Below are 72,089 nucleotides of genomic sequence, written 5' to 3'. Positions count from 1 at the left end.
GCTAACATTTGTGTTATGATGCTTTGGTCACTGGACATTGCATCTCGCTGATATTGTAAAGACAAACAATTTTACTTATTTTTATTTATTTTTTTTAAAACAGATTGTAAAAAATCTTAGATGTTGATAAAAAAAAATCTTAAATTTTGTCGGCGTGGTAAAAGTTCTTCCTTAATTAAAAGCAGGACGGACTGGTTGGGGTACAATTACTTTACAGCTGTTACTGCACTCAGAGAATCGATGATAATGATTAGAGAGTACTTGTTGTCATGTGTCTTGATAAACGTTAATGACTGGAAGATAGCAGAGTTTAGCGGAGAAAATGAAGGATTGGGGAGGGAGCTGCTAGAAACTTTTATAATTATTTCTTGTGATAGTCTCTCCTACTCCCTTTGTAGATCTGGATGCGTCGGTGAAAATAAGGATGTAATCGTTAAACGTATTTATTATCCTAATACTTTCTGTATCTAAGATTTGTAACATTGCTTTTACTCGATGATAAAAAGGAACATCCAATATTTTTTCACAATTTAACATCGATGGAAATCTATCTATCAATGTTTTTATAAACAGGTACATATGCGTTAGCTGATATTCTTGAGGCATACATAAGGCTAAGGTATTGTATTCTGAATTTAAATGATGGTTTGCCTGATTCAACACACATACTGTAAACTAAGCTAATGCAGTGCTTCCCGTGCAATTCTTATTGTTGAATTATGTACTTTATCGACACTTTTAACAGTAAACCTTTGGCTGAGTTGTAGGCAACAGCAGCATACTCTAATTTGGAAGTCGGCACCCCATTATTTATGAGACATACTTTTTATCAAGTTAAGGCCGTTTTGAGCTTACAGTGGAAGTGAGTGGATGTGGTCTTGCCAAGATAGTCAAGTATCCAGTTTTACCCCCAAAAATACTTTATTAATAAATTCTTTGGGTACAATAGATAGATATCGCAACGTCAAACGTTAATACCGTATTGAGACGTAAATAACGGATAACGGTCTGTTGAAACACAGGTATCAAGAGAGTTATCGCAAATTGTTCTGGGGGGTACGATAAGACTTAACGTTATTATGACAACCGACGTTTGGCATTAACTGTAACCTAGAAATTAATGTTAGTCATAGCCATACTCGAATATAACTACTTGTACTTAACTGTTTTTTTATTGAATAATGGATTTGGAAATTGATGCAGCAATAATAGCTGGTGCTGATGATAACGAAATTGAAGACTTAATTCTTGTTAATTTGCTACAAGGAGAAGATATTGAGCAGGTAGACGTGCACTTTAATTTTAATGATTTAACCAATAGTCAATGTCAATGTATTAAACTTGTCTAAACAAAATAAGAACACACGTGTTTCTCAAAACAAACTAAACAACATAGATAAGGTTAGATAGCCAAACAAGATCATCCACTTGATCCACAGTCACAGTTTTTAGTTTCTAAATTTGTATTCTATCAAATATTTTTATGTTTTATGCGAAATGTCAAATTATCGTTTAGCGTAATTACCACCCCTTATTTCGACCCAAATAGCGGAAGCCTTTATCCGTTATTAACGTAACATTCACTATGCGCTTGCGTACATGTCAAAATAGCGTATTCCGCTATTAGCCTGCGATAAAAATGCACTTGCGATATCTCTCTAATTTTGGTAATATAATGTGGTTATATAGAGTTTTACTGAAGATGACTGTTTTTAGATTATTCCATTCCTTATATTTATTCTTTCGTTTGTAACGAAATTTATTTTGGCTACCATAGGGTAAGATTATAAGGGGTAGAAAATTGGGGACAGAAATTATGGGGGTCGAGATAGGACAAGCAAAATAAATCGAAACATATGCGAACGGCATTCAGGGTTTGTTATTAGAGCTGGGGTTGTGGATAAGTAAATGGCAAGGGGGTTTGGATTGGGGCAACTACAAAAAAATGAACCAAAAGGGTTACTTACATGAGTCTCCTGGGACAAATGAACAAATAGAACAACAAGAAAGACTTCTAGCTATTTTAGAAAAAGAGGACGCCGCTTCGAAGGATCCTAAACTTGCTGGATGAAGGAAAAAAGGCTTTTCCTTTCTAAAAATGTTAACACAAAAAAAGGTTAGGAGATTTTTCTAAAATAAAAGACAAAATGGTTAGGAGAAATGAAATAAACATTTATTTTTATCTCAAACAAATATTTGCACAAACAGATCAACAAATTACATGGATTTATACCAAAATAAAATATAAAAAAGACTTACATAATGTCCTATCTGTTTACAATTGGGAAACGCTACAAAAAACTTTCAAAACTATTATTAAGTTATTTATAACTGTGGCAGAAATAGATTATTAAAATTAAAGATCTATCTTTTAATTAAAATGAAAGTTCATAAAGTTAATCTCTTCAAGCAAAAAACAAAATAAACGCCATAGGAAACTTAAGGACATTACAAATTTGATGAAAAATTTGGACCCAAGCTAAAATCGACTACCTCTGGTAGAGATCCTAGCGAGAATGACGAAATTATCTTTAAAATTCATTCACATAATTTGGAATAACAAAACAATTGACGGGAATTAAAACGCAAAATATCCTATTTCTATGACGCACAAAAATTGTAAAGCCACTTCGAGTAAAACATTAAAAGAAAATGCCGAGAAAGTACACATCTGTAAAATAATAAACAACTCTAAAATCATCATCATCATCATTGGCTTTTACAACTCTTCGTGAGTTTTTACCGCGTTTACTATTGCCTTCCATTGATTCCGATCCTGTGCTATTATTTACCATGGCCTTCCTTCCATCTTCTCCAGGTCTTCCCTGACTGCGTCTTTCCACCTTTTTCTAGGCCTTCCTGTCGATCTTCTACCATCTGGTCTTTCCCAAAACACATTGCTAATCAGTCTGTCGTCATCACTCCGTACCACGTGGCCTGCCCATCTTAATCTATTGGCTTTTATGTATCTTACGATGTTTCCTTTCCCGAAGAGAGTCTCTATTTCATTGTTGTATCTGCTCCTCCATTCATTTGTCACGCTGTCCCTGCAAGGACCATATATAATTCGCAGGGTTTTGCGTTCCCATACTAATAGCTTATTGATTTCTTTCTTTCTCAATGTCCATGTTTCACTTCCATATGTCACTGCTGGTCGTATTATGGTTTTGTACATTTGGATTTTGGCACGCCTTGAGAGAAGCTTTGACCTCATTAGATGTTGAATGGCAAAGAATGATTTATTCCCCGCCAGTATTCGTATTTCAACCTCCCGTTCTCCTGTGTTTTCACTGGTAATTGTTGCTCCTAGGTATTTGAATTCTTTGACCACCTCAAAATTATGATCGTTTATGGTAATGTTTTGTCTTATTCGCTGTCGTTCCTTTTTTGATACGACCATGTATTTAGTTTTTTCTTTGTTTATTTTCAGGCCTACGCTTAGTGTTGCTTCTTCAAAGTTCTATACTATATCCTTAACTTCCAGTGTTGTCTGTGCTACTGCAGCTACATCATCTGCAAATGCAAGAATAATCTTTGCTCCTCTGGCAGTTATGTCTGGTTTGACTCTGGTATAGATTTTTCGCATTGCATATTCCAATGCTAGGTTAAATAGTAATGGAGACAGCGGGTCTCCCTGTCTGAGTCCGGTGCTTATGCCGAAAGCCTTTGAAGTTTTGCCTCCTATTCTAATTTATGCAAAGGAATTGTTGACACACATTCGCGCAATCATGGTCAGCTTCTTTGGTACGCCTAACTCCATCATTGCACTCCACAGTTTTAAGCGATCTATGGAATCATATGCTTGTTTGAAATCTATGAAGATCTGGTGTACTTCTTTATTATATTCCCAATACTTTTTTAGCATTTGTCTGATAGTAAATATTTGGTCGATTGTTGATCTTCCAAGCCTAAAGCCGCATTGGTAATCGCCAATAATTTTCTCTGTATATGGCAGTAATCGCTTTAGTACAACTGAAGCTAATATCTTATATGTAGTACCGATTAGTGAGATTCCCCTGTAGTTGCCACATGTATCCTTTCTGCCTTTTTTATGTATTGGCACGATAATACAACCACTCCATTCTTTTGGCATTATTTCTTGTTCTTAGGCTTCTTGCATTAATTGGTGTATTTTAGTTCTAAGTTCATGCCCTCCTTTTTTAATCAGTTCTGCATCAATATTGTCTAGTCCCGGGGATTTGTCATTTTTTAGGGTTTCTATCGCCGTGATAATTTCTTCCAGGCTTGGCGGGGGTATTTCTATCTCGGCCGTTTGGTACTCACAATTTGCTTTATTTCCATCCGCGTCTACCTGGACATTTAGAAGACTTTCAAAGTATTCAGCCCATCTTTCGATTATTTTATTTTCAGCTGTAATCATTTGCTCATTTTTATCTCTCACAAAGTTCGGTGTTCTTATATATGCACCTTTCTTATGTTGTCTTACTTCTTTGTAGAATTTTTTATTAAGCTTGCTTACTCTAAAATGGTTTATATTAACTCGAGCCGACCTAAGAAGGGATTGAAATATATTTCGGGTATTTAAACTTGTACGATAGGAACAGAGATACATGGAAAACAATCTTCGTTATTTTAATACATATATGACGGGATTTAAATTTAATACTTATACGAGGGTATTCCAATAGATATTAAGGAATTTATATACCACACAATTTGCAAATGCTACACGTTTGACTTTCTAAATTTGTTAAAATTGACACAATCTAATATGTGCCTGTCGCAAATTTTGCCACCAGTACCAAAGAGAAAAAAAGATGAAAGTTTAACAATATCTTTAATTTTCTCTATATTCATAATTAAATCTAAATGTATCTGGGTGTATAGCAACGTTTTAAACTAAAATTTACTCTCCTTAAATGCAAAAGATATTCGAGTAGTATAATACACATGTTATTTGCCGCTACAATGTGTCTTCAATAAGTCGCTGAACTTATTTTATTTCATCATAAACTCAGAATATTGTGACATATAAGCAAAGCGTAAGCAAAATAGCCTTTAGTATTAATGTATAGCTGTCAGGCACTCGCAAAATTAACATGGAATTGAAATTGAAAATATTTTGAATACACACGCTGCTGTTCATGTTGCGGTTTGTATCTAGTTGTGAACCCATTAACTTGCTCTCTCTCCAATTACCATCGTAGGTCGGCTTTCAAACAAATATTACGTTTCACTGAATCAGTAGCTATTTTCATATTTGTACACGGGCAGGCGTGGTTTTACAACTAATGCCTAACCACATTTTTAATGCCCATTGTTGATTTATTTTGTTTGTAATTAGTCTAGTCTTCCAAATTTATACTAAGGCTTATGGAAAGTTATTACTTATAAATTTATTTGTATCTTAGATATGTTTTTACAATAAAAGAGAACAAAACATAACAAGACCTCACGATCAACATTTGTTTAGCAATCAATCAAATAAAATCAGTATTTCAGCTAATCGCTTTAATAGTCAATGTATTATATATATTATACAAAATGAAAAACAAGCAACTTTTAGAGCTGCCCGATCTTGTCGTATCGGAACTAGTAACTATGTGGAATTTATATAGTTACTAGTTGTTTTCCAACATTGCACAATGTTACGCAACATTGCGCAATGTAGGGGTGAAGAAATAAAACAACAATATTTGGTAAAAAAACTCAGCCACAGAGTCTTTAGAAAATACGCAGAGCCCTTAGAGCAAAGTGCTCTAGGAGCGCCCGTAAAGGGCTAGGGAACTACTGACTCGAGATCCAAAATGTCCCATATTTAAAGGTGTTTTAACTTTTATATGAGATTTTTGGATCTCTCGTCCAATCAAATTTAATAAAAGTTCCAGAAGGAAGGGCGATGCGCATCAGGGTGCGTATATATTGCACCAGGATGACAATCTGGAATTTTAACAAAGGTATACCGGACGGATTTCGCGACGACGACTTACACAAAACGACAAAGATACAAAAAACGATTGTAACGATAGGAGCATAAACAGGAACATTATTAAAATTAGAAAATAAGAAAGAAATTGGAGAAAATATAAAAGATTATAATATGGATGTTACTGCTTTGCAAGCGATTAGATAAATGGGAAAAGGCGAAGTGAGAAAGGGCGCATACTCTTTATATTACAGAGCTTCTCAAGACAGGGAATCTATGGTTCCGTATTTAGACTAAACAGAAGGAAAACCTTAGTAGAATTTGACCCAGTGAACGAACGATTATGTAAAATATGTTTAAACGGCAAATTTAATAACATAAAATATAAATATAAATTTAATAACAAATTATAAAACAGTATGCACCCAGTGAAGAAACTGATGGGGATATTCAAGATTATTTTTATGACCTGCTTTAAAGAGAATACAATAAGACACCCGGGCATGATTCCATAATTTTACTCGGAGTTTTTAATGCAAAAATTGGATAAAATAATAGCATTATAGGAATGTTTTAGGGTAACACAGCCTACATGATGTAAAAAGTCTTATTGGTGAAAGATTATGTCAACTAGCCCAAGCTTAAATTCTAAAAATTAGCTGCCAATATTTTTCTTATAAATAGATCCATAAAAGAACTTGGAAAATCTCAGGCAGTATGGATTGAAATAAGACTAATTATGGACTATTTTCAAAGAATTGGCCCCTTTTCTATCCAAGGCGTTCAGAGAAATACACAATTCTGATCACTTTTAGTCATTGCCACTGTAAAGCAAAAAATCTCCAGAAGGCTGTGGGAGTTGCTTTCTGCACATACGATGACGTCTATGTAACATATGAGGACATCGGAAAGCAGGTATGGATATATATATATATATATATATATATATATATATATATATATATATATATATATATATATATATATATACGGTTGAAGATAACCGGGAACGACCCAATACTAAGGAAGCAATAAAAAACGGGTGCTTCTAAGTGAGTGTCTTTTATTAAGAGTCAAGCTTTCGCCACATAATTCTGGGCTTTATCAGAATTTGCTGTAATAGAAAAACATTATTTAGAATATCATAATTAGCGATGTTATTTTAATCTTACCTTAATGTCGACCCTATCTCTTAGTGTATAATAAAATTGACATGGACATACACATATTTTTAAAAACAAACCAAACGCATCTCCCCACCAGAGAAAATGTGGCAAACAAGGCCTTTATTAAATATTTAAAGTTACTTTATTATAACCATGTGGCCGGCATTTTTGACAAGAAATTGTTAAGTCATGTGTTATTTCAACTGTCACCTACCGAAACAGCACCTGTCCTAATCACTTCTTCTTTTTGTTGGCATAGAACAATAACATTATTCAGTCAGAAATATTAGACTTTTCTAATTTCATACAAAATTAAATTAAAAATTGAATAAATATAGGTCACTCCTCTATATAAACATATTATGTTTAATAAATCTTTGGTTTGTAATTAGTCTGGGTATAGTAGTCAACATGACGGTGAGATGTATGTATTATATACCTTTTGTCGAAGAAATAAGTGTATGAATGATGATAATAGATATAAAATAAATTAAAAGTTCATCTTGTTCTCACAAAAGGGGAATAACACATCCGTGTAGTTGTTAGTATATCACAATTGTATCATTGTTGTCTTTTTAAATTATTGATGTTAGTGGTATAAACATAATATGTTCAAGAAGGCTTAGACATTAAATGTCTATTTGTGTAAATTTTACACTTTTTCTTTCTCAAAATTCAAATTTTCACAAATAGTCTGACTGAAAAATATAGAATTATAAAAGCTATAATATAATGAAAAACATGTACATGAAGTTAAGTTTTAAAATGTTTTAATTAAAATTATTAACAATTGTTTTGTGGGTTACATTGAATTTAATACAGATGAGTTGCAGGCAATAAACTGAGTCACAACAGACAGCAAATAAAAACAGTACGTTAGTTGAAAGTGTGGAGGGAAAGTATTATGAAAATATAATATAAGAAGGTGGTACTTTTTTATTTTTAGTGAATTTTTGTTGTAAAATATAAATATAGATGAAACTTAAGTTATCAACATCTTTTTTGTGGTTAAGTAAATTAGAATATCCGTAAAATAGTTTCGAAACACAATTCCGATAACTGCCTTAATCTGAACCTTCTATAAATGCAAGGTATAACAGACGCTGATAAAGATGTTAATAGAGACATGGGGAATCTAAAATTTGCATTCCACGACATGTCTCCTCAGCTAAGCAGAAATCGTTAGCGAATTGGTTTCTTGTACTCATACAGAGTAGATCCGAATAAAAATAAAATTAAAGACAGTCAAGATTTCCTTTCACGCAAAAATAGTCTATGTATCTGTTGATACGTATTTCGCTTTAATAAAGCTCATCAGAACAGTTATTCATAGGCTTTCTCAACGTGAAAAATAAATCTTTTCCTGTCTTTGTGAAGCAACGATAAAATGGCTTCGAAACGGACGCAATAGCGACATCTAATATTAAATCCGTAAAATAGTTTCGAAACACAATTCCGATAACTGCCTTAATCTGAACCTTCTATAAATGCAAGGTATAACAGACGCTGATAAAGATGTTAATAGAGACATGGGGAATCTAAAATTTGCATTCCACGACATGTCTCCTCAGCTAAGCAGAAATCGTTAGCGAATTGGTTTCTTGTACTCATACAGAGTAGATCCGAATAAAAATAAAATTAAAGACAGTCAAGATTTCCTTTCACGCAAAAATAGTCTATGTATCTGTTGATACGTATTTCGCTTTAATAAAGCTCATCAGAACAGTTATTCATAGGCTTTCTCAACGTGAAAAATAAATCTTTTCCTGTCTTTGTGAAGCAACGATAAAATGGCTTCGAAACGGACGCAATAGCGACATCTAATATTAAATCCGTAAAATAGTTTCGAAACACAATTCCGATAACTGCCTTAATCTGAACCTTCTATAAATGCAAGGTATAACAGACGCTGATAAAGATGTTAATAGAGACATGGGGAATCTAAAATTTGCATTCCACGACATGTCTCCTCAGCTAAGCAGAAATCGTTAGCGAATTGGTTTCTTGTACTCATACAGAGTAGATCCGAATAAAAATAAAATTAAAGACAGTCAAGATTTCCTTTCACGCAAAAATAGTCTATGTATCTGTTGATACGTATTTCGCTTTAATAAAGCTCATCAGAACAGTTATTCATAGGCTTTCTCAACGTGAAAAATAAATCTTTTCCTGTCTTTGTGAAGCAACGATAAAATGGCTTCGAAACGGACGCAATAGCGACATCTAATATTAAATCCGTAAAATAGTTTCGAAACACAATTCCGATAACTGCCTTAATCTGAACCTTCTATAAATGCAAGGTATAACAGACGCTGATAAAGATGTTAATAGAGAATGCATCCTTGCATTTATAGAAGGTTCAGATTAAGGCAGTTATCGGAATTGTGTTTCGAAACTATTTTACGGATTTAATATTAGATGTCGCTATTGCGTCCGTTTCGAAGCCATTTTATCGTTGCTTCACAAAGACAGGAAAAGATTTATTTTTCACGTTGAGAAAGCCTATGAATAACTGTTCTGATGAGCTTTATTAAAGCGAAATACGTATCAACAGATACATAGACTATTTTTGCGTGAAAGGAAATCTTGACTGTCTTTAATTTTATTTTTATTCGGATCTACTCTGTATGAGTACAAGAAACCAATTCGCTAACGATTTCTGCTTAGCTGAGGAGACATGTCGTGGAATGCAAATTTTAGATTCCCCATGTCTCTATTAACATCTTTATCAGCGTCTGTTATACCTTGCATTTATAGAAGGTTCAGATTAAGGCAGTTATCGGAATTGTGTTTCGAAACTATTTTACGGATTTAATATTAGATGTCGCTATTGCGTCCGTTTCGAAGCCATTTTATCGTTGCTTCACAAAGACAGGAAAAGATTTATTTTTCACGTTGAGAAAGCCTATGAATAACTGTTCTGATGAGCTTTATTAAAGCGAAATACGTATCAACAGATACATAGACTATTTTTGCGTGAAAGGAAATCTTGACTGTCTTTAATTTTATTTTTAAATTAGAATAATTATTAATATAACACATCTCTAAGATTTTACGATGAGCTTCTTTTTCAGCTCTATCTAGAATTATAGCCTCATCATATAGAACACGATGGTCATTCTCATTGACATGAATGCTCAAACTGGTTGCTAGTGGTTTATGTTTACAGTCACTTTTGTGAAGAGCTAGGCGCTTACTAAGTCGTTGACTTGTATGTCCTATGTATATTTTGCCACATTCACAAGGTATACCATAGATTACGTTGCAGTTCTTCTCTAGTGGAACTGGATCTTTTAGTATAAAATAGAACAAATTGAGTTTTTTGTTGTTATAATTGGCTATTTTTATATTAAATTGACTAAATAGTCTAGTGAGAGATTGTGTTAAACCTTCTATATACGGAAATGATCCATACTTCAACTGCACGGTGCTGTCAGATGCTGACCGATCATGACCAGATATATTGTCGCTTGTAATATGTTCTGTGTGTAAATACAAAAGTTTATTAAGCAAATTTTTAGGGTAATAATTGCATTGTAATGTATCAAATAACAGTTTTAGATTCTTTTCAGTAAAAGTGGGATGTGAGATTTTTAATATTCTATTTTTCATAAAACATCAAAAAATCTCTAATTCCTCGTGAAAAGTCTTCAAGAACACCTCGAATATATGGCCTTTCCAAAATTCACAAACCCGATATTCCTCTACGTCCCATTGCCAGTGCATACAACTGCCCTACACAACCATTGGCCAAGTATTTAGCCAAAACTCTACAACCTTTCGCCGAAAATGCTTCATTCTTCGTCAAAAACTCTTTTCATTTTATCGAACTTCTTTAACAATACCCTATATCACCGTCAGACATTCTAGTAAGTTTCGATATTGTCTCACTTTTTACAAACATTTCTATAGATAAAACTCTAATCATTCTGAAAAATAAATACAGTATCCAACAAGACCACTTATCTCTCATTAAACATTGTATGTCCAACACCTATTTCATCTTCCAAAATCAATTCTACAGACAAATAAATGGTGCCCCAATGGGCTCCCCTCTATCTCCAGTGATTGCCAATATCTTTATGGAAGACTTCGAGACCCGAGCACTATCCACATCAATGCTCAAGCCCACATGTTGGCTACGATATGTTGACGATACATTCGTCATTTGGCCCCATGGAAGGGATGCTTTGGTGTCTTTTCAAACCCATCTGAATGGTATACATCCTAGTATCCAGTTCACGATGGAGATGGAAACTGATTCATCCCTAACGTTTCTCGATGTTTTCATAAAGAAAAACCAATCCCAAGGTTTTCATTACTCTGTCTATCGAAAACCCACACATACCAATCGTTACTTGCATGCCATCTCTCACCACCCACCTTCACAAATTAATTCAGTCATTAATACCCTTGTCTCCAGATCAATACGCCTTTCCGATGATGCAAGTAGATCCGCTGAGCTATCTTGTTTAAAACAAGCCCTCATCCAAAACGGTTACCGCGAAAATCACATCAATAGGAGCATCCACAGACATCAATCTCCCACTCAATCTCAATCCAAAGACTCAGAAACTTATCATACGAAAGCTTTTCTTCCTTACATCAAAGGTGTCACTGACAAAATCGACGAAATTCTTAAACCAAGAGGAATAAAAACAATATTTACCCCCCAACAAAAACTTTCATCTCTTGTCCGATCAATCAAGGACAATATTCCAAATGAACAGCACGGAGTTTATGAAATTCCTTGTGCAGACTGTCCCCGATCCTATATAGGCCAAACAAATCGTAGAATTCAAAATAGGATTTATGAACATTCTATTTCTGTTCGCAATTCCGATTCAATTTCAGCTCTCGGTCAACACCATCTTTATAAAGGTCACAAAATTGATTTTGAAAACTCCAGAACCATAGCCTCCATCCGCTTTTATAAACCAAGAAGTATCCGAGAAGCCATAGAAATAGAAAAAAGACCAAATTGCCTTAACAAAAGAGATGACGCCATACGGTTACCTTCTACATGGATATATATATATATATATATATATATATATATATATATATATATATATATATATATATATATATATATATATATATATATATATATATATATATATATATATATATATATATATCTATATATATAGATATATATATATATATATATATATATATATATATATATATATATATATATATATATCTATATATATAGATATATATATATATATATATATATATATATATATATATATATATATATATATATATATATATATATATATATATATATATATATATATATCCTCTTTCTAGTGTAAAACGTTGTAGCATTTGTATTTTCTTTCGTATGTATTTAAATCATCTTGAATGTATTAAAACACCAAAGAATATTTTCAATGTATTTCTATTTCCTATCGTCTATGTTAAAACACTGAAACAGTATTTTCAATCCTTTTGCATTGCTGGAGTTAATAATAAACACATTTTAAAGTATGTTGATATAATACACACGATAAACAGAAATATTTCCGTTTATATGCTTTGTTTATACCGTTGGTTTAATGATTTTTAAAGATTATCACTCTGCAATAGATCACTGAAGTGATCGCTTCATTGTTTCGAGTCCAGATTTTTAAAAAATTCGTAATGGCTTTTGGTTTTTGTTTTTGTCATGGAAATAGTGTATCGTAGCAGTTAAATGTGGAGTTCAAGTTAAGGTTGGGAGAAGTTTTTGAAGCAATACGACGCGGCGTGGGTGGCCTGAAAAAATTCGGAAAGCCGGCAAATTTGTTTGTAAAAAAGTGAATTATACTCGAATGTAATGTGTCAATTTTTGTCAGAGCAATCACTGTTTTGTTTCATGCTGTGTCTCATTTGAGGAATTTGTAAGACGGCGTTCCGAACAACTTACTTTATAGATGTCTACATAGTTCCAAGCTAAGGCTTGAGTTTTCTAAAAGCCAAGTTTTGAAGATTGCGTCAGGATAATCTAGTTCCAGCCCAGCTTCCATCCTCATTTTGTTGTTCCCAGTCATTCCAGACTATTTTTACAGCTTGAGAGATGGATTTGTGTTGTTCTGTAGTGAGTTTTGCGTCCAGTTCCAACCCCAGTACTTTTAAAGGAGATATAACATTTAGTGAAAATCAGGTTTTTTTGTTAAATTTTTTAAAGTAAAAATAGACATTTTCCATCAATAATTGCTTTCATGACAAGTTAAAAAATTGTAATAAGTAAAATTGTAAATATTAGGTAGTATGTAGCTAACTTTCATATTAATTAATCTTTTCAGAATGCAGAATACTGACTTTTTGGACTTTGCACCGTTACTGAAAGGTTCTTTAATATTAAGAAATAAAGATGTAGATAGAAAGCAGTTTAAATGGCTGGACAAAAACGTGGCTCCGCTATGACACGGACTTTGGAATGGTTTCCTACAAAGACACCTTGCAGATGGAATCAGAATTTCCAAAGATAAATTTGAGACGAAGGGCATCCTTTATACCTAATAACATACCAGTTATATGACTATTGCCTTTACCTATATCAAAAGAAAAAAAAGATGACTTAATTTCTCTACTAACATTCATACTAAATGTTTTTCATAAACTTTATATAGATTTGCCTACTAAGGAAAATGTAGCTAATATAAATCCAGATATATAAGATGATGAGGATGAATAATATTAAGAAAGTATTGTGATTTACCAAACTAAAATGCATTTTATAGATGATTAGTGCGACTTTCGTATGCAATTTTTGTATTTTTAATTTGTAAATAAATAAATATTATGCGATTTTAGCCATCTTCTTCAAGATTCTTATGTTAATGATTCTTAAGTTTTGGCAACAAATATGAGGCATATGAAATATGCTTAAAAATGCTGAATTAAAACATACACATTACAGACAATTGCTGCAAGTAGACTCTTTATTAAAATACTGAATAATATAATTATACCTAATGATTAGTTCGGTTTTCGCCAAAATAACTAAACAAATGTATAGGGTGGTAAAGCAGATACAGTCAGCCTTCCAGGAAAAGAGATTTTGTAATGCCATTTTCCTTTATATTAGTCAAGCATTTGATAAGGTGTGGTATTCATAATTACTATTTAAACTAAACAAAGCAATATTTTAATCTCTATACACCATACTAAAATCATAACTCGAAGAAAGACTATTTTCTGCAAGATACGAAGAAAGTATGTCTAGCATCCACAACATAAATTAAAGGGCTTGGTGCAAAAACCGGCTAGAGGCCATTTTTTCCAAAAATGAGATTTTCGCTGATTTTGACTCAAAAAAATTTTCCCCATTGTTTGCTACGTGCATGTGCCGTCCACGTATAATGTATAGTTGGTTGCCTATCCTTACGTGGCCCATTCTTGCGCCAAGCGGTTTGTAATTTTATTGAGAAAATTGATCCTATTGATCGCAAAAAGCGGCTAGGTGCTGCATATGATCGGTTTTTGCCCCCAACAGGCAGTGAGAGCGAACCCTCCTTTTTGTGTGGTATTGATACGAATATTAAACTTGTTAAAGATGACTAGTTTTGAGAATGTTTCTGGCAGCGGAAGTGATCCTTTTGGTGATAATAGTAATGATGATCCTGATTATGTATTGGAAAGTAATACTGGCCAGAAAAATAGAGAGAGTAAGTACATGCTCTTTTGAATTTAGTTATTTATCTAATGTTCTTTAATGATTTTTAGAGGAGTAGAACCAGATACTCCTAGTTGTTCTTGAATCACAAGCAACACATGTGAGTTCGAAAACAAGCATATTATTGCAGAAAGCGTTTTCACCAGGGACTCCTCTAGCAGCGAAAATAATAAAGGGTTTTTTTAACCGTTCATAACTTCTAAACGGCTTAACCGAATCTCTTGAAGTAGGACTAACGATAGGTAGATATTTTAGACTTTCGACTAAATGATCTTTAAAATTAAAAAAACTAAAGCAAAATCGGTTTATCCGTTTAGGAGCTACGATGACAGAGACAGATACACACTGCACACTTACACACATTAAAATAAATTATAACCCCACTTCATTTTACATCGAGGGTTAAAAAAACAAAAACAGAAAAAAACGTTTTTACTCCCTGTCTGGTAGAAAAAGAAATAATAATTTTACTATCACAGTTTTAGACGTATTTTTGGGTTTTACCTTGCTCTCTGTATATTTTGTTAATTTTTTTTAGATAATACCAAAACTGATGGATCGATAAGGTCAAAAAAACCAAAGCGTTTACCTTCAGGATGGGAACGAAACAGGCGTAAGCTGGCAAGGAATAGTGGTTAGCAGTATGTCACCACAAAGGGAGTAGTTATTCCTTAGAATAGGCAGGGACCTAGATGCACATGTAAGAATGAGTGTTTCGGTAAGTTTACGGAGGTGAAAGTAGAAGAAATTTTTACAAAATTTTATACAATGAGGGATAAAAATATTTAAGATAGTTATTTAGGTACGTTTTTGGATGTAAAAAAATTATCTAGAAGAAGAAAGGCTACCATTACCAAAACGAAAAAATTTAGTAAAAAGTACCATATGAAAGTAGGAACAAAAAGTTTTTTAGTTTGTCGCACTGCATTTTGTAATATGCACGCTATTACTAAAAGTCGTGTTCAAAGAATTTAAATTTTCGAGCTACTGGAAACCTACCTGGCAAAGATGCAAGGGGAAAGCATCATAATCGGTCTAATAAAATACCAGATGAGATAGTCGCTATTCTCAATGAGCACATTAAAAGCTTTTCTTCACGTAAGTCAGATTATTCTCCAACGAGTCGCAAAAAAGGTACCTTCCAGTCGGATCTTACTGTATAAAGAATGCATGGACTTTATTTGCAGAAGTACGAGTAAGAACAATACACTTTGTTAATGAAGCAGTAGTGGCACAATTCTGAATAAAACTTAAAAGAGTACAAACACCTAAGCCCAAACAAGTAATAGATATCAATCGTTTAAATGATGAAACAATTAAACATCAGGTAGAAACAAGCATTCAGGCAAATCTTAAAAAACTTGAAAAGATAGAGAAAATACCAGAACTAGACATTAATAAACACTGGGCCATTATTAAAAAGAACGTGCTGGAGCCCGCTAAAAATATTCTGAAGAGAGAAAACCAAAGAAACAGAAATAATGGATGAGTGAGGGCAAAAATGAGGAACAGTATAAGCAAATTAACACAGAGATCAAAAGAAAAATCCGCGACGCTAAAAAACAATGGTTGCAAGACAAATGTAAGGAGATTGAAAACTTGGAAGCCAAATATGATTCGTTCTATCTTCACAAGAAAGTTAAAGAAATGATCAACAATAGAAACAGGAAGCAGACAGTACTTATAGACAAAAAAGAGAACATGATAATGGAAACAGAGGAGAAACTAAAACATTGGCAGACATACATAGAAAAACTATTTGACGATCAAAGGCAGCCTCCTTGTGATAATTTTCCAGAGGAGACAGGTCCAGAAATAAGCAAAGAAGAAGTAATGCAAGCGGTGAAGTCATCAAATAATAGCAAAGCTTCAGGACCAGACGAGCTACCAGCGGATATACTAAAGTTGATAGACGAAGATCGAATCCACTTGTTAGTTGACATATTTAACAAGATTTATGAAAACAGTATAATTTCTGACGACTGGCTAAGATCAACGTTTGTCCCTCTTCCCAAGAAGGCATATGCTAATCAGTGCAGTGATCATCGCACGATCAGTCTGATGAGCCACACCAATATTCCTCAAAATAATTCACAATAGAATTTACAGAAAATTGGAAGAAGATATCGGAGAAACTCAGTTTGGATTCCGGGAGGGATATGGAACTCGCGAAGCATTATTTGCCTTTAACATCTTGACATATCAGAAAGCAGTCGCACGCATCGAAAATAAATAGCACAACAAATAAAACTAAAATTAAAAAAGGAGTTAGACAAGGATGTGTGCTGTTACCAATGCTATTTAATCTCTATTCGGAAGAAATTATGAAGAAAGCATTGGAGGAAGAAGAGATTGGGATAAAAGTTAACGGCCAACCAATTATTAATATTAGATACGCAGATAATACGGGTTTAATAGCGGAGACAGTAGAAGACCTGCAAGCCATTTTAAACAAGGTAGTCACAGCTAGTGAAGAGAAAGGGTTAACAATGAACGTCAAGAAGACGAAATTCATGATTATTTCAAAAAAACTAAGATTGAATGCAAACCTGTACATTCACAATAACGAAATCGAACGGGTGCACAAATATAAATATTTGGGAACAAGCGTTAATAACAACAATGACATCACAAAAGAAATAAAAACTAGAATTGGAAAGGCTCGAGCCGCTTTTGTTAATATGAAGGACAATCTGGGAAGTCATGATATTAACTTAAACCTGAAAATGAGATTGGTTAGATGCTACATCTTCTCGATACTGCTGTACGGAGTAGAGACTTGGACTTTAAACAAGAGCAATATTGATAAACTAGAGGCCTTCGAAATGTGGATATACAGAAGAATTTTGAAAATACCTTGGACAGACAAAGTAACAAATAGTGAAGTTCTTCGAAGAATGAACAAAGAACGGGAGCGGTTGATCATGATCAAGAGAAGAAAGTTGGAATATTTTGGTCATGTGATGAGAGGGAAAAAGTACCGATTGCTCCAGTTAATTATCCAAGAAAAGATTCAGGGCAAACGAAGCTTGGGGAGACGACGTATATCTTGGCTGCGCAATTTAAGAGACTGGTTCCAGTGCACATCTAATCAATTATTTAGAGCAACAACTTCAAAGATACGAATACCAATGATGGTTGCCAAACTCCGTAGCGGAGAGGGCACTTGAAGAAGAATGAAGCACGAAAAAATTAATCCTAAAATAACCTATGATTTCTATTATAGATATTTGAAAGAACAGTTTAACCTGTCCTTTGGATATCCAAGAACTATATCCAACATAGCAATAGTAGAGCAATTTCAAACGAGGGTTCTTCGTGTCATCACTGAAGCGCCGTGGTTCATTTCAAATGCAGATATTTACAGGGAATTGAAGATCGAAACAGTGACACCCCAACGAGTTAGCAGTCAAAAGATTAAACATTGGAACTTCTCTTTACTTACCGTTTAGAAAATAGGTGTCTAGACTTAGTTTTAGTTATTAGTAATAAACTTAGTAGGAGATAATAGTCGTTGGACTAAAACTCGTGCTTACATATTATATTCGTTCAACATAAATGCTTGTTACTTGTTTGTATGTAACAGATTGTGATTTAAAACAAACAGAAACGATCACCGTCAGGGGAAATACTTCTACGAAGACGTTCTTAAAAGAAGTTTTTAGCTCACATTGTGTGGTTTTGAAAAACCTACTTGTATTATTCAAAAAATATCAGTTTTTCTAGGCATATTTCAAATGCATCACATTTTTTGTCAAAACAAAAAATCAAAATTTCAGGCTTTAGGTTTTTAGGTCATAAATTTTATTGTTTTTATGAGAATCTTTTGCTTCAAAACGCATTTTTATTTTTATCGAGAGGACACTTTTATGAAAAGATATCGAATTCTAACCGTCGAGTTGATATAAATTTTATTTAAAATTGATATAAATTTTATTTAAAATTGATTTCGCAAGCGCAACTGACATTGAAAATTGCCGGTCGCTTTATTCGTTGTTTCTGAGAGAACCGTTTATTATACATAAAAAATAATTTAAAGATTTTTATTTAAAATCATCTTAGCTATATTTTTTACTTAAAATATTTTTTCTGCGATGTGTAGATGCTTAATAAATCGATTGTTTCCGTTTTCCACTACTTTCCCCTTACTTTCCCGTTTTTAAAGGCTCACTGGCATTTTAGTCTCTGACGACTGGAATATAATAATCGAAAAAACTTTATAACATGCAACAAAAAAGGACAAAATAAATCTTATATGTATATCATTGTATACGACAAAAATATATGTAAACATTTTGTATGCAAGAGGCATAACATTAATACTATTACCTGCCAAAATTGTGTGTTTATTTTTAAGTGGAGGAGGAGAAAGAGGGATATTAGTAAAAACGTTTTTTTTTTTAAAATAAGATTTATTATTTTATCATGTTGTTAAATAATATTTTTTGTACTATTTTGAACTAAATCATTTGATTGAACTATATGAAATGTACAATTAATTAGAGTTTTTATTAGTTTTTCTGCTTGCGGGATAAAGTGAAGCTGCGCGCGAACACCAGTGATTTTTAAAAGCGGGCCCACCTGAGGGTTAAAATACAAAAATATTTTAAACATTTAAATATTAAAAAATGTTAAAATACAAAAAACATAGTAAGTAGTAAGTAAGCATAAGTAAGGCAGTAGATGTGGGCCACTTATACTTATGTTTTTCACATACGAGAACTATAAGGGATATTTTATTAAGCAGAAAATTTGTTTTAATGCTGAATAAATAAGTATTTTATGGATGTACAGGAAAGTATACATTAAGTGGTTAATTAGAAAATAAACTTTTTTTAAAATATGTTATATAAAAATGTAACATATAAAATATGCATCTAAAATTTGTTATATTTCTCTTATTCTACTAATTTTAGGGTTAATATTATTACACTGATAAATTTTCTATATACAAGTAATTTTATAAATTAATTATTACATTTTATGCCTCTTGTAATAAGTCTACTAGTCTATCTCCTTCTCTGAAACCTGTTTCAATGGCTCCGTGAACGGTAGAGAAGTGGTCTGTGCTTGTGGCTTCTCCAGCAAAAAATAAAGTGGGTTTATTATATGATTTGGCAATTATTGGTCTAGCTAAATCTTCAGCCGTTGCATTGTGCTTTTCTTGATCAATACTTTTGTAGACATAAGAACCACAAAAATGAGGATTACTGCTCCATTTTGACCTAAAAGGTAAATTATTAAATATAATAAAAAGGCACTTTAAAAATAAAGAAAGCACATAAATTATTTACTTCAAATTGTAAAATACAATGCGACAGATTGATCGAAAATCATGTATAAAAAAATGAATGAAAATGATTATATAGTGGCAATCCATAACATTTTGATTCTATTCACCGTGCTCAATGTTATGAAATTAGTTTGATGAAAATGTATTTATTTTTGTTAAGAACAACAACTCAAACAAATGTTAAAGCCCAAAAAAATCGTAGAATATTGATTGAACATTGTAAACTACAAATTTAAATTGACTTCTTTGTAACATTTATTTATAAAATAAACTGAAACTATGCTGGATAAGTCAATATGCTTCTAAACATAATTGAACTATGAAGAGGGTCGATTTACCGTGTCTTCTTCATTTTCTTCTTCTTTCAGATTTTTTTAACCCATGGATCCGTGACGTTGTGGACAAAGACGCAGCAAGTGGGAGCAATAAGGTTGCTAAGTAATATACAAAGGCTAGCATGTCTGTTTATTATGGGATCCATAAAAACAACTCCTATTGCGGCGTCGGAAGTCTTGCTAAATGTTCTACCACTTTATACCTTAACACAGAGCGAAGCTAGAACTGTGATGCACAATTCACAAAATACACCAATTCAAATTCAATTCATTCAATTTAAAAAAATACACCAGATGCATAGTGATGATAATAGAAAGCTAATCGAGGAGATAAAAGCAAGTACACTGATGGATCAAAAATATTGGAGGGTGTAGGAGCCGGTATAGTAGGGTTTAAGCAAGTAATGTATTTCCTGGTAAGTCTGTCTTAGGATGTCACAATTTTAGAGGTGAAAATAACGGCAATCTATCACTGCATAGAAGAAATATAAAGGCAGAAAAGATCACACCATTAAATTGCCATCTTCACAGATAGATATGTAGCACCCAAGTCCACATGTGTCAATTCTAAGCTAGTATGGGATTTTGTGGGTAGGTACCCTAAATAAACTAGGAGACCATAGCAAGGTAGCCTGGGTACTCGGAAGCAAAGCGCTAACCAGAATGGCTATAAGAAGGTGGGTAGCACAAAAATCTCTAGACTGGTGGAGGAAGTTACCAGGACAAAGAGAGGCGAAACAATTTATTATGATTATGAACATTTATTAAAAGTAAGAGCAGACCCAATACGCAAAGAGAGGAAAACAGACAAACCATAGTAGATCTTTAAGAAAGCACTGTAAGCTAAATAGGTTACTTATTTAGCTAAATAGCTAGGGTAGACTACCAAGTGATTGGCCGGTCACATTTCTATTAAGGAATTAAATCATAGAATTATGTAATAAATGTTTATCAGTAGGAATATTACGTTGCTCCCAATAAAAAATCAGTTGTAGTTTATACAAAACCAAACATTTCTAGTCTAGAATAAAATTTAAGTTCCAATAAATCTTTTATAATACCTGTCTGTCAAAAATTAGTAATTGGCATGGCTCCTCCAGTGATTAGTTACTAATTTGTCAGTTATTGGCCAAGACGGATTATGAAACTTCTAGTGATTAGCCATCAATCAATCAGTTATTGGCCGAAAAAGATAATTAAAAATTGAACAGGTTTGGGTACTAATTAAAATAATAATATGTAGTATTTATTCACAGTAAAGAAACTACACAAAACCAAAATAATTCCCTATTAATATAATTCTCTTTTAATATAAAAGTAAAAAATGATACATACGTACCTATAAGACTTAATTAATTTTATGTTTGTTTTTTAGACATATATTGCAGCTAAATATTTGTGAATTTGATTAATGCATATTAAGTCCATTTATGCAAAAAATGTGGTAGGCCCTTCGGCAAAAGTTACATTTAATTCCAAGATTTTGCTCTTTAAAATTATAGGTACACGAGAAGCACTAAAATTATAAGTACTAAGTTTAGGTGTCTTTGCAAACTGCAAAGTCTCATTCAGATTTGGAGGCCTTTGTTCGTTTGTGTTTTCATTATTGTTATTAGGCAGTGATAGTTCAATTTGCTCCGTACCTGTAGGTTCTGGGGGCATATCTTGGACGTTAATAATTTAAATATTTTCATCCAGGAATCCATCTAATATTTGCTCGTGATTTACAATTAATACAGGAATCTCATTATTGTTGAAATCGGAAGGTTCAGGCTCTTCTGTATGGGCAGTGCTATCGGTAGGCATATTTAAAGTTTGCTGTTCCACCGGAATCACTTCTATGGCCTGAAAAATGTGTTTAAAACTTTTCCAAAACTTAAACAATAGAAGTTGTTTATTTTCTGTAACATCATTGTAATCATTGTTAAATTCTTCAATAATGTCATTTCCTACTATGCGAGAGAAATGTATTGTAACTTAATGTAACTTAAAATAAAAATAAAATTGTAACTTAAAAATGTGTTACTTAGATTTTCTGACTTTGTTTCGGATTCAACTGTCAATATTTTTTGTCCTCCAAGACACTTGGAATAATCTAAAGCATTTGGATTCCAAGGGTATAGTCCGCAAGCCTTGAATCCACTTTTTATTGTTTCTGACTTTCCAGTTTGTTTCACGGCAATTTTCAGAACATTTGCAAAATGATCTTTTGATAATGTCTCTGAAGGATGATCTCGTCTCCATTGTATAACAGCCTTCTTCCATCCACTTTTGATAGGCTTAAAAGCTGCTGGTTGAAGTAATCTCGTAGAGTTAGGATATAGACATATTAAAACCATATTTAGTTTTTTACACAAGGTAATAAGGTTGTACGTCATGTGTGTTCGATGACCGTCTAAAAACAAAATGATCGGAAAAGACATATTTACCTTTTTTAAATGCGGATAAAGTATGTTTTCAATATAATCACACATTAATTCTGCTTTCATCTAGTCCGTATCAGAAAGGCCAATGCCCCATTCACCAGGAACAGACTTGGCGATATTCGCAGGAAGCCGCTTATATGGATACACGACCATCGGTGGTGTTATTCCTCTAGATGCTGTAAAAGTAAACATCACAGTGATGGTAGATTTAGACGATGAATGTTCCACTTCATAAACATTTGATGCCCCCCTAGGCGCTAGAACTTTACTGTTTTTCGGGCACAGAATAAAACATGTCTCATCTGCATTCATAATACGATCGGGGCACTGTAACACTTCCGTAAGTCCTTTGTCTATGAAAAAACTTTCAACTTCAAAAAACCATTTTCGTATGTCACTTTCCGAAACATTTGCGCTAGCCGCGGTTACATCTTCTGCTGTACGCAAAGAAATCTCAGAAATGCTTCGTAGGAGAGCTTTGTACCAAGTTTCGCCAGGACAATTGTTAACAAAAGGATTATCTCTGGGATTGCTATCAAGAAACTGCTTAACTGATTCCTGCACATCTTCCTTTCGACGTGGAAACCCTTTCCTATGATTTTCGAAAATCCAGTTTACCAAAATTTTTTCTTCTTCTGATAGAAGAATTGGATTAGGTCTTAAATTTCGTTTCGTAAATTTTTTACTTTTTCGAAATTGTAGGGTTGCCCTTGGAATTTTATACCGCCTTGAAACTTCTCGTAATTAAAACCTGTTGTTTATTTCATCTAGGGCAGTTTGAAGCTCTTCTTCTGTATACTTTTTTTAGTATTTCTCTCCGTCAGTAATTTTAGGTATTGTTCCAAAAAAGTTCATTTTACTATTACCTGAAATTTGTAAAAATCAGTTATTGGCCCTGTGTAACATGAGTTATTGGCCGCAGGTCAATACCTGATTTTAATGATTTGTTTGTAGCATATAGACTAGCAATAGCATTAATATGCCCAAAGAGTTCAAAAGCATTTATAGAAAATATAATTTCGTCGAGGTATTTAAAAGTCAGTTATTGGCCATCAGGCCAATCACTAATTTAGTATGAGTTTTATAATCTAAAGATTGGCCGTCATTTATTTTCTTAAATTTACTAGTTATAACTTAAAAAAATCATTTAATTAGCTACCAATTACTTAACTAAGACAATCAAAGTAAGAAAATCAGGATTTTAAAGAAAATAAACTGCACAAACACTTACCAAGATGTAGTCGCCCTTAGCAACTTCTTTAGAAATCTAATATAATACTACACACGACTGAATGGCCTGTTAACAACGAGTTCTAGCGGGAAAATGGCAGATTGTTTAACAACGAAATTTTATAGAAGTAGCCTTGAATGTTGGAAGACGAATTTGATACTGGTATTTAGTATTAGTTGTACAGTGATGCCTTGTTTTGAAAAGTTTTTTAATGGGGGCCAATGACTGACACAAATATTAAATATGGCCAATCACTGGGTATTTTACCCTAAATAAATTGCAACAAAAAATAAAATTAAAGTATTGGTATAATGTGACGTTCATTAATTCAAAATAAGTCAAATATTTTAGCAAAGGCTACAGGTAAGGTAAAGATAATAAAACATGCATTTGGCTGGATTTACTTTTGAGATAAGGCACACTACTACTTTTTCTTCTTCTTTTTATGTGAAGATGACTCTGTCTGTTTTTCAATGTATTTTCAGTAAGTTGTCGGTCCATTGTTTTCGTGGTCTTCCTACTGATCGTCTTCCTATTGGGGAACCGTCTTTTGCCGTCTTAACTACTCTATTTGTTGTCATTCGACTTATGTGATCGTTACATTCTACTATTTTATTTCTTACCCAGTTATTGATGTTCTCCACCTTAAATCTACGTTATATATCTGTACTTCTTGCTCTGTCCCATAGTGTCTTACTATCAATTTTTTATCTCTGCTGTTTCTATCACCCTTTTTGTCCTGTCTGTATCAGATCGTCTTTGTGCCGCGTATGTAATTGATGGTCTGATGACTGTTTTGTAAATTATGCCTTTCGGTTCTTTTCCGATAGTTTTATTTCTCCATATTGAAATATTCAGGCAACCTGCGGCTCTGTTTGTACTTCAGGATGATTCTTATTTTACATAATACTACGATATGGTCGCTACCCACATAAACTGAGTTGAGGCATCTTACGTCGATTATTTTCTATGGATGTATATCTCTGTTGGTTATACCATAAATCTATCATAAATCTTTGTTCACCATATTGTTCTGAAGCTATTTTCTTGTGGCATTTTAAATTAATTACTATTTAAATGGGAATAAGCCACAATTAAAGGTTAAAATACGTTTATTGACGTTTCAATTTCCACTTCGGAAATCGTTCTCAAAATACAAACATTAGTAAATTAAACAAATTTTGTTTTTTGTTACTTAGTGAAAAATTCTTCTAATAAATTAATTTTATCTGACTTATCTATATTAACAATTCAGACATACATTATCCATTTTAAATTAGACGACTTTAAAATGATATTGCCAATATTGTTGAGTTGCGTTCCTGGGACGACTTTACATATAAGATAGTTCATTCGAATACATGAAATCAACTTTAACTTGAGAATATCCATCAGAAAAAAATCATAACATGTAATTCGTCTTTAAAAAGATAAATACATGCCATGATGACAGTAAAATTCTCCTGTTAGTTATTCCATAGTAAATTATGAGGGAAAAACCAGGAAAAAACCTCATAATAATATCTCGACATGGTAAGTATTTGATCGTGCATTTAGTTTACCTTCAATAAACACCAAATTCCGATTTTATATGTTTGTTATTTAAAAAACATAAATGATGTATTCTCTATATGTTCACCAGTTTTATTAAATGTATATTTGTGTTGGGCTTTGTGGTCAAAAAATATGTTGTTTATTAAAGTTCGTTATTCGTGCAGAAATTGATCCTCAGTTCTCCATTTTCATTTTAACATTCTCGTTATGTATTTGCTTAATTCCGTGTATTACTTGAATGCCTAATCGAGCCTTAAAATCCCCCAATATTATCTTTTTACTGACTTAATCTACTGCTTGTTGTAATGGGTTACAAAACGTTTCCCTTGTTGTTTGAGGCTTGTTATTTTCTGGGCCATATATTTCGATGATATTCAGGTCCTTGGCCCGGTTTTCTTTTGCTACTTCATTGTAGATTAGTATGTATTTACCCAATTTTGATTGTCATTTTCTATTCAATCTCTATTTTTTTCTTTTTCAGCTCTTGGGTGATGTTCTTAGTCCCTTGAGTTCAGTGATATAATATTCCAAGTAGTAATTTTCATCTGGGTTTTGAATATTTTTCGTTTGTCTTGCCATAGTCGTCTTTATAGTATCAATTCGGTTCCGAGGCTGTGCATTGTTTATTTGAGCAGTATTTTTTTTACGAATGGTAGGTTGCTAACCTTACCTTAAATTATATATTTAGAAACTTCTTTGGCTAAATTTTTAGCTCCCTAAATATGGTTATAAAAATCGCTAATCTAACCCTGCCATTGAAAATGACAGAAAAATCACACAAAAACTAATTATTTAGAAGTTTTTAAAAAAATACTTACAAAAAACCTAATTTTTCTTTTTTTGAAAAATTCAAATATTTTTCCTGAATTCAATTTTTATTAAAAAAAAATCTGAAAAAACCAAGTTACTTCTGGGTATTAAAATAAATATATGTTCGGGGATTTCTTTAAGATTTGGTGAAGCAAAGGTTCGCGCAGTTATTTTTTTTTTGATGGAACTCTTTTTTTGCGTTAATCCTGGGGCTTCATAGGGAACTAAATTTTTTTTTAAAGGACTTTTTGAATCCGTTCCTTCGAGTGCCTAATTCCAAAGAAATATCCAGTGCATCTTATTCCACTATAGTCTTTCCAACTTTTTCAAAAATTTTTCGAAACACTTTTAAAGAAACTGCTACATCAAGATAATATGGTTAACCAAATACATTGCCTTAATATTTATTTTTATCAAGGTAGAAAAAATTAAAAATAATAAATATAAATATTTCACAAAATATACTAACCATATATTATATGGAACTCTGTATTAGAACGACAAAAGACTGACAAAACTAAACAGCACTTATAAAGTCAATCCATATTATGGCAATACATATATATATATATATATATATATATATATATATATATATATATATATATTTATATATATATAAATATATATATATATAAATATATATATAGATATATATATATATATACATATATATATATATTTATATATTTATATTTATTTATATATATAAAATCAGAATTACAAAGTTGAGGAAAAAGCTTTGTGTAATTTTTTTTAAACTTACCTTAAAATTTCGTCAGGTTCGCAGATATCGTAAATTTTACCTAAAAACTTACGCAAGACAAACATACAAACAGCAATGACGTCTTTGTCACTCATATACTCTACTTCTGCCGCCATTTTTCCAACTACCCATCCTAATAACGTATTTACTTGACTATCAATGATGTAAAATCCAAACACATCTTCTAACCAAGATTTGCCGTGTTCATCAATTGGTCCAGAAGCTGGCAATTCGTTTCGTAGATTTAAACTATCCTTTTCAGTCCATAATAAATTAAAACCTTTCGTGCCGTCTGGCCACCTGAAAAATCCCTGGGTTTCTTATAATTGTGTGCTTAATATTTCCCAATAATAAATGTTTATTCAGTACAAGTAAATCATCAGTGGAGTAAAAGACAAGTAAAATAAACACTCATACGTAATTAATTTGCAATTATGAATACACGATTCAGGTATTTATTTAGTGATACATACTTAATTTATAATAAATTTAGGTGTAAAAAAAGATGAAATGTCATCAAAAATTTAAAAATCACTTACTTAATTTTGATTATTGAATTAGGCTTATATATCTTTACATCTTTCTGTTAATATATTAATACTATTACATTATATTTAGTATAGTCATAGACCCTAAGTAAGGCTTTGTTGAAATATTTGAAAGCCAAAGTTGGAAATAAGAAGGTCCTTGAACATTGAACCAAACAACAAAATTGATTATCGCAATAAAAAAGTTGCAAGCTGGATAGTTTTATTTACTTTATAAGACACTCACTATAGACTATAAGACACACTGAAAATCATAACTTTTGCAATTATTATACTTATTGTATACTATGTGCTACATCGAAATTGTAGCTTGATAAGAAACGCGGGAAATATTTTGTTAAAACTATCGAATATGAACATTTTGTCATTTTGTCTTGATCAAAATATCGAATATACTGCAAATGACGAATCGACACTTTTGTTTTGTATAACTTTAACTCAAGGCAAATTGGTACAACGCAAAAGGACGAATGTGTTACATTCATTAGTTTCAGTGTTGTAATTAATACAATTATTCAATTATAATCTGCGAACTCTCGAAAATACTAAACATTACTGAAAAGAACAAAACGTACGTGTTTACAATTGTGTGAATTGTTGCTTCCAAAAAGTTCTTTCAGTGAGGTACTTTATGGAGAAACTTTTCATGAAGACTAGCATTGACGGAAACTTTTTATGTCTTGAAACCAAACAAAAAAGAGGCAAACAAAATAGTATGAACCCCGTTAAAGCATACGAAGAAAGGCTCCCAATCACGGATGCGAAGAAAAAAAACCTGTTTTCACCATGTGAACAAAACTTAATACCTATAAATCTTTACCAACATCTAGTACTGCCAGAGATTTTCTTCCAGAACCTGACGCCACTGAAGACAATGATAACGTTTAATTCAAAATTGAAAACTTTTAATTTACCATTATTTTACAACAATTGAGGGTCATGACTGAGTACTTGAGGTATCTACAGGACGTGAAGTTCTTTTACAGGACGTGAAGATTATTTTAACTTTTATGTCTTTTACGCTTCTAATTACATTAATTTTTTAGCAATAAATACTGTCATAAAAATATTTTTAAGAATTTCTTTAAACAAAATTTTCCCATTTTACCATACAACTTCAATTTTTAATTAAATGATTTCTAATAAACTTTGTAAGAACATTAAAATATTTTCTCCTCCTTTTCAGTTAGACCAATTAGACCAATATGAAGTATCGAAAATGCCACATTCGCAATTTTGAAACATTACACCAAATGAATGTGTTAAAATTATACCAATATGAACTGTCAAAAATGCCACATTTGCAATTTTGAAACATTGGACCAAAATAAATCGTTGACTAATACAAAAAGCAAAGTAACGAATCTGATTTTTGGGAAAGAAAAAAACGGTAAGCAGTTTAATTTTTTTCTCAATCTAACAAGGATTAAACATTGAATATAAAAAATATAAAAAATTTTTCATTTATCAAGGCGCTGATTTAGGATTCTCTAAAGAAGAGTTATCTTCCTACCCTGAAAAGTACCACTTTTCACATTCGATAGTTGGAAATGGTAGGGACGATTTGTGAAGAATCATTATTTTTTATTTCAGTGTTTGAATTATTTCGTTTGTCTACATAGTGTACTACTTGTACTTTTACGATATTATCGTATTGTATAAGTACCATCGTAAACCAAGATAAGGATAAATATAGTGAAGCTAAGAATTAATATAAGTTAATTAAGTATAAACAATTAGGTGGTGGGGTATGACATACCCCAGTGAGTTTAAAATTAGCGCCAATATTTTTATCGGTAAATTAGCGCGACAGGCATTTCAGTCCCTTTTGTTAGATTAGAACCTTGAAGGAGATCTCTTACTCTTAGTTGTTGATTTACTTTAGAAGTGAACGCACGCATCGCTGTTTTGATCCAAACGTCGTTGGGGTATAATATACCCCACCACACAGGTAAATTAATATATTTATGGTAGTATTGTTTGAGTTGGGCATTTACATCATAATATAATTTCCATTAAAATTATTTATTTTTAATGAAAATGATGAACGGGAGCAGGCAAGGCTTCAAGCTTTATGGGACGATTTATAAGACGATGATGTAGTAATTTGATCTGAAAGCGAAAACGAATCCGACAATGAAGACAACAGTAGCCACAACTCTGACAGCGAGGAAGATGCTATTGATTTAGAACAGTCGGTGGCTGATATAGAAATCGAAAATGAACTCTTGGGGCAAGGACAGGAGAGTCTAAAGAAACATTACGTAGGTAAGGACGGCACTAAATGGTCTTCAACATGCTTTCCTATAAATGTAAGAACACGCTCAGTAAATATCATTACGCATTTACCAGGTGTAAAATGAAATGCAAAAATGGCGAAAACTCCCGTGGAATGTTTCAATTTACTTTTTACACGTAGTATGATGGATGATGTCGTAATTTGGACTAATATAAAAATAAGAAGGAAGTCCACTTGCTACGATGAAAACCATCAGTATGCACATCGCGAAACCAATGCAACTGAAATAAGAGCGTTCTTTGGACTATTGTACTTGGCTGGGGTGTTCAAGTCTGCTCTGCTTAATTTAGGAGATCTTTGGTCGACCGATGAAACTGGAATAAGCTTATTTAGAGAGACGATGACTTTACAACGATATATTTTTTTACAGTCTTGTCTACGTTTTGACAATATAGAAAATCGAGAAGAAAGAAAAAAACTCGATAAAGTGACTACAATTAGAGCAATTTTCGAAAAATTATTTGTGTAAAATATCCAAGATGTCTATACGCCAAGCGAATACCTTACTGTTAATGAAAAGCTGGAGCATTTAGAGGCCACTGTGTTTTTCGCCAGTATATGCCGAAAAAGTTTGCACGATACGGATTAAAGATATTCGCAATCGTTGATGCAAAATCATATTATGTGTTGAATTTAGAACTATACGTGGGATTGCAGCCAGAGGGACCCTTTTATTTGAGCAATAAAACATTCGATAATTGGTTCACAAGTTATGAGCTGATGCTGAAGCTTTTAAAAGATCATTAACTGACGTCTACTGAAACTGTAAGAAAAAACAAAAGATACTCAACTGTGCCGGTATAAATACTAGAGTAATTTATTAACCAAAATACTGTCAATTTTCAGTTAAAACGAAGGGAATTTTTGAAATTATCAGCAATACAGTTACTAACAGAATACAAACACATTCGGTCTATCAACTTAAAGCTTCCGCAAAATTTACAAGTCCATTCTGAAGGAACTGTAACAAATGGTGAAGTGCAATCAGGTAAACGAATAAAAGTAGCCAAAAGATGTAATGTTTGCCCGAGAAAAAATGACAGAAAGACCTTTTATAATTGTGTGATTTGTTAAAAAAGCTATATGTTTAGAGCATTCAGTGGTGCATTTTGATACTCCGAGATAGAGTAGTGGCTATACCGTTCTGAGGAGACCTAAAGAGGTCGAAATACGTATAAGCGGCTGTCGCTGCCCTGTACCAAAACAAAAATCTAATACCGTCATTATGTGTTACAATTTTATTCTGTTTGTGTTTAATATTTATTTAATTGATTGCTACACTATTCCTGTATTGTGAATCCGTTTTACCTCAATATAAAAATGTGCTGTTATTTTTTTAAACCACTACCTTGTCATCTCGATTTACTAATACCAAGTATATTCATCTAATTAATAAGAATGTCTAGTTTACTAGCTCCATTAAAGGATTATTCATTTTATGTTCTAATGTGCACTTTCACCATATCAAGTCGGGGTTCGTACCTTCTATGATTGAAGATTCAGTTTCCGAAAAACAAACGGCTTCCGAAAAATAGTACTTTTTACAATCATTGAATTTAGGAGCTTATTATAAAAATATGGGTACGTTTATGCTGTAGTCTCTCTACACTTTTGAAATCTTGTGTAAACTTTGCAAGTTAATTTGTATATTCAGAAACCAGTTTATAATAAAAATGTATTTTTAATTATCTTGTATAAAACTATTAATCTTATATTACTACATTACTTACCACTTAGTAGGGAATTTGATTAAAATTTTATTTACAACACCCAATGAAATATGCTCTATACAATTAACTTTATACCATGGGAGTTCCGGTACAAACCAACTTTTGTAAAATTTCTTTAAAACTCCCACGGATGCGGTGATTAATATATGATCCGCTGTATACGAACTTCCATCTGAACAATAAACCGTAGGTTTATTCTCATTCAAAGTATTTCCATCCCAAACTATTTTGTTAACCTCTTTGTTAAGCAAAATTTTATCCTCAACTGGAAGTGTTTTTGTGAGATCTGGAGTTTTCTCCTAAAATTTAATCATTATATTTATTTCCAAATTATAGTCATTATATTTTTTGAGAGCTGTCAAACAATTGCCAAAAATTCAGTCATTCAAGTTTTTCTTAAACGTGAAGAGGTTTTATTGATTTTTAACGAGTGGAATAGTTCAAAATAATTATTTATTTATTTTTTTATTTATTTTTAACGGGCTGCGGCCCAATAAGATTAAAATGTTTACAATGTATACAATAAAACAAAAAAATAAAAGTATAAATATCACAAACTTAATTACGTAATTTAGTTTTACGCATCAAAATGATGATTACCTATTCCACAGCACTCAAATTAATACATGCTTGAAACCTGAAATGAATTCAGTGCAAAAGAAATCTAGATCTGGGTCGTGTTCTACGTAAAAGTACATGCAGAACAACCTCAAGTAGCTGAGGACACAAGACTGTAGAATTAATTATACCATAAAGCATTTTTGCATCTTTAATTAATCGTTGGTCGTACAATGAGAGATTACCAAGTTGGGTTTCAATCTGATCATAATTTACTTGATTTAATTTAAAAGGTATACCCTGTTTATATGCTACATATTTTAAGAACTTGTGTTGAACTGTCTCAATTTTTGATACGTAAATATTATAAGATGAAGACCATACACAAGAACAATACTCTAGATGGGGTCTGACTAAAGAACAATATAGTAATTTAATTGCTTTAATATTCTAAAAGTCTCTAGTAAATCTTTTTATAAAGCCAAGCATTTTTAAAGACCTTGAAATTATTGACATACAGTGTGTAAAAACCAAATGGAATGAATTCATTATTTACATAGGTTACTGTACATATTTATAAAAAAATCCCGAAACACGTCAAATTTAAATTATAATTTGACATTCTTTAACGTGAAAATGCAACCCCTACCTTCAAACCCCTTAGAATGACAGGTACAACCTCCAATTTTAAAAATAGGAAGTATAGGCTTGTGATATATCGTTTGAAAGATCTTCTCTTCAAAAATTTTGTCGCTTTCAAGTTTATTAAGATTAATTAAGATAAAATAAATTAAAATCATGTGGTTACCGAAATTCGCTACAATATAATCAAAAACTAAAATGTAATGCAAAACGTAATAAAATGTAGAACACGAAAAAGAACTATAAATGCTAATGAAGTAGATATTCAAAATGTTCACCGCGAACGTCTTGGCAACATCCTAATCTCAAATAAAACTGTCTTCTAACATTATTTAACATAACAGGCGTGATCGATCTAATCGCAAGCGTTATTCGTTCTTTTAAGTAATTTAAATTAGAAGGTTTACTTTTGTACACATGGCTCTTCACACATCCCCATAAAAAGAAATCTAATATTGTAAGATCAGGTGATCGCGCTGGCCATTCAATCGATCCTCGCCTCCCTATCCACCAATTGGGAAATATTGTATCGAGGTACTGCCGGACATTAAGTTGGTAATGTGGTGGTGCTTCATCCTGCTGAAACCATATCGTATTCGCTGGAACTTGAGGGTTTCCTGGATCAGGATATAAATTTGCCAACGTTGGAATGACATCATTTTGAAGTAGTGCCAAATAATTATTGCCATTCAAGTTGCCCTCAATGAAAAAGGGACCAATGATATTGTTTCCTACAATCCCTGCCCAAACATTAACCTTTTGAGGGTATTGAGTGTGTTCTTCTCTCATCCAGTGAGGATTTTCCGTGGCCCAGTAGCGGCAATTTTGCCGATTAGCATGAGCGTTAAGTGAAAAAGTACACTCATCAGAAAACATAACGTCTTCTAATTGGATAATATTGTTATCCAACATGTCCATCATTTGCTCACAAAAAAAGTTCTCCTATCAAAATCGTCTTCCATGAGCTCCTGAGTAGGTATCATCTTATAGGGATGCAATTTATTTTCTTTTAATATGTTTACTATAGATGTATGGCTAGCATTGAATGTAGTGGAAACCTGTCTACTCGATGTATGTCGATTTTCCTGAAACTCAAGCAACCATCTAATTTGAGTTCATCACTCAGTGCATTGGAAGCTGCTTTTTTTATCTGCCTTATATGACCAAACTCGCGAAACTGCTTCTCTATTTTACTTATTGTTCCTTGAGATATAAGCGGTAAATTAGGAAATTTTTCATGAAATAGGCGAGTTACTTCCTGTTATGTTCGGGTGGTTTTTCCGTAACCAATCATTTGTAAAACTGTTATTTTATGCATTTCCGTTAATCTAACCATTTTTTAGAATTGAATTAAACGAACTTTTTACTTAAATTAAAATACTGACAACTAAAATAAAACAATTTACTAATGCGTGTTAAAATAACTTTGCCACGAAAATTCTTTAAAGTTTTTTAATGGTTACGATCTAAAAACCACATTGCTATGGTTTTTGTTCACTTTTTCATTATCAAGACCTAAACGGAAAATAAGTTTTGAGTATATTTTAGCGAATTTCGGTAACCACATGATTTTAATTTATTTTATCTTAATTAATCTTAATAAACTTGAAAGCGACAACATTTTTGAATGGAGAATGAAAAGACCTTTTAAACGATATATCATAAGCCTATACTTCCTATTTTAAAAATTGGGGGTTGTACCTGTCATTCCAAGGGGGTTGAAGGTAGGGGTTGCATTTTCACGTTAAAGAATGTCAAGTTATAATTTAAATTTGACGTGTTTCGGGATTTTTTTATAAATATGTACAGTAACCTAAATAATGAATTTATTCCATTTGGCTTTTACACACTGTATAATGCGATTCAAGTAAAAGTTTAGAGTGTAAATTAATTTCCAGATCACGAATTTCGGTAACCCAGTCAACAAGAATGTTCTGTCTATTATATTTATATTCCATTGAGTCTCTCTATCGTCCAAAAGAAACAACATGACACTTGGATGCGTTCAGGGACATGGCATTTAACACTCACCACACACTCAACCGATCGAGATCGTATTGAAGATTAACACAATCTTCTGTATTATTTATAATTGTGTAGAACTTTAGATCGTTGAAAAAAAGAGGTGAACTAAGCTGAAAGCAGTGGTGTATATCAATAATGAATATGTTAAATAACAGGGGTCCCAAATGAGAACCCTGGTGTACTCCTGAATGAACCTTAATTTTACTGAAAACAAAATCCCTGATACGCACCATCTGAACTCGTAAGTATGTTTCCAGCAATTTAAGAAGTGGCCCATCAACACTCATTTTTTTAAGTTTAACTATTAAAATATTATGGTTGACCCGATCAAATGCCGATCCATGGCCTTCCGAAGGCCATGGAAACTCTCCATGGCCTTCCTTAGAAAGTCCACAAACACTAGTATATTACATTTAGTTGTTGACCAATTGTTGGTCTACTAGCCGTTTTTCAAGTGAAGCTTTAAGATAGTCACATACAAAACTTTTAAATATCTTTGGTATTACACTAATTATACTAATGGGCCTATAATTATTCACCAATGAATTATCTTCCGCTTTAAAAATCAGTATTAGAAAACTATTTTTCCAGCATTCTGGAAATTCACCCTTATTTAAGGATAGATTAAAAATGTGAAAAAGAGGTCTGAATAATATAAAACAACAACTCTTGCTTGGAAAGCTGAAAGGCAATCCATCAGGATCAGGACCCTTATTCACATCCAGTTCTGATAATTTTAAATAAGTATCAGATATAGTTATGTTAAAAGCAGTCAAGTAAGTAAGACCAAGTGAAGGTAAATCATTGGGTATGTCACATATCTGAGTGGAATAGACTGTAGAAAAATATTCTTAAAAAAGATTTACAATATCTGGTTCGTGACTGAATTCAACACCACTATAACTCAACACAGCGGGCAGGGAAGGCTTTCAAATCTGTGAATTTACAAACGACCAAAATACCTTCAAATTATTTCCTAGTGATAATTCTGTTAAATAAATATAATTTCTGTAGCCTTCAGCTTTTAATAATTTATAGTTGGCCCTCAGCTGAGAAAAAGGGCGATGAACCATAAGTGATTTAGATAAAAGATACTTTTTGTGTACTTTCTTTTTCTCAACTATGAGATCCGCTAACTCTGGTGGGAACTAAGAAAATCTACGTTTTTAATGCCTTTTTAGGGGGATAAATAATTTTATAGCTATAATTCTATAGTAAATTATATCATAAAAAATATTCACAACTTGATTCAGTGGTTTTCCTAAAAATAAATTATCCCAACAGAACTGTGATAAAAAATCAGTTGTTTTCATATAGTCATCCGACTTAAAGTCCCTATAGAAACCATCACTAACCAAACCATATAGGGTCACCTTTTGGTCATCTTTATCTCAAATTCCAGTGGTGGGTGGTGCATACCCTCAGAACAGCACCAAATCAAGAATATTACCAGTGGAATTCACAATAGTGTTGGACTGAAACAAATTGTGGTATGCACACATACCAGACACAACCTGCAGGGCTTCAACTTCAGATGCTGTGGCAGCTGGTAGAGGAATTGTTGTAGAGCACATGTCATTTGAAAACCATTCACAGTTTGGTAAATTGAAGTCAGCAGTCAGATAATAGTGTGCCGATGGATAAACTTCAGCTATTTGTTCTTTTAAGTTTCACAAAATATGGAATATTTCTCAAATGTAGACTTTGACGGAAAATATGCTGTTTCTATAATAAACTAATTTGCACCTTCAGTCACCAAGACAAAAAGTTGTTCGATTGCCAGGTTAACTGTTAAAGAGCCACTATTGAAGCTCTTATAAACTGCAATAATAACTACAACTTGTTTCGCTGGAGCGATCAGTTCTATATCTGTTGAGGTCAAAAAGCTGCAGCTCTTAATTAGCATAGTTACATATCAACCAAGTCTCGTTGAATATAATAATACTGTAATGAGACTAGGATACATTCATAAATAAACTGTCGAGCTTAGTTCTTAGACTTCCTACATTTTGAAAATAAAACCAACCCTCCAGGTGAAGACTGTGTTAGTTTTTTGCCATTATTCCAGTTCTGTTTAAGTGCTTAATAAATAAATTTTGTTTAACCTTTCTTTCTGTTTCCTTAAGTTCACTCTCGATAGTGTTTAATGCAGTTCTTTGGTGTGGGATCAGATCTGAATCGATAAAAACCTTTAATGAGCTATCAACATTTCTTCTATTTCTGAGTATTGACAGATAGTCATGATGGTGACGAAGGACAATTCTGTATGAACGGAATCCATTTTTGTTTTTTTTTTCCAATTTGTGCAGCCTCAACAATATCAATAGCTGAGTTCATTAATCCAGATAAGAGGGATTTAGTTTTGTTTAAATCATCATTCCAACCATAATTCTTCTTCTTCTTCAAGTGCCCTGTCCGTTGCGAACGTTGGCTATTAACATGGCAATTCTGATCTTATTTGCGGCGCTTCTGAATAGTTCGACCGATGTGAGCCCGAACCACTTCCTCAGATTTTGGAGCCACGAGTGTCTTCTCCTGCCTGGCCCTCGCTTACTGTCTATTTTTCCCTGGACAATCAATTGCAGTAGACGGTACTTATCGTGTCTCAATATGTGGCCTAGATATTAGGCATATTAAACATCTTAATGTTGTTGGATCTTTGCTGTCTTTTAATCATTTCGCTAATCACGATCAATTACATGATTGATCTGTTGTATTTTGTTCCATGGGACCAGTTGTTTGAGGCATTCTTATATCTTTCAGACTGGATATTTCAGATAGAATTTCAGATCGAAGTTCATTAGCTTATCTAAAAAGAACCATTCAAAGAGTCTAGCTCCTTTTGAAGGGACTTTATTTCTTCTATCATGTGCATGATCTGCTTAGTAGTGTCCTTTATGCACGCAACTTCACTCTTCAAAACATCTACTCGTGCTGAGAGCCCAATCAAATTCTTAATTTTGGGAGTAAAATCCTTGAAAACATATGGTATTATTCTACTTGGCATTACTATTGCTCTGATTTCTGTAGTACTTACATTGGAACAATTTCTACACAATACCAACTTAATGTAATAATCACAAGAAAAACCAAAGACATCGATGGAAGATTTTGTTTCCTTAAAAATGCATGATTTATTGCATCTATCACATGTGCCTGACATAGGTTAGAATTTTAAAACTGCACAACCTTTTGTCTTCTTCTTCTTCTTCCTTCTTGTATGTAAGCTTTAAAGCCTGTTTCTTCTTTAATATTAGCCGGCTAAATTGTTTCAATTGTCGCACCATCTTTTTCTTTGTCTGCCAGTACTTCTTCATCCATTTGATGACTTATCTCGTGCTATTCGTACTATTCTATCCTCTGCCATTCTATTAATGTGTTCGTTCCACTTCTGTTTCCGTTTTGTCACCCATCGATTTATATCTTCTATATTGCATGCTGTTCTTATGTTTTCGCTTCTCTCCCTATCTAACAGACTTCTCCCTAATATTCGTAGAAGTATTTTCATCTCTGTTGTTTCTAGTAGTCGTCTCGTTTTAGATGTGTCAGGTCTTGTCTCCGCCGTATATGTTAATATAGGTCTAATTGCTGCTTTATAGATTCTTGTTTTTGTGTCTTGTCCTATGTGTTTGTTCTTCCAGAAGAGATCCCACCGCTTTACTTGCTTTTAAGCTTTGTCGTACTTCATCTTTAACATCTCCGTAACTAGTGCGTATCTATTCATAGATATCTAAACCTTGCTTTCTGCTTTATTATTTTCCCATCAATTTCGATTTTACATCATAGTGGATATTTAGATGTTGTCATACATTTGATTTTTTCCGCTTTTATTATCATATTGTATTTCTTGGCTGTTGTATTAAAGATGTGTTAATCTTTGGAGCTTGTCTTCTGTCTCGGCGATTAATGCGGCGTTGCCTACATAACATAATATTTGGATTTTTTTGTTCCCCATTCTGTAGCCATGACTCTTACGTACGGCTTGTATTATTTAGTCCATTATTATATTAAAGAGAAGAAGGCCTAATAAGTCACTCTGTCTGACTCCGCTTTGTACTGGTATACACTCTGTTAGTTTTCCATTTATTTTTGCCTGTATTCGAATATGGAAGTAGATGTTTTCGATAATTTGTGTAATATTGATTGGTATGCTTCTTTTATGCAGTAGGTGTAAGACGTCTTCGACTTGGATGCAATCGAAAGCCTTTGTCAGGTCTATAGAACATAGATATGTTGGTTTATTGTACTTGATGGGCTTTTCTGCGATTTGTCTTAGTACAAATACGACATCTACACAGGATCTTCCGGATCTGAATCCTCGTTGTTTATCTGATAAAGTTGTTAGTTTATTGAATTTGTTGGTTAGGACTTTTGTGATAAGCTTAAGTGCGGTGTTCAGTAGATTTATACCGGAGTCTTCTTTATCTCCTTTCTTGAACATTGGTATGCGTCTGGTACCTTGCAGTGCAATATTAGTTTTTGTATAAGTTTTGTCATGTCTAGGGTTATACTTTCTCCTCCGTGTTTTAGAAGTTCGCTGGTTAATACGTCTGGTCCTGGTGACTTTCTATTTTTGAGTGAATTTATGGCTATTTCTACTTCCTAAAAACTTTCGTGTTTTCTATTCTTTCTATTTCGTGTTTTAATTCAGGTATGCTATTTATTATTTTCCTTTGCTTTCTTACTTTGCTTTCCATCAGGTATCTTTCCCATTCGTTTGCTGGTATGTTATTGTATTTCTATAATTCTGCCATTTCTGTCCGTTGGTTTTTATGAATCTCCATATTTTTTTTTGTGTATCGTAGAACTTGCTTTCCATCCTTTTTGTAAACTGTTTCCAGTGTTCATTTTTTGTTCTTCTTACCAACTGCTTAGTTTTTGTTGATTTCGTATCCTTCTATATGTGTCTCGAGGTTCCGGGGTATTTGATGTTTTGTACCGTTCGCGTCATAAAAAACTGGTACAACTCTTGTAACCAAAAATCGTGTTTTTAAGTTGTGTACGTTGATCTTGTCACATGTGTCATTCTAATTTCTAGGGCACTGTTGCCAGTTCAACGAAAATATTATATGAAACCAGCTAAAATCAGGGCTGTGCGACAGACCGCCAGTTTTGAGTATACTAAAAACTAAAACATTATCGAGCATTCTCTATGAGTCAGTCACATTTATTTAAACATGCATCCTAAAAAATTCTCCTATTACTATTGTAATTTTTCATAATCTCAATTAAGTACCCACACATTGATTTGTGTTTTATTATAATCTATGAAAATTTTTCAATTCAAAAATAATGATAGATAATCAATCTAAACATAACTTTAAATTATTATAATAAAACATTACAGTGAGATATTGGATTGTAACTGTCACGTTTTGAAAAGCGTTTTTTCGTCCCGGATATTTTATAGTTTATAATACGTAGGATAAAGTATAATGTTAATTTTTCACATTTATTGTTCTTGTAATAAATAATAATTTAATCTTGGTAATTTGCCTGTTACTAAACTTATTGACACAAAATACAGTTCGTGTTCGGTAGGTAAATGAAGTATAAAATTACAGTAGATGCATTCCAATGTTCCCTTCAAACATTTTGGATATTAGCTCAACCCTATCTTTGGTTATTAAATTTATTAGATACAGTTTTTTGTTGTTAATAATAAAAATAATACCTATCTAAAAACTTTATACATTTTTGAACGTTATTTTTTATATTTAGATTTTGTGCAATTCCGTTATCTGTGATGGCAACAACGAATTGATTCACGGATCATTGTATCCAGTCTGAACACAGGTTTACATTGGGAAAAAAAAGTGTACCAGTTTTATATGACGGGAAGTGTACTTTAAGTAGGCCTCTCATTTCTCTTTACATTTTTTTTATTTCTTTTCTGAACTATTGTGTATTGTTGTTGTTTCTTTTGTTCAGTATTACTTTGCGTTTATTTAGAGCTTCTGTTGCTGCTTCTTCAATGTTGTTTTTAATTTTCTCCCAACTCGCGTTTATATCTTCGAAGTCGTCTATTCTTCGAATTTTTTCTCGGTGATTTTCCTTAGAAAATGTTTTGGTATTATTTGCATTCTTATTCTTTGCTAGTACTAGTTTTTGTTCAATCCCTGCGTCTGCTGAGCTTAAAGTTCGGATATCTAGAATTGGTTTTGGGTGGATTTTTCTATTAGTGACTATAACATTAATCATAGATTTGTGCCTACTGGAGTTTTCAAATGTATATTTATACTGAAGAATATGGAACATATGGTGGAAAAATGTATTATTGATTCTCAGTTTGTTAAAGGCCCGGAAATTAGCCATGAGTTCTCATTTGCGTTGACGTGGTTTCTTGACATAAGGTTAGTTCGACTGTACATTTTTTTATTATATTCTATCTAAGTCACTTAAATATAAGTGATCTGTACACTGTTTTCAATATAACTGTATTTAATCAGGAGGTTATGTTGATTGTTCGTTTATGTTTTTGTTGTAAGAATTTTTAGTGTTTTAATTAATTTAAAAGGCTCATTTTATTGTGTAAGCAGCCTTAATTGGTTCCTTCTCATGTTTGCTATCCATACAAATGAAATTAATTATGTGATTACAATAAATTATATTATTTCTTGTAATCACATTATTATTATATAAAGGCAAACGTTAGATAATTATTGGACCAAAAACAATAATTTTACCATAATTCACATTATATGGTAATTATTAAGGCAATTATAATTTATCAGCAGCTAAATAAATCCAAAATACTATCTAAATATATGATCGAGATAAAAGTCAATTATATTCAATTATAGTCAATCTATTTCTGTGAATCTCAATCGTAATTTTTAAGATAAATTAAAAAAGTAAAGTATTAAGATCTTAGTATAAGTACTGAGATGGCAATCAGACCTAATATCTTAAAAATATAATAAGTAGCAGTTTTTTTAAGTATCATTCAGAAGAAAAGTAGCAAAAAGCATATCAAAAACTAAAGACCCATTAGTCTACTACCAATCATTTACAAGATATTCACAAAAATAGTCAACCAACAGATTAACAAATACACTAGATGTTGCCTAGCCAAAAGAGCAAGCTTACTTCAGAATAGGACTCAGAAACATGGATCATATTCATACTCGTCGAGAACTAATGAGTAGAGCAAAAGAATATGCTTATGCCGCTACCGCTAAATTTATTTAGAGAAGAGTTTCGATTCTATATATATATATATATATATATATATATATATATATATATATATATATATATATATATATATATATATATATATATATATCCCATGGCAGAAATAGAAGCTTCAACCAACCAAGACATTGATAAACCGTACTTCAGCAAATATATTCAGACAAGCAAAAGCTGAGGTAAAAATTGATTAAAATACTTTAGAATTTTCCACTACTAGAGACGTCCGACAAGATGACGCAATATCACCAAAGCTCTTTCCTGCAACTCTAGAAATATATTCAGCAAAAGTAACTGGCAGATATAAGGCCTGTCCATTGACAGAGAATACATCAGCCATCTAAGATTTGCAGACGACATCGTTCGTATTGCTAATAATTCTTCAGGACTACAAGAACTGATAAGCGACCTATATGCAGCTATAAATGAAATTAGCATAAAAATGATCTTGACAAAAATAAAATCCATGTACAATGAGCTAGTGGATGTTTAACTTTTAAAAGTAAACAACACTCCACTTAAGACAGTAGACGAGTATGTATACCTAAGACATTTAATACACATATCTGGCTCCTAACTACGACAAGTCTACAAAGGAATGAAAATCGCTTGGGTATCTTTTGGTAAAATGCAGTTCTATTTAAATCCAGAATGCCACTCTACTTGAAGGAAAGAGCATTCGATCAGTGTATACTACTAACCATGAGACATACTGCTGCGAAATATATATATATATATATATATATATATAATATATATATATTATATATATATATATATATATTAATATATATATATATTTATATATATATATATTATATATATATATATATATATATATATATATATATATATATATATATATATATATATTGATATGATATGGGAGAAATAAAAATGTTTAAAGAAAATAATTTATAAGTTATATACTAGATAATTTTAGATATAACAAGTATTTGGTTATTTTAAGAAGTTATATACTAGAGAATTTAATAAAAATTATTTATGTGAGGGCATTTTTAAGAAATTAGCATATAATAATTGTAAAAGTTGTATTTTAGTAATTATAATGTGGTAGATATATTTAAGTGAGCCATGTGACTAGGCAACCAACTATACATGTGAATGATAGACAGATATACATACTCTGAAGTGACGTTTAAGAATTTTTACGAATATAAGTGGGGTTATAGTTGTTTAAAATGTGTAGTTTATTAAATTAGAATGTTAAGTTACTAATTTAATTATATATTCTGATCTGAAAAGCCTAAATGTAAACAAAATTATCAATAGAAAATTAAAGAATTCTCCAGAATGCAGAATTTGACCTTTGTTGTCGGTAGAACATTCTGGAAATAATGGTGATGTCTGTGGATCCAACAAATATTTTTTTTCGAGAACATCCATATAGAAGAAATAGAACTAAATCGAACATGACTTCTTACCAGATGGTTCTGGAAGATTGAAAAGATATAAATACCCGTGATTTGGATTCAAGATGGCCAGTTTCTTATGAAAGTTAGTAGAAGATAGACTCATTAAGTTAGTGAAGTCAATTGTTCAGAATTTTCAAGATAGTGCAGTCAGAAAAGTTTTAGTAAGAAAGTAGGTCCAGTCCATTCAGTTACAAATAGTCCAATTGTTCAATATAGTGAGTTAAATGAAGATTAAAAATTATGCATATATTTTAATGCATATTTATAATTATACACAAATAATTATTGAAGATTAAAAAAGTAATAGTATAAATCAACTTATAATAATTGGATATTGGTATATTGAAAAGAAGAATAAATATAAATGCTGTTTGCTGGTTTGCTTGGTGGTTTATAAATGTTGGTGAAGAAAAATATATCTTAAATTGGTAGAAGCTGATAATTGGAAAAAGTAATTTCACAAAAAACAAGGATAACCGAAGTACGAAGACATTCAGTGGTGATTAGAATCTATATAGTGGAAAACAGTTCATTTAGGCATTCAGTGAAAGAAAGGTACAAAATTTTGTTAATATAATTTAGTTAGTGTCATAACAATTTCAATTTTGAAGATAATTTGTTTAAATTTTACATTGTCTATAGAATTTAATTAGTTTTATAAGAATATCAATTTAAAGATAGTTTATTTTAAATTTACATTGACTAGGTTAGATATATATATGTGTGTTTCATAATAGTTATAATAAAGATAATTTAAAAAAGTACCTACAAACTAATTCTTTGAGAACCGCGATATAAAACCCTATATTATTAAAAATACTCATTGCTCATCATTCAAACAAACAATACATCATAACAATATATATATATATATATACATATATAGGTTGGTCCTTAAGTAATTGTACAAAAACAAACAGTAAATTTTACACTTTAAAATATTACGATTTAAGCCAACTTGCTTTAATAAAATGTTGATATTAAGACACAGGGTGTTAAAGTGGATATTTAAAATTATATTTTTCGCTCTAACTTTTATGTTTGTCAAGATAGACTTATAAAAATTGACAAATAGGTGCTCTTGAGTATGAGAAATTATAATTTTATGCATATTTTGATGAAGCTTTGAATAGAGGGAGCCACTTCTGCCACATATTTGGCATAAATTTGCGCTTAACTTACTTGCTTTTCAAGTTAGCGCTAATTTTGTTAAAAAATATTAAAAATATATTATTTAAACACAAAAAATGTATAGTTGTTTATAACTTTAAAACTATTAACTGCATAATAATTCTTTTTGTTGTAATATTTGTTCGATAAAGCACTGAATACCTTTGGAAAAGCATAACTAATAGTTTATTCTTATAAAAACAACTTTAAAATGGTAATGTTACATCACAAAATGCTTTGTTATGGCTGATAAATGTCTTATTGAAGCGAAGCTTCTATCTTTTTGTTTTGGTGCTATATCCGTATTCAGACGTTGGCCGTCATCATGTTTACAATTTCCTGAAACTTTTTTCTATCGTTTCTATAAGATTCTATACTGGCGTATAGAAGCTTTTCTTCTACTACTATAGAGAAAACTTTTTCTCTATAGTCAAATGCTGAGTCAAGCGTCATGGAAAAAGCGCCACATTTTTAAAAGCTTCTCTGTCTTTTGCAACGTGGAATAATTCGTCTACAGTCATGTTTGTCCAGTTTCGAATATTCCGCAGCCATGACCTCCTCTTCCTACCTTTTTCCCTTTTTGCCATTGACTCTACCCTGCATGATGACCTGCAGAAGACTATATTTATCATTTCTTCTCTACGAGTAGTGTCACGAAATAACGGTCTTCACATCGGTCCTTCAATTCGTTTCTAGTCATCATATATTTTTTAATGGTAGCTGTTATTAAATTTCTTATAAATTATATTTAAATTTCAATCAAATTTTAAACATCTTATTTATTTTATATAATAATTGAATTAACTATCAAAGTAATGATCAAATATCAAATTTATATTTTATTGATAATTTAATATTTAGTCTTTTGACGGGTCTGTCAGAAGTAAACAACGTATACTTTGTTGATATGGAAGCAGATGGCGCTACTAGCACACATAATAATTTACCGAATTATTATAATATCATATACTTTGTTTTAAATATCAATAATAAATAAGTAATAAAATTACTTTAACAAATTTAAAAAATAATATTTTAATTTTAAAAATATAGAAAACAGTATGAAGTTTCGCGCCAGTCTACAGTACCAGCTACTGTACCTACCACCTTTTTTTAAGCCAGTTTTGATGTCATTAGATAACCCCAATGTATTACGGGGCATTTTAACATAGTAGCTGATGTTACTAATGCTTTTGATAACTAAAAATAAGTTGTTTTGATTAATGAGTGATTTTTATTTATTTTGGTTTATTAAAGAAAAGCCGAAAATACCGAGGCATATTAATTTTTTTTAATATGGATATGAGAGATATGATTGCTATTTATTGTCAGGAACACTTTAGCTAGCGTGCAGCAATAAGGGAATATTTAGAAAGTTACCCAAACCAGCTGCAAACTAATTACCAAACCTTTAAATATCTAGTTTGGTATTTAGGCAAAAGTGGTTTATTTCGTCCTAAACGTGACAACTTATGCCGACAGCATACAACAGCCAACAGTTTTAAAAATCCTGTAGCGTGAGCATTTTGACCATTACCATTTTATACCTGTGCAAAATCTATTACCAGTAGATTTACCTTTAAGATGCAGATTTGCAAATGATATCCGAAACAGGCAAAATCTTGACCACTGTTTCATCGATAGAATATTATTTACGGACGAAGCAACATGATGTTTTTAATTTAAGGAACAATCATTTTTGGGATACTAAATATCCTCATCTTAAGACAGAAAGGCATTTCCAACATAAATTTTAAATAAACATGTGTCAAATCATTGGTAATCATTTTTTTTAGAGCCATGTGAGTTACTTCGTAATTTAAATGGTGAGATCTATTTATATTTTTTTACAAAATCAAAATTTTGCAAGAATTGCCATTTAACTTAAGGCAAAATATGTTGTTTATGCAAGATGGTGTACAACCACATTATACGATGACAGTGAAAATATACTTAAATACCAACTTTCATTAAATTGGAATGGTCGTGGTAGTCATTTTCCTTGGCCACCACGTAACCCAGAATTTAATCCTTTCGATTTTGGTGTATAGAACACAATGACACAGCGTGTTTATAAGAACCCCATAACATTCGCAACCAACTTTGGAAAGAAATAATTACTGCAGCAGTTTCTTTTGAACCAACGATGCTATTTAATATGAGACGATCTTTTATGGACAACTACATTGAAGAAAATGGTGGACATACCGAAGACCTACTTTGACAAGAAGTTTAATATTATTTAGTTTAACTATTTCTTAATATGTTTTGTAAATGAAACGTTTTGATTATGACCTCAATTTAATATAAAACGTAAAATGGTTGATTTTTTTTATTAGATTTTGTTGATTAGTCCTGAGGAAACCAAAAAAAGTATGGTACGATTGAGGTCACTAAGCTCACTTAGAATGTCTTTTAATGTTGCAGGTAACTGTTTATGTTGTCTTACGAATGCATACAACGGACACTACACTAATAAGTGATGTACTGTTAGATCACTATCACATGCGTAACACAAAAGTTTGGGTTGCTTCTCTGGTAAGAAATTTGCAAGGTTATCGACTCTTTCATTTTCTTTTATTCCACAATGTGAAGGGGTCCAAAAAACTGAACAGTTTGATGACTGATTTGGTACATCATGAGTTACGACTTAATTAAACCTAATATAGAGAGGCGAATTTCCTTTAAAATGTGTTTCTTGCAAACATAGGATAGATGGATGAAATTTATTTATAAGAATTTTAAGATCTTCTAAATGGGTGTGGTACCCATTTAGGTTCCATTGAATAATATAATTAAAAATAGTTTAATTATTAAGTCTCCGGAGAGAAATTTATAGGATTATCGGTAGAAATATTATTTAAAATGTGTTTCGTAACTTTGATTTTAATTCTAAAACAACGGAATTTAAGATATCTTGGACTTAACATAGGATGTATTTTCTTTAGAAAGTCTATGAATCCTTCGATATGCTCTGCGTAAGTTCTGGCGTCACTGTGAGGATCTGAATAAAAATGCGAAAAAGTCAATAAGTGTCTCCTGTGTTAAGTATTCATTGTTAGAGTTTTGTTTAAAGAATTTACTGGTGCATTTGGTAAGATCTTCTACTAGGTTTTTGTTGTTTTCTTGTTGAGTTTTTAGTTTTTTGCTTCGTAGCTTTGGTTCAACAAAGGCATTTACGTTATCTCTTATTGGGGGGAATATGATTTCAGATACCTTTCGTTTTGGGTGTTGGAATGACAATGTATCTTGATCATAGTATCCATTTGAGTCTTATTGGGTAGGGTGCAGTTTATCGGAGTATACTTATTTCATTAAGAATGTTCACGCCTCTATCTAATTCAAGTTTATTGTATGCATTTTTACAATCCGGCAACATAGTGGCGTAGGGAGATATATTATGCCATATGTGAAGATAAGACGAGTCCCTTAAGGCACCCCAAAGACGACAGACGGCACTCAAATACGAGACGAGATCGGTGAAACAGCATTCAGAGCGAGCGGACATAATACTTAATAAGCGTTTATATATTGTATTGTGTAATTCAAAATAAAATCAGTTTTGTTTTCGCACGGAGTTTGATTATTAACCAGCGGCACAAGCGAAGTGCATATCAAGCAAATCCATGGTCTATTCGAGCCGAATCATCAAATTTTTGTGTTAAAACAGTGTAAATTCACCGAATTCCGAACTCATATTTGTGTCATCATATTAGCGGGCGAAATAGTGCATTCATAGTGGCCCGAGCGCGTTATAGACTGTCGAACGTTGTTCTTAAGACAGTTACATAATTGGACAACTGGGGGTTTAAAATCTGTGAAGACCTGAGGCGAAGATTCTTGGCGCCAGGAGGCTAGAGCTGTTACAATAAACATACAATATTTTGGTGAGCATATCCATTTCACATTTCCTTTTATTTATCAGTCTTTGTACCTTTATTCTGCACATGTGATAATTCTGAGAACGTTAGGGTCGAATATCAAGCGATTTATATTCTGTTTCTGTTTACTGTATAATTCATTATAAAATTATGGAGAATTTAAAGCGAAAAAGGGGCGGTTTTAAATGCAAACTCACAATATTTTCGAAATTTATATTAGCGTTAAATGATAAAATAACTAAGGGTGAAACGATTTCAGATTTAGAAGTATTACAGGCTATTGAAATGGTAAATAATATAGAACATTTACAGGGCGAATTCGATGAAGTTCAGGGGCAAATAGAAAATACGGTTCAATTTGAATTATTAGAGGATGAATATACGGAACGCGAAGAATTCTATAACAAATATTATTCACAATTAGCGGTAGCGCGAAAAATCATTCGCGATAATCAACAAGTAGCTTGTATAGAAAGCGATAAAGCAAGTGAGCGCTCTAAGAATTCATATACAGGGCATTGTATTGAGCTTAAACCTATCGAGTTACCAAAATTTGATGGTAATTATAATAATTGGTTAGATTTTGCAGATCTTTTTGAATCTTTAGTTAACAGAAATGAGTACTTAGACAATATAAGGCGTTTTCATTATTTACGAAGTTCATTACAGGGCGGTGCGGCGCAGGTAATACGAACATTAGAGTTTACCGCCGAAAACTATGCAGTTGCGTGGAAATTAATTAGGGAAAGGTACGATAATAAGAGATTATTAATTTCCAATCATATCAATGCCTTATTTAATATAGAGCCAATACATAAAGAGTCATCTAATAGATTGCGGCAATTAGTTGACATTTTTTCGAAGCATTTATACGCGTTAAAGCAGCTAGGGCTACCTACTGATTCGTGGGACATACTCCTTATTCATATTATTTCTTGTAAGTTCGATACATCGACTTTACGCGCATGGGAGAATAGCAAAACACATAATGAAATTCCTAGTTTTGATGATTTTAAAACGTTTTTAAAATCAAGGGCGGACCTCTTAGAATCTCTTGAGGTAAATCAAGCTGAAAAACAAAATACACGGAATATTTCTCAGGCGGGCGCTTATTCACGGAATACGAAACATTCACATAACATTCGCGGTCTATATTCATCACAGGGAACTTTAAATAAATCGGATAATACACAGTGTTGCCCTATTTGCAAAAGGGAACACAACATTTATCAATGCGGCGAATTTTCAAAACTTTCATCTAGGGACAGGTTTGATAAAGTAAGACAGGTCAATCTTTGCACGAATTGTCTTAAACCTGGACATTTCTATAAGCGGTGTAGACAATCAACATGCAAGAAATGTGCGTCAAAACACCATACGTTATTGCATCCAGATAGGTCAAGCGAACAGAACGCAGCTTTAGTTCATCAACCGGTAGAAAACGCGAGCGATATACGATCTGCAGATAATATACAAGGTAGTTTAAACACTACCAATTTGTCAGTTTCGGCAGTTAGCGCTGCAGATCAAACTATACTGTCCACAGTATTAGTTAATATTTTTGACAGCCAAGGTAAGGCATACATAGTGCGAGCTTTGTTAGATTGCGGTTCACAAAGCTCATTCATAACCGAAAATTTATGCGATAAACTTAGATTAAAAACGACAAGCGCGAACATATCAGTCATGGGCATAAATAATATTGCATCTCCCGTTCGATTGAAATGCGAAATAAATATACAGTCGCGTAGCGATATAACTTTTCATAAAACTTTAAATTGTTTCGTAATACCAGAAATTACGGGGTGCGTGCCGGCATCTGAATTAAACATTAGCGATTTGCGCATACCTAAACATTTAAAATTAGCGGATAATTATTTTCATAAACCACAAAAGGTCGAATTGTTGATAGGGAGTGATCTATTTTGGCAAATACTGGGCGCAAACAGAATTAGTTTAGGTAAAAATAAACCATTCATGCAAGAAACAATGTTTGGCTGGATCATAGCAGGGCCATATATCAGCCAAAACAAAGCATCAGAAAAGCGAATAACTAAGTGTAATTTCACAAACACAATCGAAGTTACAGAACAGCTAAATAAGTTCTGGCAACTTGAAGAGGTTTTCAATGGAGAACCTGCACTCTCGGGCGAAGAAATTGCATGCGAAAAACATTTCAAAGATACGGTGAAACGCGACGCGACAGGCAAATTCATAGTATCATTGCCATTCAGAGAACCGATAAGTTCACTCGGTGATTCATTTCATCAAGCAAAAAATAGATTTTTAAATCTCGAGCGTAAGTTGAATAAAGATGCCAATCTTAAAACTCTTTATAGCGAATTCATTGAGAAATATAAAGAGTTAGGACATATGAAATGTTTATACAGAATTACGGAAGCGGCAACAGACTTTAGGGTAAATACTACATTTTATTTTACGCCACATCATCCAGTATCGAAAGAAAGTTCTTTGACGACACGTGTGCGCTTTGTGTTCGATTGTAGTGCGCCAACTACAAACGGCATTTTATTAAATAGTATTCAAATGGCCGGACCAACCTTACAAAATGATTTATCTCCATTTCTTGATGATCAGGGCATCATGAGAGTAGGCGGGCGTTTAAAGCATTCCAAGTTTACGTATGACAAAAAACATCCCATCATTTTAGCGGCAGATCATATAGTTACGTCGTTAATATTTAATCATTTTCATAAGGATCTTATGCATGCTGGTCCTCAGCTTTTACTTGCAACTATAAGAGAAACTTTCTGGCCGTTATCAGGAAGAAATTTAGCGCGACGTACCGTGCACAAATGTGTAAAATGTTTTAGATTAAAATCTAAATCCATTCAGCCAATAATGGGTGACCTACCTGCCCAGCGTCTCGCAGGTGGCCCACCGTTTATTAACAGGTGTAGATTATGCGGGCCCTTTCTTAATTCGCGATAGAAAGGGTCGAGGTTGTAAACTAATAAAGAGTTACATGTGTCTTTTTATTTGTTTTTGTACGAAGGCCATACATTTAGAATTAGTTACAGAACTGTCTAAGGAATCATTTCTGTTGACCTTTAAAAGATTTATTGCGCGAAGAGGCAAGCCTCAAAAGATGGTCTCCGACAATGGAACCAATTTTATAGCAGCTAGTTCGGAGTTAAAATCGTTAAGAAAATTTTTAGAGCAGCACACTCCCGCGATAAGGGAATCCTTGCTAAAGAATAATATTTCGTGGTCCTTCATACCTCCCTATTCTCCACATTTTGGCGGACTGTGGGAAAGCGGAGTAAGAACAGTTAAGCATCATTTGCATCGGGTTTTGGGAAACGCGCACTTAACGTTCGAGGAATTTTATTCGTTGCTTGTGCAGATTGAAGCTATAATAAATTCCCGACCGATTCATCCTTTATCCTGTGATCCAAATGATCTCTCCCAATTAACCCCTGCACATTTTTTCATAGGAAGACCACTTATTACCAATCCAGATCCAGATTTGCGTCATGTTCCAGTTAATCGGCTCTCAAAATTCCAGCATATTCAGCAGCTTTCTCAGCATATATGGGAACGATGGAACAAAGAATACATCTCCGAACTACAAAAACGCACGAAATGGACTACTACTAACGGTGAAGTTGCGGAAAACACGTTAGTGCTCATAAAAGAGGACAATTTACCTCCATTAAGGTGGAAGTTAGGTCGCGTGATCGAACTTTTACGCGGCAGTGATGGTGTAGCCAGAGTTTTTAGGATAAAGACAGACAATGGTATCATAACTCGTTCTTTTTCCAAGGTGTGTCCGCTACCCGTTTCGGACTAAGTGTAGTTTAAACATTTGAACATTTAGCGTTAGCAGACGATTTTGTTGGCAGTGTTTGCCAAGGCGGGGGCCATGTTCACGCCTCTATCTAATTCAAGTTTATTGTATGCATTTTTACAATCCGGCAACATAGTGGCGTAGGGAGATATATTATGCCATATGTGAAGATAAGACGAGTCCCTTAAGGCACCCCAAAGACGACAGACGGCACTCAAATACGAGACGAGATCGGTGAAACAGCATTCAGAGCGAGCGGACATAATACTTAATAAGCGTTTATATATTGTATTGTGTAATTCAAAATAAAATCAGTTTTGTTTTCGCACGGAGTTTGATTATTAACCAGCGGCACAAGCGAAGTGCATATCAAGCAAATCCAAAGAAGAAATGTTTTATCTTGACGTTTCAGCCTCAGTAAGAGAGGATGGTGTAGAGGAATTTATCGACAAAGGAGCTGATTATTGTACTGTATTTTCAGTCTCAGTAGGAGAGAATTGTGTAGAAGAAATTTTCGAAAGGGGAGCTGATTGGTGTACTTCCCGTAGAGAATTTAGATAAACAGTATTTTGGGTATTGTTTGAACAGGTCTGATTATTTTTATTGGAACACTGAGATGTAAAATGTCCTTGCTGCTTGCATAAGTAGCAAGATTGCTTTAAAAATGTATAGTCGGAATTTCAAGATATGCTTAAATACTAGATTTGAAGTTCATATCCTGAGAAAGTCAATTGGAGTTATTAGATGTATACCTATGTATATGTATATATAAGTTTTTTAGTTGTTCTTCTATATGGCTGTGCAGAATACTTGGACATACGTTGGAAATAATCAATTCGTTCAGTTCGAGTTATTAGTCTTCGGGATTAAATACGTTCTTGATTAATTACTACAATACCATTGTCGTTTGCTAGAAACTCATTGACTGTCTGTTCACTGGTAAATAAGATACAAATACAATCGTTTATAATTTTAGAAATATAATGTATTTTTCTGGGATCCCCTTAACAAGTTACTGCATTAAGATAAACTTTAATATTAGAGTTTGGGAGTAAGTGAAGTAGAGTTGCTTGTTTTTTGTTTGAAAATTTATTTTTAGGTTCATCAAGAGCTCTAGAATATAATTTTGATGGTTGGTTTACAAGTAGATTGCCAGAACTTTCAAAGGTGGAAGATCCCATTTCTGAATCCATTTCCATACTTGGGCTTACTAACCTGAATACGCCCCTGGTGCTTATAATGGATCATTACAGGAAGAACTGGTAGTTAACCTAACGCCAAATCGGAGAAATAATTGTTTAACTTTGATTTGTTATAGATGAAATAGAAAAATCAAACTTACAATTTTTAGTCCAGAAGAAGTAACACTTACACTGCACCTTCGTTTAAATTTTAGATATAAACAAAATTCTACATTTGAAACAAAAAACCATTCCTTATTTTGTCCAAACTAACAAGCTAATATTAAATATCAATTATCGCTAATTGCTAATATGTTTACTGTTCGGAGGTTCGAACGAGAATAGTAAAATTGTTGATGTTAAATCCTATTATTATAGTATTTGTAAAAATCCTGTTATTAGTTATTTTACTGACACATTTATTTTCTTTAATATTTCGTTAAATATTAACTTTAGTTAAAGGCATTTTATACCAAAATTCAGAAGTATTAATGTTTTTGTCTATTTTTCCTTCGTTACTTGTAGTAATTGCGTTAAATCATAATTATCCACCTGATTTGTAAGATGCTATTATCTCAAAAACCATTAACTTTTAAAGTTAATAATTAATTTACCTCTTTTTTGTTAAAATAATGTATCCTTAATATTTTTTAAAACAAATAGCGCTAACTTAAAGAGAAAAAAAGGTAAGCACAAATTTATGCCACATATGTAGCATAATATGTGGCGCCCTCTATTAACTACATTAATGTTTGTATTACATTATAATTTTTCTTACTGAAGAACACCGAGTTGTAAATTTTTATACATAAATGTTCACAAACAAAAGTTTTAGGGCATAATAAAATTTTAGATTTCTACTTTAAGACCCCGTATCTTTCTTAATATCAATATTTTATTAAAGCAAGTTGGCTTAAATCGTAATATTTTAAATTATAGAATCTACTGTTTCTTTTTCTACAATTACTTAAGGACCACCTTGTATATATAAAACTATATATATATAAATATAAAGACCTATCATTATTTGAATTCTTATAAATTTATATTTAAATTGTTGTCTTTTTTGCCGAAAAAGCAACCAAAAAATGGAGCGTAATATTATTTTTATGTCAAGTGTTTTCGTATTATTTAAATTTTTTGTTTATCTAGAAGATTAATATTTACCATGAGAACGTCCAAAATAGTCCTGTATCCTTTATTTCTCCAGTTTAATTGTTGATTCCCTTCGCTTCGTATAAAACCAGCTACGGATCCTTGAACAGACAAATCGTACCATGTTTTGGAAGACTCATTGCAGGTGCTCATTTTGTGACACCAATCTTCGAAATATTTAGCCAATTTTAAAACACTTATATCGTCCTTATATCTCTCATTAATTATATCATTAAACCTAGAAAATTGATACAGCTAATAGAAATATAAGTTTCCTTAATATTAATTTATTATTTATTAATGGATCAAAGAAATGATCATTGGGAGAAGACAGGGATGGCGACCTAAATACACAAGATCACTTATTGGCTGAAGAGCATGAAGCGACAGGCAGCCCTGTCTATTAAAAATCTTTGCCCAGACAATGTTCAGAATAATATTGCAAAAATATAATCTGTTCTTGACCCTCAAAAAGCCAGGGTACTAAAAGCTTTAATACTAATACTAATACAAACATATTCTAACCATATTCTGCATGAAATTTATTGATAATTTTTATGTATAATCAAATTATTGTGAAACAATGTACTTTTTGGCGTTTTTATTTTATCACTGAGAACATAAGGCTTTGAAGATTTATTGGTTTAACGATCTTTTAGAGTTCAGAGTATGCCAAAAACTTTTAAAAGGACGATTTGCAAAAATTAATATATTTGTTGTTTAGATAAATACAAAAAAAAATTAAAAAAATTAATATATTTATAACTCTTGTAAAAATTAGGGCTTTAAAATTTTTCTCAAAGTTGGGTCTTGCATGCTTAATATATGACAAAACTTTCAAAGCAAGTCATTGAATTGTATAAATTTTATTCCATTTGTTTATCTCAAAAAGAATATCCCAGTTTATCCCAGAGACGAAAATGCCACTAAACCTCTAAAAATCATACGAACAAGCTAAATTGCTAAATTGACCATGCAGACCCAATATCCTGTACTGGGAAGACATTTGTATGGGACATCTAATCGTCGGAACTCGCGGAACTTTGGTGCCAGTCAAATTCTCGAATCCTGGGAATTCCTAACCTTTCACGGCTAGACGTCATAACCTCATAAGCCTAAGTGGCTTATGAGAATTTTTACTTCGAGTGTAAGTACCTATCACGGGATCTACATTCGTCTTGTTAGGGTTTTATCATTTATGGCTTATTTCTACATGTTCTGTGAACTTCAATATTATGTTTGTGAACGTCCCTTTTACACTTTTTACTTTTTTATATATGTTACATTTTTCTAAGAATAATTGTTTGACTGTGACGACGTTAGTAACAGCAGGATGGATGGTGGATCTCAAGTGATTTGTCTTGTGACAAAACACCGTGATATAAAGAATGATACGCTGCCGATTTGTTGCTTCCCGGATCGAAACTGGGAATACCATATCAGCAGGTAGAGGCCAAATCAAATGATGAAGGTTTGGTTATATAATGAACAAAGCCACCCAACCGGCATTGCCTGGTCTGCTAAGTAAAAGAGGTTATGGTTCCACTCTCATAGTCACCTGTTTATTTAGGCGCTCACCTATGTTGTTCTCTTTACTGCACTAAGTGGATGATGTTTTTGTGCTTTCATAAGAAGTGTTCTTACTTTCCACTGAAGACTTTTTATAATGGCTTTTGATCATTTTATAATACCAAATGAGTAGGTAAACGCGGAACAAGAGTACGTATTTTATGCCTTAAACAAATTTTTAATGTTAAGATATGAGCGATTTAATTGTCTTACTCTTCGTAGGAACTCGGTAGTTAATTATTATTATTATTGTTCTTTATTACTTAACTGTTAATAGTAATTATTATTTTATTTCATTAACAAATTATTTGGGAAAATTGCATGAAATACTTAATTGTTTATTTTTTTTTAATACTGTAAATAAATAGAGATAGCGTTGCATAATTTTTGTCAGTTTGTAATTATTTAGTTAAAAATTTTATCACGTTATACAGTTTACTTATTGAATATCAAAATTTTTGACCTAAGATTCATTGACAACAAATATTTATTATTATGATTTCAATGAATGAGAAATATTTACTATTCACCGTGAAAAGTCACTCCAGAATACATTTTTGATAAACTAACGCAAACTATAATGATACGCAAATGCGATGATAGACAACAATTTTTATTTCTAAGAAATATTTAAACAAAACAGGGTGTCAAAAAAAAAAGAAAAATTTGCTATCTTATATCTAAATAATAAATTCAGTTCTAAATGCTTTAACAACAATTACCCCAGAATATTTTCTGTGCGATTAAACCACAATTGATTGTGATAAAACTGATAAACACGTTATATTTTACATTTGTTTTGACGTTTGGATTTTTAGTCCGGAAATCGTTTTAAACCTGCCTTTACACGGGCAAAAAACTTGTAAAAAACGATCGTATACATAGTTTTGGTTTTAATTAATAAAAAAAAACAGGTAGAACAAAAAATAAACCAAAAATCTTTTATTTTAAACTTACGTTACAATTTTTCATTTATTGTTGGCTTTTAAAGCATTCAGTACAAATCTGGGAAATATGTTCTCGGCATATATACTTTTGACACTGTACTTATCGGGTCTGCGTTTTTCTGTTCTTTTTCGATGAGCAAAAATGACATCTGCCTGGAACGTCATACTGGCTATGTTCAATATTTCTTTTATACGACTTCTCATAGTTACTGGTAACATAACAATTTGTCGACGACGTTTAAGTTGCGGTGTAATGAGACTCCAGAGAATCTCAGGAATTTCTTTTTATTTTTGCGAATTGTGCCCGTAACAGTTAATTTGTGTTTTTTGGCAAATTTAAGGCTAAAGGTATCTGCGTAAACTAATTATCGAAAGTTACGTTTCTTCCAGTTCCAGAAATTGGTTAAATTAATCTTTGAACGACTGAAAAGGCGCTATTGTTAACTTTATACAGCCCATCTGGTTGAGTCCCAAAATCCACCTCTAGATTATAGGTGTAATATAACGTGGAATCAAAAAATTCTCTTATAGGAGATAGCTTATACATACTGCATACAGTTTCCGTTCCGCTCTATCATGAAGATCGTCAAATCGAAGCGCTCGCAACAAAAATTGAAATCGATTAATTCCCATTGTAAGATGAAAAATCTCTACAACGGTTCCGCCCTATGCCCACAGATCTCTCAAATGTAGGTGTGATGACTGCAAGACTTTAGCAAAATATAGAAGACCAATAAGTGCTTTAATTTCTTCCATATTTGTACTGGTGGCATCTCTTTCTCTACTGTAATTTGTCCGAAGCTTTAGAATATATTTGTTTGTGTGTTCAACTACTTTGCTGATGACGGATTGTGGAAAAAACAATTTTCAAGCATCAATAATGGTTTTTGCTTCTTTGGCTATTCAAATTACTTCAGACGATTCAGTCTCTATGTTTTTTTTTTTGGTTTTTTTTTAAATTTATTCCACAACGTCTTTTTGTCCCTTCCCACAAAAAACAGACGAGTATTTAGATCTTGCTTAGTTTTGTTAAAATCTGGTAGCCCTTTTCCGTCTGATTTCCCTAAATTACAGTAGTAATCATTGTTCTCCAAACCGTCATCTTGGTCTTCAAAAGGTTTACTTATAGGTGACAGGTGTAAGAACACATAACCTGCAAATAAAAAATACTACAAATCACCATACATGTGACCATATTTTTCACTGAAATACTAGACTTAAGAAATATTATAAAAAGAACCACACAAAGGGTTCACTTACCGTATTTTTAACTTTAAAAAGCACACCAATATCTAAAACTGTGAAACTGCAACACAAATATCTTTGATAATATTGTACACGCGCACGGTCAAAAGCACCGACTACAAAAATATTAAACAGTATCTTTCAAAGGCCAAATAAAAACTGAAATAATATACCGCCAGTCGGTAAGGGGAAAACCGCTTGGAGCATCCCAGGAAGGTCAGTACCACCACCACTATACAAGCGGCGTCATTTTAAAATATATCACGGCTCGTGCCTTTCGAACAACACGGTTGTAGTCCCGAGTTAAATCGTGGGTATTACGGCTCGCCGCCAATGATTATAAACATTTACTGATTAGGAGCATTTATAATTTTTTTCAGATTTTTGTTGAACCCAGGTACTTATAGCATTAGCGAACAATTTCCCTGCAAATGAAAACAAAATATTTGGTCGTTTTCTCCACATTTTCGCAGAATCTCTATGTTGCTTAGCCCACTTTTCCTATTTTATAGAGATGATCTTTAAATACGCAATGTCCACTTCTGACAAACACCATTTATTACTCTGAGTTCAAGTAATCAGTAAAGAAGAAGAAAAATGTATTTATCGTAGTGTCCACATTTCCAAGACATAAAGAAGAGTATAAAATACCTATCTTGATTTTTTGCTGTTGTTTATATTAGTTATTTTCTCAGCATTTGTAACTATCCTCTCTCTTAAAGATATTTTGATTAACCAGCTAGATAATTTAAATTACTGATATATTGAATAATGCATCTACAAACTGCCTCTTATGCCTTAAGCAGTGAAATGTAAACAGCTATATGAAGGTAAGAGAGAAATAGCTAACATAATTTAACGATTTATAATAGTTTAACAAACTGAAGAAAATTTTTAGGCTATAATTATAATGATTTTTTATCATCAAGTTAATAAATGATACCTTTTTATAAAATAGTCCCCATATGGTTGGTTCATATCCTCAGCAACCTTTCCGCTTTCATGTACTTCATTGTATATATCATAAAGTTGGTCTCCAAGCTCTTTATCAATTTGTGTACCGTTTGAAAGATAGAAAGTATTATCTTCATAGTCATTGATAGAAGGACTTAACAGATTAAGGTCTTTGACCATCTCATACACAATATTTCCTTTCTCTCCATGGACCCACTGTCCTCCTATATCAACCATACTTCCACCGAATTGGGTAGAATATACTCTTCCTCCTATTCTTTCTTCAGCTTCTAAAATAAGTCACAAAGATAGAAAAATATGCAGAAAGGGTACATATGTCTAAAATCCATGTAACATAAACCTAAAAATAATTATAAGGTTTAACAACAGAAAATAATTGGAACCTAATAACAATAATGACCCCCCTCTTGGATATATTAATATTGAATAGTTTTGAAAAGTACATTGTGACTCTATCTTTCATTCGTGTTTCGAAGCAAATCGTCAAAAATCACATCAACCTACTTCACCTCTACAGTAGTTTTAATTCATTGGATCCATGAGTTATAAAATTTTATAAAATTACGTATCACAAACATCATTTTATGTTTTTACGACGTATTTACAAACATAATTTTAACGACTAAATTGATTTGGCCAATTTTGGTTTTGAAATATTTGAAATCCTAGGAAGGCCTCATAGGTGAGAAAATATGATGAAATTATAAAAAAAAAGTAGAAGCAACGGCTATTTCCCATAGTTTTCCTTTAATAGTTACATTATATTCATACAAAATGTTTTATGCGACATGTATGTACCTCTACAGTAATTCATTTAAACATAAAGTGAGGTTTAAGAAACTTCAAAGTGACTATTTACTTTCTTCGCTTTAACGACATTGCTTTGTTGACCATAGGAATCAAGATTTATTGCAATCTCATCTCTAGAGTATAGTTATTATAATGCCCTAATAGCAATACGAATAAATAAGTAAGTAAATAAGTAATATGCTTTATTGTCACTGAAAATTGTACAAATTTTATGGACAAAGCTTATAACAATAAGACAAAAAAGGAAAAAAAATTATAATAAGAATCGTTTGTACTTTTAAATAAGAAGAAAACAATAAAATTTTTCCAAATTTAAACATAGAAAATACTACCTAATTAACATCGAGTTAGAATCTATGGAGAAGCTATGAGCATATTAACGTGTGTATTAAAAACGGCGTAGGTAGGCGTGGCTAACGGTGATACCAATATGGCGGTGGGATCATGGCCGGACTCAATAATATTAAAACTACTATAAAAATATGACTAGTTATTCAGAAGATTTAATCATAGTCTACAAAGTGCAATACATTTTCAATAAACTATCATTTATTTATCCCGCGGTAAACACTAAAACACGATATATTATACATAAAAATAAATTAATACAGTCAAATACTATTAATTTATTCTCTGAAGTACGGGCCATTACTTTGTTTACATATTTGTATACTAACCTATAGAACGTTATTCCTGAAGATTTTTTATTAACATTGCTTCTGCCACTGCAAGTACGTTGAGAACAAGAAACCATTATTATGCACTATCACAATATATTATTACAGTTTCTATAAAAGTATTAAAACTAAAAATATTCGAAAAACAACAAACGTAAATAAATATATACGATCTGTCAAAAGTGTCAAAACAATATGGCCGAAGTGAGGTCGTTTTTAGTCACGTGATGCCCTCTCCATAGATTCTAACTCGATGCTAATTAAGAACCTACAAACTTCGTAAAATGTACCTAACAAAAAATAAATATTAGGAAAGCAGATTAATGAATTAAGGGCTCAAATATTCCACCTCCTTGTGCTAAACAGTAACTAAATCTGTCATACAGATTTCTTCTCATATTTTGGAGTAGGGCTGGTGTATTGCTTGAAGAGAAATTAAGTATTTTTGCCCTTAATTCGACTAGGTTTGTGGCCCTTTTAAACTGATGCCTATAAATGTTTTCTTTGAGAAAACCCCAGAAGGGGGGGCTAAAGAAATCGTTAGGGGCTGCCACAGGATCTAGCGGGCCATTTAATTGTACCACGGGTACTTATCTTTTTGAAATATTAATTAAATTTTAAAATTAATTGCATTTAAAGAAAACTAATATGACAATTAGCTAATCCATGTAACTTATCCATATTTTTATTTATTTATAATTTTTTAGTTTGTTATAAAAGTAAATTTTTTAAAAATGAAAAATTGTTTATTTTTATTTTAAATTATTTTAACAAATATCACTGTCTGATGTATTTTCTTTAAGAAAGTTTTTGGGATTAGAATTGAATCAAAACACTGCAAACAACACACAACTGTGTCCCACACAGGTTGGAATTGGTCTGAAGTGACTATGGAACACAAATGAACAATTCTTGGGAAGTTGAACACTGATTCGGGCTTGGGATTATCCAGGAAAAATACAAACTGCAATCTTCAAAACTGCTACTCAATTTCTTCTTTAAACCATATGGTTAGAAACGCCGTCTTACAAATTTCTCAGATAGTGCACAGCACAAACAATCGGTGATTAACTTAACAAAAACTACCAAATCGAAAATTCACCTCCTAACTTAAAAAATTGCCGGCTTTTAAAGACTACATACTTAAAGCTATCTCTTCCCAAATACAAATATCTCTCTTCACTAACTGCACTTCACTATTTTCCGATTACAATCAAAAACGAATAACGAAAAAAAACGAATTTGAAGAAAATCCGGACTAAAGAATGAAACCAAATGCTTTGGCGTTTCATCGTATAGTGACATCATTTACCCAACCCAGTATAAACAAAGCACAAAAGAAAATATTCCTGTTTATTTGATGCGCAAATAAGATAATCTAAATAAAATAAGATAAAACCAATTTGTGTTTTATAAACAAGACTAGAACTGTTTATATTATCAATCTCAGCGACGCGACAAGATTGAGAATATTTTTCGGTGTTTTAATACATACGAAGGGAAATCAAAATGCTACAAAATTCAATATTACTCAATATTAACATCTCAAATTCAAAGTAATGATTCGGAATTAATTTCATTGTTTGATGAAAATCGAGCAACCAATATTTTGTAAATTTAATATTTAAATATAAGGTTGAATGCTCGAATAAATGAACTTTGATCAGATAAAAGGCATATATCGAGCACAGTTTAATTAAATCTTGCCCAAGTACTTTCGATCCCTAGATCATCTTCAGGGGCATTTCGTCAATTGTGGCCTATCCGGCAAGAACAAGATGTCATAAACATATAATTGTACATTACACTACACTACAAATGGACAAACAAACACTTTAAAATAATTTAAGGAAGGCTACATTACTTGAAGAAGCCGGAGACAGAATCAATGAAGATGATCTAGGGATCGAAAGTACTTGGGCAAGATTTAATTAAACTGTGCTCGATATATGCCTTTTATCTGATCAAAGTTAATTTAATATTTGTTTATTTGATCAATATATTGTATGGTGTAAGTAAATAAATGTTGATTGGCGGTAATTAGTTTCACTACACACCAAACAAATGGTAATGGTCCAAAAGCTATTTTGTAAATAGTAATCTTTCTATTTGTAAATGCAAATCTATAGACCATAGTAAAATTTTAAAAATATAAACATTAAACCTTTGATTTATATTTCCACGCTGAATAATTCTACAGGCACTTTCAGTCTGTCAAAATGTAACTAACACAAAAAAATAATTGCTAAATTTGCAAGAGTTAAACTGGGATTAGTAAACAGAATATACGAGGATAGATTGATATGAAACTAGCCTTTGATAGATGGTGCTACTTAAAACCGAATTGGTTTCGGTGTTGATATTTGCCATTCATGACATGACGTCTGTCAAAATTTTAATTTTTAAAAACAATTAGTTTGGTTTTTACAGCCGTAAAAAGCAAGCAAATTTTGTGTTGTTGGAGATATGGAAAAAGTCGAGTATCGTTCGGTGATTAACTTCCTCCACAAAAAGGGTAAAACGAATGTGCAAATCAAAGCCGACATGAACGAAGTTTATGGTGAGGTAGCAACAGTAAAATTTTGGAAAGCTGAATTTGTTCGTGGTCGTACGAATGATTTTGATGATGAGCGTCCCGAGAGGCCAAATGAAGTCACTACGTCAGAAATGATCAACAAAGTGCATGACATGATTCTTCGCGAGTTAATAGAGATCCTAAACATTTCCTACGAATACGTACACAACATCATTTACCATCATTTCGACATGAAATAGCTATCTGCGCGATGGGTGTCACGTTTGCTGGCAATCGATCAAATGCAAAAACGTGTGACCACCTCGGAGACGCTTTTGACGATGATATAGCGTGATCCGAAGGATTTTTTTCGTCGATTTGTCACCGTTGATGAAATCTGAGTGCATTATTACACACCGGAAACCAAAGAACGATCGTAACAGTGGCGCAAACGCGTGAAGGGCCGCCAAAAAAAGCAAAGAGTGCACATTTGGCCGGCAAGGTGATAGCGACTGTTTTCTGGGATGCGAAGGGCATCATCCACATCGACTACTTGGAAAAAGAAAAAACAATCAATGGTGAGTACTTCGCAGCATTATTGGATCGGCATGATACGGAATTGCGTTGAAAAATTACCGATTTGGAACACAAAAAGTGGTCTTTCACCAAGACAATGCACCGACTCACCGATAGGCCGCCTACACGATTTGAGCTATGAATTGGTTGAACTCCCACCGTATTCCCCAGATCTTGCCGCCAGCGATTTTTTTTGTTTCCAAACCTAAAAAAATGGCTCGGAGGACGCCCTTTCACAACAAATGATGAAGTCGTCGCTGAAACTTAGGCCCATTTTGAAGAGCTCGAGCAAAAGTACTATTCGGATGGGATAAAAAATTGGAACAACGTCTTACTAAGTGTATCGAGCTAAAAGGGGACTAAGTTGAGAAATAAATCGATTTAATTCCAAAAAACTTGTTTTTTCTATCAAAGGCTAATTTTATATCAATCCATCCTCGTACATACTATTCTGGTTTTATTATTATTCTGCCGTTTGTTATTTTATATATTAATAATCACATTACGCAAATTTAAATTAAATTTTGTGTATTATTTACACTGTAACTTCAGTTTATTTTCAGTGGTAATTTTTGGTTACGTTTATTGTCATAAAATTCTATAAAATATTATAATAAAATAAAAAAAAACAGGTGGGTTTTACTTAGTACTTATTACATCTTCTCTCCACAACCGTCTTGGTCTACCTCGTTTCTATTATGTCTGGGTCAATTTTTATTTTTTATTCTAATGTCTATATTCCTCACTCTATCAAGTCTAGTGTGCCGGCAACATCGTCTTCAATAGTCCATTTCCATGGTCTTAATTTTTAATTTGTTTCTTTGATTGATTTTCCACAGTTCGGCGTAATACGATCCAATACTTTTTCTTATTGTTTGATGAATTCTTCTTTTATTTGGTTTTATTATTTTATTATTCTACAATAGTTCGTGTAGCTGACTTCATTTGTTTAAGAAAGCTTTTGAAAGCTTTTTGTCATTTTTTTAAATTTCGAATAAATAGTGCCATACTTTTCTACAGATAAATATTTTTTTAGCACAAATTGTGTTTCTTATTTATATTTAATGTTTATCTGTAAATCTATGCCAAATATATGTGTCATATTCACAAATGTGTTACAACACATGTCCACAAATATATTATGTGTATAATCTGTTTTAGACAGACATTATGTCATAATTTTTATTGTATTTGGTCTTTGCATTATCTGATTTCTTTAAACTGATTAGATAAAAGTCTAATTCTTCAATTTAAATTTTAAACCAATTATCGCAAATGAACTTTGTGTTCCACAGACCTTGACCTTATAGATATTGTCTTATGTATACTATAATATATTTCGTATTCCCTCATTAGTTATAATTATCACGAATTGACCTAAGAATACCACCTAATAATTAGTTAAAATCACTTTTGTTTGAAATTACTGTTCTGTTTGTTTTTTTTATAAAGTGCTACTGTTAAGCGCCTGGTCGGGTAATGAACAATGAATGAAAGAAGGCACGATGTTGAAAAGGATGTACAGCGCATGATTAAGTTATTAGAGGCAGCTGACAACAACAAATTTTTATAAAATTTATTTCTAAATAACCGAAATATGTACTTTTTTTTATCACGTGATCGCAGCAAGTAGACTTGTTATTTTCTAATTTTTTCCAAAATTTAAACTATCGATTCCAAAAATATTTTAATTCCATTGTTAATAGTACCATTTTTTTCTTATTTATTTCGCAGAAATATACGATACTGTTCCTATTCTTGATAGTTTAGTTTCCCCTTTTCTCTTACAGTCTGTTTAACTAGGATGTCCATCACGTATTTTGCAGCTTTATTCTATTTTTTGTTGTTTATTGTTTTCTTTGCAAGAGTCGTTGTCTTTTTCAACTGCTTTGCATGTGTATTGGACATGCTGGTAGTTTTCTTTCCCTCATCTTCATTTTCCTATTTTCCTGACTACTTTTTACTTACTATATGTTTCTGTATGACCGGTATGAAAAAGTTGTTGACCTAAAGCTGAAATTGAATAAGAATTGCGAACACAAATGGAATGCTTATAAATCCTATTTTGGATTCTACGATTTGTTTGGCCTATATATGATCGGGGGCAGTCTGCACAAGTAATTTTATAAATTCGGTGTTGTTCATTTAAAATATTGTCTTTAATTGATCGGACTATAAATAAAAGTTTTTTTTGGGGGTAAATATTGTCTTTATTTCTCATAATTTACAAATTTTGTCGATTTTGTCAGTGACATCTTTGATGGAAGGAAGAAAAGCTTTCATATGATGAGGGTCTAAGTCTTTGGGTTAAGATTAAGTGGAAGATTGCTGTCTGTGGATGCTAATATTAATGTGATTTTTGCGGTAACCGCTTTGTATGAGAGGCTGTTTTAAACTAAAGAGCTTTCTTTGTCTAATTGCATGATTGGAAAGACGTATTGATCTAGATACAAGGGTATTAATGATTGAATTAAATTGTGAGGGTTAATGATGAGAGTTGGCATGGAAGTAAAAATGGGTGGATTTTCGATAAACAGAGTAATAAAAACCTTGGGATTGGTTTTTCTGAACGATAACGGCAAGAACGGTAGGGATAAATCAGTTTTCACCTCTATTGTAAACCGGATACTAAGATGTATACCATTCAGATGGGTTTGAAACAACACGAAAACATCCATGACATGGAGCCAAATGACGAATGTATTGTCAACATATCGTAACCAACATGTGGGTTTGAGCATTGATGTGGATAGTGCTTCGGACTCAGAGTGTTCCATAAAGATATTGTCAAATGAGTTAGTGGGGAGCCCATTAGGGCACTATTTATTTTTTTGTAGAATTGATTTTGAAAGAAGCAATAAGAGTTGGACATACAATGTTTAATAAGAGATAAGTGGTCTTGCTAGGTACTGTATTTAGTTTTCAGATTATTTATAGTCTGATAGTGAGATAGGGTATTGTTTAAAAAGTTCGATAAAATAAAAAGAATTTTTGACGAAGGATCAAGCATTTTCGGCAAGAGATTGTAAAGTTTTTGGCCAAGTACTTGGCCAGAGTAGGACAAATGTAGAACTGACAGTGGGAGGTAGAGGAATATCGGGTTTGTGAATTTTGGGTGGGTCATATATTGGAGGTGTACTAGAAGACTTTTCACGAGGAATTAGAGATTGTTGTTTCATGTCAACAGGAAGAGAAGTTTTGTTGAGAATGGCTTTTGTTAAGAGAAGAATCTAAGAATTATCCGAGAAATCATAGAAATTGAAAAAAAGTACAAATTATCTCAATAAAAGAGATAACAGCATGCGGTTGCCTTCAGCATGAATGCCTCTCATAAAGAAAATAGCATCCGCCTCACCTGCCAATCAAAATATTATTGTCAGAAATATTCGTGTCAACCTCCGCGCCAATCTCCGCGCCACTCTCCACGCTAACAACCACGTCAACATCCACTCAATCACCGCCACCATCGACGGTTTAAATAAATCGTCCTATGTTTCCAGTAGCAGTAATGCATTGGTTAGTGATAAGTTAAGTATTGTCTGAGGGCTAGGGAGACTAAGAAATAGGAAGCCCTGAAGAAGACATCAAAGATGACTTTAAGAAGCTTGGCGCAATATCAATCGACTTAGTTCATTCCGGAAGACTGTTGAGTTTAATAATAATTCTGGTAGTAGCATTATTCTTAGCTCTAGGTTTAATATACAATATATATAATATATATATATATATATATATATATATATATATATATATATATATATATATAATATATAATATATATATATATAATATATATATATATATATATATATATATATATATATATATATATATATGTATATGTATATATATATATATATATATACATACATAGTGATGTCATTTTATACAAACTTGTTACAATTGTATTTAAATTAAATTTTTAAATTGTTTTAAGGTACCAAACTCTTATCTAATAAGGTCATAGAAATTACAAACAATAAGTACAGTACTATATGTACCAAATACAAAATAAATCAAATAACAACTGTTATATCAGTTATGATTATGTGATTCAATAAAAAATATGCTTTTAAAACCACTCTAAACACTAACTAAAAACTAACAAACGAGAACATATAAAAGTACAACAGAACGTATAAAATAAACAAATTATAAATAAAAAATCCAGTACAGTTATTTAAAAAAACGCAAGAAAAAAAATATAATAAAAAAATCTTCCATTTAATATTATTTCTCTCATCAGTTATGTCCTCCTGAGGGAGTGTAGTGGTCATTGGGATGTCGTTTATTTTCGTCTTCAAAGATCTGCCATTTCTTTTAACTCATGCATAGGTCTTTTTCGTATTTCTTTAAGATGGTCGAACCATATTGTTGAAATCTTGCTATGGATCTTCGGCTTTCTACAATTCATTGTATAATAAGTCTTTCCATTTTTCCGTATCTGCTTTTATAATAGGTCCAAAGTATTTTAACTGTTGGAGATGGGCTGTGCTGGAGAGCCGTTGGATGACCTTTACCTCATTTCAAATTGAAATTTTTCTTGTGTATGGTCCATCATAATATAGCCACATTCGCCACATTCAGTGGCGTCTATCTTTTTGTTTTCAGCTTGTCGTGTGGTGCAAGATTCACATCCGTATATTAGTATTGGGAAGCAGTACTGACATAGTTGAGGTTAAATAATCAGTTAATCACCTCATTTTAGAGTTAGTGAAATTTAAGATCCTTCCATATTTTGGCTATTTTTCTAACGACGGATTTTGCTAGATCACATCTACGTATTATTTCTTCCTATAGTGATCTTGTGGTTTGATCAATGATCTCAGATATAACTGTAAACTCACAACCTCAAACCGGTCAATCGTGATTATGTGTGGATGATTATTATGTAGTTTATCCACTATCTGGATCTTTTTATTCGATATGTTTAGATATAGACTAAATATTTTACTTTCGTCTATAACCAGTCAACTGAGATCAATTAAGTATTTTTGACTATTTGCAAGAGCTGTGTCATTAACAAAAAGTGGGTTGTTTATTTTTCAGAAATTTTTTTAAGTGCCTTCTTCCAATCCTTCAAGCGCTATTCTAAAAAGATGCCACACAATATACATATATTGAACATTTGTTGAGACAGTATATAGTCTTGTCTGACTTATTCTGGATGGAATTTATTTGCAAATGTGTCAAGTGCTTTAACTTTTCTGGTAGTGTGTTCGTATAGTTTCGTTTTAAACAAAATCAAATGTTGTGGTACGCCTACTGATTTGGCTCTCTGCCATAAGTGTTGCCATTTGACCCTGTCGAATACTTTGCAATAATTTTTTAAACACATGTGTAGTAGGAAACCGAATTTCCTAGATTTCTGTAATATTTTTCATGTTTAGAGTAGCTAGTTCCTTTACTTTTGGTAAATCTAATGTAATCTTGGTATAATTTTGGTTAAAGGAAAATTTTCAGTTCGTCATTAATTATGTGTAGCATTATCTTGGCGATCTATTAGCAACAAAAAAGATGTATTGAATAGTTGAATGAAATACTTTAACCAAGGACTTAATATAGAGTAAAAAGAAAAAAACCTGGAAGTCAAAACAGATAAAGTAAGAGAAACATACTAGAGGGAAAAGGAAGTACCAACGATTCTTGAAGTTTGTTTCTTGAAGAACTAAAAAACTAGCGAGAAATAAATCACCCGGAATAAATAATCTTTCAGTTGAACTATATGAAGAATGTGGCCATAATATCACAATAGCATTACAACAGCTTATAAAAAAAATATGGGCACAGAAACCCCTTCCCAATGATTGGAATATTAAAATACTTTGCACTATATACAAAATAGGAGATATCTCTAAATACTTTAACCACATAAGAATTACGTAATTTAAATGCAGCGTGTAACATATTTTCCACAGTACTATGTCACAGTTAATGTAGAACGGGCAGTAGGAACACACAAGGCTGGTTTTAGAGGTGGTAAATAAACAATTCATTAGATCGCAACCTGAAACAAACTTTAGAAAAAACACTGAAATGTGACATTGATACTCATTACATATTTATAGACTACAAAGCAGCCTCCGACTCCGTGATGTTTAAAGCAATGAAAGAGCTAGAAATAACAAATCAGTGAGTGAATTTATTAAAACTAACTCTTAAAAAAAATAAATATATAGTACAAATTTAGGGGGAACTGTCTGAAACGGAAGCAACATCGAACAAGTGGTCAAATATATATACCTGGGAACAATGATTAACTCCACAACTGATTACAATCAGGAAATCAAAATAAGAATAGAAAAGGCTAGAGCAAATTTCTACAAAATGAGAAGGGTGCTATGTACCAGAAATTTAAAACTGGAACTAAAAGTTAGGTTGGCGAGGTGCTATGTTTTTTCAAGTTTATTTTATGAAATGGAATCTTGGACCTTGAATGCGACATCAATGAAAAAACTGGAATCATTCGAGCTGTGCGTGTACAAAAGAATTCTGAAAATATCATGGACAGAACACGTCACAAACTAAGAGGTTCTGGAAAGGATGAACAAAGAAATAGAAATTTTAAATACAATAAAAAGAAGAAAATTAAAATATCTCGGACATATTACACGTGGAGAGAAATACACCTTGCTCCAACTGATTATGCAGGGAAAGATCCAAGGAAAGAGAAGCGTAGGGAGGTGTAGAATGTCATGGCTGCGCAACCTGAGAGAATGGTACGGATGTACATCAAATGAAAGGTTAAAGTAAGTTTATTGACGTTTCAATTTCCACTTTGAAAATCGTTCTCAAAATACAAACATTTTTGTAAATTAAATTTATACTTCGATAAAAATTTAGATTACCTTTTAATGTAAGTATATAGTATAGTTTAAGTGATAGCGTAAAGTCGCAAGATTTTTAATTTATACAAAGATATACTCCAACAACAAAGATATCTGTCTAAAAGTTTAAATTATGAAAAAATAAATATTTCCTGAAGATTTGTATACTCCAACAAATATTTCATAATAGCTTCGAATAGGACAATAAAATATGTATAATCGTTGATTGAATAACCCAAATTTGGGTTATTCAATCAACAGTATAATGTAATCAAAAATGATTTAAATTCAACAAATAGAATGTTTTTTGCGCGCATTAAAAAAGTGCAAAAAGCTTATTAAAAATTTGAATACAAAACAATAGTAGATAAGTACGAATATTGAGAATCTATCACGTTCCTTAAAACAAGATTTGTTTTTAAAGCAGGTTATCAATATAAGAACATGCCTATCCTTATAACTTTAAATATATAAAGAAAGAAAAACTACCAACAAATTCCAATATGCCAAACGGCAAAAATTGTTGTTTTAGAAATATTTTTCATACTCTGCATAGCAGTAGACTACATGATATACTTACCCAGTATTTTAAAATTGGAAATTCCATTTTTCAACAATTTTGTGGCCGCTGCAATCCCGGAAGCACCTGCTCCAATAATAAGAATACTTGGCGTATTCGACATAGTTGTTTCTAGTCTTTAAATTTTATATACAAAATATTGAAAGAAAAAGAAATACTGGAATACTGTAATATAGACTATTGAAAAAAAATTGTCAAATTTACGACTAGAAAATCACTTTTGTATTGATAAGATTAACTAATTAGCAGGAGCGTACCAACATTTTTTTTTTTATTTTAGAACCAATATTAATTTTAAAAATAAAAACAACCGAATATATTTTATAACTATTACGTGTTTTTAAACCGTTGATCGTACAACCTTCTTTTATTATTTTATATTAAGAATGTACATCTGGTTTATATAAAAAATAGAGCGATTTCTTTCGTTCTGCAAATTTAACATCTACTATTACTCTCTATCGATTCTTGTATATAAGTATCTTTTTCTTTATTTCTCAAAAGTTATTTTTCCTCATTAAGCTGTTTTTTAAAAAGTGATCTAAAAATGTACGTGTCGTCACAGTCAATTAACTAAATCAATCTTCACAGCCTTTTG

The 72,089-nt window shown here is 32.2% G+C and overlaps 1 protein-coding gene across 2 annotated transcripts; it reads right to left on the bottom strand.

The window, feature by feature from the left end:
* Window positions 1-19,135: 19,135 nt before the first annotated feature.
* On the bottom strand, window positions 19,136-71,682 carry LOC140441323 (spermine oxidase-like). Of its 2 annotated transcripts, XM_072531973.1 has the most exons (7): window positions 71,492-71,682; window positions 59,475-59,775; window positions 54,783-55,008; window positions 31,718-32,016; window positions 27,141-27,440; window positions 19,704-19,950; window positions 19,138-19,306 (listed from the first exon to the last, which is right to left on the bottom strand). In XM_072531973.1, the coding sequence occupies exons 1-6, from the start codon at window positions 71,592-71,594 to the stop codon at window positions 19,707-19,709; spliced, it is 1,473 nt and encodes a 490-aa protein (XP_072388074.1). In that variant the 5' UTR covers window positions 71,595-71,682; the 3' UTR covers window positions 19,138-19,306; window positions 19,704-19,706. The 2 variants fall into 2 exon arrangements, with proteins under 2 accessions (XP_072388073.1, XP_072388074.1); XM_072531972.1 differs by having other exon boundaries at window positions 19,136-19,950.
* Between the last annotated feature and the right edge of the window lie 407 nt (window positions 71,683-72,089).

This window comes from Diabrotica undecimpunctata, chromosome 5, assembly GCF_040954645.1.
Source record: "Diabrotica undecimpunctata isolate CICGRU chromosome 5, icDiaUnde3, whole genome shotgun sequence".
Lineage (NCBI taxonomy): Eukaryota > Metazoa > Arthropoda > Insecta > Coleoptera > Chrysomelidae > Diabrotica > Diabrotica undecimpunctata.
The sequence above is the reverse complement of the archived record's forward strand: the minus strand, read 5'-3'. Positions and strand labels throughout refer to the sequence as shown.

Bases quoted from the DNA above. Each gene is read 5' to 3' on its own strand.
- LOC140441323 (XM_072531972.1), bottom strand. From the start codon at position 71,594: ATGTCGAATACGCCAAGTATTCTTATTATTGGAGCAGGTGCTTCCGGG. The intron at 59,776-71,491 runs GTAAGTATATCA...GACTTATTTTAG, and splicing joins TTCCAATTTTAAAATACTGG to AAGCTGAAGAAAGAATAGGA. The intron at 27,441-31,717 runs GTAAGTAATGTA...GGGATTTTTCAG, and splicing joins ATCAAATTCCCTACTAAGTG to GTGGCCAGACGGCACGAAAG.